General features: G+C 39.9%; 1 long non-coding RNA gene across 1 annotated transcript; it reads right to left on the bottom strand.

Annotated features, from left to right (window-relative positions):
- Positions 1 to 19,060: 19,060 nt before the first annotated feature.
- Positions 19,061 to 29,703, bottom strand: LOC122462284. The gene is made up of 3 exons (XR_006284755.1): positions 29,693 to 29,703; positions 19,578 to 19,582; positions 19,061 to 19,188 (listed from the first exon to the last, which is right to left on the bottom strand). It is a non-coding gene; the product is annotated as an uncharacterized LOC122462284 (long non-coding RNA).
- Between the last annotated feature and the right edge of the window lie 42,386 nt (positions 29,704 to 72,089).

A 72,089-nucleotide genomic window follows, 5' to 3' on the forward strand; every position in this document is an offset into this window, starting at 1 on the left:
AACTACAAGGAGTCCGGTGGCACCTTAAAGACTAACAGATTTATTTGAGCATAAGCTTTTGTGGGTAAAAACCCCACTTCTTCAGATGCATTGGAAGTTCTTAGATATTTTTTTTAACTGAAGTAGATGATGTAATGGCCTAAATTAAAGAGAAAATAGGTAGACTAGTCTTAATCACTTCTCAAAGAAACATACCACATTTGACACTTAAATGCTAAATTGTAGTCTGGGTATACTTGATATATGTACAGTGCTGGTACTTTGAGATGTTGCTTCTGTTAAATGGCCATATTTCGTTTTTACCCACTAAAGCTTATGCTCACATAAATCTGTTTGTCTTTAAGGTGCCACCGGACTCCTTGTCGTTTTTATCTGAAGTAAATCTGCTTTATAACAGTAGAGGAACAGTAGATGACTGGGAATCCGGGTCCACAAGAGCCCAATACAGTTAGTGGGAGTTGGGAATAAGTTAAAATAGTTGTAATTAGAACTTGAGGGAGAGCCATGATTTGGATCATCTTTCATTGTCATCATTGCTATGTTAGGACTTTTAGGTATTTGGAGGGAATAAAATAATTCCTGGAGGTGTTGGAGCGATTCATGTTCCCCAACTGATATCCACCCCTTTTTCCTCCATACCACTTCTGAATCACCACATCCTTTAAAGAAAAAATGATGTTTTTGATACTGAGAGGGAAGGTTATTCATGTTAAATCTGTCAACTTTTCAGACACAATCTTCTTATATCTTGCTCTTTTCACCTGATTTCTTCAATTTGCAATTTTCTCATATCCATTTCCTTTCAACTATTGACTCAATGCCTTAAAATTAATACACCTTTTCCTTTGCTTGTTTGTTTTTGATATCAGTGATTAATATAAGGCCCTATGCTTCTCTCCATGCCTAGTGCAGGAGGACAGCAGTTTCTAGCAACTTACTACAGAAAATATTAGAAATGCATTTAGCACCACTGGCTGAGTGGCATGATTCCACAATGAGGGTCTTTCTCTCTGAGGTCTTCAAGACTCAGGATGCAGTATGGGAGTAGCACACACAGCAGAAGTGGGGTTAAAAAAAAGTGGCAATATACCAGCCCAAATTCTATTGCCTTGTGGCAAGGTTTTTACTGATGCTCTGGAGCTGGAAGTTAAAGCTAGACAAATTCAGACTGGAAATAAGATTAAGCTTTTTAAAATTGAAAGTAATTAACTTTGGGAACAATTTACCTAGGATGGTGGTGGATTCTCCATCACTGGCAATTTTAAAATCAAGATTGGCTGTTTTTTTTCCTAAAAGATTGCACTGGTTCAAACAGGAATTAATTCAGGGAAGTCCTACAGTCTGTGTTAGCAAGGAGGTCAGACTACGTACTCACGGTGGTGCCTTCTGGCCTTATAAGCTATGACCTTTGGGTTCCTTATCATAGTTTTGATATTTGTGACAAAATTCATCTGGTTCCTGAGCACACAGGGAATGGCTATCACCATTACTAGTTCATGCAGTTAAGCAAAATTCCGATTCTCCAAACGTAGAAGTGCTAGCATTGCATGCTCCTGCAGAACCTTCACATTTCCATGCTGTGGACTGCACATCCCTCTGCTATTGCTGTCATCAGGATAGATTATTGCTAATGGGCTTTTTAGATATGTTTGTCACCTCTTCTATAGCTAGACATGTACCTTTTAAATAGAATCATGTAGCTCTAAGATCCCCTGCCCTGATTCACATGTCTTTCTTCGATTTCTGCTCCCATTCTATGTATTTTTCTATGGAGCTTCAATTACCAATTAGATAATAGTGGTAAGACATCAGTATTAATTGGAAATAGAATGTTTACTTACATAAATGTTTATCATGCATTTCTGATATCTCAAAACTTATTTCCAAATTTTCACAATAAAAAAAATCTCTTAGATTTTACCATTTTCATACAATATGAGAAATGTAAGGCTGGAAGGGACCTAGAGAGACCATCTAATTCATCATCCACATACTGAGGCAGACCCAAGTATACTTAGACCATCCCTGATAGATGTTTTTCTAACCTGTTCTTAAAAACCTCCAATGATGGAGATTTCACAACCTCCATTCGTAATCCATTCCAGTGCTTATCTATATTTATAGTTAGAAAATTTTCCAAAATCTAACTTAAATCTCCCTTGCTTCAGTTTAAATCCTTTACTTCTTGTCCTACGTTCAGTGTACATGGAGAACAGTTGATCATAGTCATCTTTATAACAGGTCCCCCTTCAGTCTTCTTTTATCAAGACAAAACATTCCCGGTTTAACCTTTTCTCAAAGGTCAGGTTTTCTAAACCTTTTACCATTTTTGTTGGTCTCCTCTGGATTCTCTCCAACCTGTCCACATCCTTCCTAAAGTGTGGTGTCCAAAACTGGAGTCTATATTACATCTGATGCCTCAGCCCAGCCAAGAACAGGGGAATAATTACCTCCTGTGTCATATAGTACACTCCTGTTACGATTCCCCAGAATTCTTGCTTTTCACAACTGCATCATATTAATGGCTCATATTCAATTTGTGATCCACTATACCTGCAGATCCTTTTCTGCAGTGCTACTGCCTCGCTAGTTATTTCCCATTTTATGTTCGTGGATTTGATTTTTCCTTCTTAAGTGCAGTGCTATACACCTGCCTTTATTGAATTTCATCTTGTTGATATAATCTGGACCGCACCAAGTGCTTTACAAAGCTGGGCCTCAGGCAACAGTTGCAGCCACACAGGAGTTAGCAAATAGAACTGTAAGCAGGGGAGTTTGAGTGGGAGTTCTGTTGGAGGAGAAGGGAGGAGACTGGTCTTTATGGGCAGTGAGGGAGCTTTTTGTGGATGTTCTGTGGGTTTTTTTCTGTTTTGTATGGTTTTTTCCCCTTGTTCAGCTTGTGAAGGCTTGGAGGGGGCAGTGCAGTGTGAGAGAAGGAGAGCCCTGATTAGCAGGCATGGCTTCCCTGATTAGTGGGTGGGGCTTCCCTGATTAGGGGGCCTGAAAAGACAGACAAACTGTAAACCAGCAGCACAGGAGCCTGCAAACAGAGCTGTGAACAGGGGAGTTTGAAAGGGGGTGTGGGGAAGAAGTGTTTGGTGTTTGTTTGGATTTTTAGATGGGATTGTTTTTTTTGGTTTTTGTTTGGTTTTTCTTTTTCCTTGACAGGAGTTTGGGCTCGAAGGCTATGACAGACACAGAGGCAGCAGTAGTAGTGACCCAAGCACTGGAAGAGACAATCAAGATGACCAGATGTTGAAGCTGCAGGATGTACATGATCCTAGAATGGGTATTTGAAAAGAGCATTGTTTGCATGAAGGGCCACCTGATAAAGCTGATGGAAGAGAAGATCCGAGGTTTGGAGATGAAGGTGGAAACTATGGTTGAGTTTCAAAGGGGATTCAAGCATATGATAGAGCAAAGGCAAGAGGAGGCTAAAGGGACAAGTCTAGACTCGCAGGTGCAAGCTGGACTGAAGAACTCCAAGAGGAAACTGCTGGATGAGGAAAACAGTCAGTGGAAGCATGTGATTATGAGAATGAGGCAGAGGAAAAGACCAGATTCTGAAGGAGAAATACACCTCAGGAACAGGTTTGCTGAGTTGGAAAATGAAGAAGGGGCACAGCAGGCTGTAACTGAAGGAGGGAGGGCAAAGAAGAAAAGAAGAGCAGCTAGTCCTGTAGGAAGAGAAGACGAGCCAATGGAGATACCCAGAGTTCAAAGCCCTATAAATACATCAGGTTTCAGAGTAACAGCCGTGTTAGTCTGTATTCGCAAAAAGAAAAGGAGTACTTGTGGCACCTTAGAGACTAACCAATTTATTTGAGCATAAGCTTTCATGAGCTCAAGCTCAAGCTCACGAAAGCTTATGCTGAAATAAATTGGTTAGTCTCTAAGGTGCCACAAGTACTCCTTTTCTTTTTATAAATACATCAGAGGGATAAATACCAGGGAGGAAGAGGAGGCTATTTAAGTGAAGCGCCAATGCTGACACAAGAACAAATGGATATAAAGTGGCTTGAAATTAGGTGAAGGTTTCTAACCAGCAGAGGAGTGAAATTCTGGAGCAGCATCTCAAGGGGACAAAAAAATAACTGGCTTCAAGACTGAGATTGATAAGTTTATGGAGGGGATGGTATAACAGGATTGCCTGTGATGGCATGTGGTACATAGGTGACTGCCAGTAGCAAAAATCCCCAGTGGTCAGAGATGGGACACTAGATGGGGAGGGCTCTGATTTACTACAGATAATTATTTCCCAGGTATCTTCCTGGTGGATCTTGCTGACATGCTCAGGGCTAACGGATCACCATATCTGGGGTCAGGAAGGAATCAAATTGGCTGAGATCCTGGGGTTTTTTCACCTTCCTCTGCAGCCTGGGGCACGGGTCACTTGTAGGTTTAAACTAGTGTAAATGAATTCTCTCCAACTTTAAGTCTTTAAACCCTGATTTGAGGACTTCAGCAACTCAGCCATAGGTTAGGGGTCTATTACAGAAGTGGATGGGTGAGGTGTTGTTGCCTGCAATGTGCAAGAGGTCAGACTAGATGATCACAATGGTCTCTTCTCACCATAAAGTCTATGATACTATGAGATTTCAAGCCAATTCTCCAATTTATCAAGGTCCTTTTGAATTATAAAAATTCCTGTCCTCCAAAGTGCTTGCCACCCCTCCCAGTGTGGTTTCATCTGCAAATTTTGTAAGCATACCCCTCACTCCATTATCCAAGCCATTAATTAAAATATTGAATAGTACCAGACTTACAATAGATCTCTGCAGGATCCCCCTAGATGCATCCTCCAAGCTTGAAAGCAATTGCTCTAAACCTTCACCATAAAAAGCAATGCTTCTATAAATCAGTTTTCCATTACAGAAACTGTGGAGACAGTAAGAACAACGAGGTGTCCTTGTGGCACCTTAGACACTAACACATTTATTTGGGCATAAGCTTTCATGGGCTAGAACCCACTTCATCAGATGCATGGAGTAGAAAATACAGTAGCAGGTATAAATACACAGCACATGAAAAGATGGGAGTTGCCTTACCAAGTGGGAGGTCAGTCTAATGAGACAATTCAATTAACAGTAGGATACCAAAGGAGGAAAAATCACTTTTGTAGTGGTAATGAGAGTGGCCCATTTCAAACAGTTGACAAGAAGGTGTGAGTAACAGTGGGGGGAAATTAGTATGGGGGAAATTAGGTTTCCATTAATTAGAAAATTAGGTTTCCCAACCGCTTTCACTCTTTATTCAGGCCTAATTTGATGGTGTCCAGTTTGCAAATTAATTCCAGTTCTGCAATTTCACTTTGGAGTTTATTTTTGAAGTTTTTTTGTTGAAGACTTGACACTTTTATGTCTGTTATTGTGTGACCAGGGAGACTGACGTGTTCTCCTACTGCTTTTTGAATGTTATCGTTCCTGATGTCAGATTTGTGTCCATTTATTCTTTTGTGTAGAGACTGTATGGTCTGGCCAATGTACATGGCAGGGGAGTCATTACAAAACCCTAATTTCCCTCATACTAATTGTGTGGGTATTTACAGATACGATACAATTACTGTGTATTTTTTTAAAAAATGTATTAATTCTTAGATATAAATTGAAGATGAGTGACAGGATGTATGCACCGTAGAACGGCTGTCTAATGCAAGAAAGATATAAACCTGTTTCAGAAAAGATGTCAGGGATCTTGAAGAGCAACCGGAAATAACTTGTCAGAATGATGAAAACTTTAGTTTGGCACATAACCCAAGGCAAAGAGGAAACAGCATCTCTGTCACAAAGAGTGGAATGAACAGGAAGAGGGAATGGCATCCTTTCCCTCCAGATGCCAGTAGCCCTTCTAAAAAGTAGAGCAAGCAACCTGTGAGCTTTGTTTGTTGTGACACCTTAAGAGGGAGATGCTGCATGTTACTTGCTGGGAGAGGTTGGTGAAGCAAGGGAAAGGCTGAATGAACTTTGCTGAAAGTCAAAAAGTACAAACCATAGCTTGAACAGGTTTGTTTGGCGAGGATATGGAATAACTGCATGAATGTCCTGTCATGAGAGTAAGAAAAATGTAGGGAGTCAAATGCATCCCTGAAGTAATTCCACTGAAATCAGTGGAGATACACCAGAGACAAATGTGTCTCACAGGTTTATTGTGTAGGTTTTTAAAATTATTTATGATGCACTTGAGGCTGGGTCCTAAAAATAGATCTGACCCAGGCACACCCGGTTTTTGAAAAAAGGAACCATGTGCTATGGGTGAAACCACTCTGAAACCTGTGTAGACAGTGTCCTGATAAAGCAGCATACCTAAAGGTCTAACTCAAATTCTGATATTGCTATCAGTTCTCTCCTTAGACATATGAATGCATAGGAAATCTATGTCAGAGATGCATTAGTAAAAACCTTTATTGATGTGGTAATTATTATAGACGTCAATTCAATATACAAATCAGGACCTTTTTAGGTCAAATTGCTTGCTTGTTTTTGCTAAAAATAATAAAAACATCTGTTTGTCAAATTATAATACAGCATCTGACAATATTGCTTTGTTATTTATCTTACTTTTTATTTTGTTCTCTCGGTTAGTCCAAGGTCCAAATATAACTCTCAACAAAGGTTCTTAAGCAAAGTTATTTTAAAGATGTTTAATAAAAGTAGTCTTGTTTTATAACAAAAAACCTGAAAAGAAATCTAGAGAAAGGACAAGAAAAACCTTTGCCTCTTATCATAATGTTTGTAAGGGGCTGATAGCTAGGTAAACTGAACATTTTTGAAGATACAAAATATGATAACACTAACGTAAGTGATGCTGTCCTTTTTTAACTCAATCTGAGTTTTATCACTGATTTCACTGGGATCAAAATCAGGTCCTTAGCAATTATAATTTACTGATGTTTTCAGACCATTCAGAAAAAGATCTCAAGATTCTTAAGTCTGAAGCTACAAACTCCACCCCTGTCTTTTTCAAGGATACAGTTTAAAGGTCATTTTTGGAAAGTGGCATCATTAAACCAGAAATTTCATATTGTGTGAGCTACTTAATGTCACATATAATCTGGTCAAATTAAAAAAATAAAAAGATGAAGACACTTATTTCAACTAAATGCAGCCTCTCCATGTGGGAAGCCCAAGTGAGCTCAAACAACTTAATGTTCCATTCTCCACACCCAAGCTTTTAAAAAAGAAAATATAAGTAATACACTTGAGTAGCGTTCCATTTAAATGTAAACCATTCTTTCCAACCATAATCCAGCTATTGGCATAATACAGTTCCTGACAATGATTAAATATGGAAAATATATAACATGTCAATTAATGAATGGAGTCAATTGTTATGTGCTTATATATACATGCTTTCTAGAATTTCTACTTTTTGTTTCTGAAGAAATTATATCGGCTTTTGTTGAACAAAAGAAAATAAGTAGACCATATGAAGTAGCAAGAAAAATGTAAACAAACAGGACTGTCTCCAAAAAGACTTTTTATTCCATTTTCATGTGTAGCAAGGTGATGTTTTTATGTAGGCCCTGCAGTTTTAGCATGAAAAAGTGTATCTACACATGAGTTTTTGTTTGCATTGTATGAGTTTGTTTTGCGTGTTGTAACTCAAGCTAATTGATTGTCAATTGACCCCAGTGAACTAACATGAAATCGTAAATTGTGTCTGATACGTGTCGCAAACATTCATCCCCAGAGACAAATATTGGTTCCTGATTGTGGTGTACTCTCCACAGATCTCTAGGGTGAACTCTGTGAGGGCTGTTCAGGTGTGTCTCTTTTAGTAATTACAAACATTTGAATGTCCAGCACTAGAATTTACAATTGTGTTAGTTACTCGGTAGTCAGATAACTAGAGTGACAGCACAATCAAAAATTCTGGTGTGGATAAGCCAAAAGAAAATAAGGTACTAAGCAGCAGAGAATCAAAGGGAATGAGGGAAATGTGTGAGGAACGTGTGTAGGGCCAAAGTGACTTGGCCCTTACAGGTGATTTATGGGGTGTCCTGAACCTAGCTGGGGGAAAATATGGAGTATCAGGGACTACTTATGTTAGGGTATATTGAGCAAAAAGCCTGGGGAACAAGTGAAATAAAGAAAAGGTTCAACTGCCCAAAAGGTCATTTGAGGAACCTTGATAAGTTTGAATACGCTTTTTGATAAGCAACCAAGGTTTCAGGTATTTAATACATGTATCCCAGCAGAACTTCTAAACTTTTTAAAATTCACCAATCCCTATGTACCATCTGCTGCACGTTTATTGTGAATAACTGCAAAAAGAAAAGGAGTACTTGTGGCATCTTAGAGACTAACAAATTTATTTGAGCATAAGCTTTCATGAGCTACATCTCTAAGGTGCCACTAGTCCTCCTTTTCTTTTTGCGAATACAGACTAACACGGCTGCTACTCTGAAACCTGTGAATAACTGGTTTGCTCTGTAGGTAATATTGGTCCTGTCTAAAATCTAGTCATATGACAAGATATGAAACTAAAATGAATCAAAACATTTACTGATTGATTTTAGTGTTGCTCATACTGGACACTGACTTCGAAGAAAAACATTTGATTAAACAGACTTTGGGGGTTGTTAGGGGGCTTATTCCTTCACTCACTTACTTCCCTGGTCCTTCTCGCATGAACAGAGAGCAACAATACCCCAAGTCCAAATGTGCAAACAATTCTATGTTTATTGGGGTGAACTTCCAGCAAGCATGATTCCAGTTTCCTTCCTTAGTGTCCCCCTTCCCAGCTCTGACACCACAGAGCCTTACACCTGTGTCCCTGTTCCCATTCCTGCCCTTAGCCAAACATGATTCCAATTTCCCCACCCCCATTCCCTGTTCCCATTTCCCCCACCCACTCACTTCCTGATTGACTGCAGGCTATATAGTAAAACTTGAGTTCTGCTTTGCTGTACCTTAACCAATCATTTTCCTGAAATTTAACTAACCAATCCTAAGATATTGTAACATAATTATGTAACCAATTATATCCCACCACCTTAATTAATTTACACCCAGCAAAATTAATTATACAGCAGACAAGAACAATCACAGAACCAGACAGAGATTATACAGACAAACAATAGCAAAGTGGGAACTATAATGACAAAACAATACAGAAGTGTGGATTTCACATCCCAGCTATTGATAAGTGAGTTCTTGCCAGACAGGATGCTATCAAACTAAGTTTCCTTTTACATCTTCTAGGCACTTCCCTTTCTCTGGAGGTGATAGGCATTATCAGGACAGGAGTGTATTCCTAACAGCCCAGTAGCACCTTCTTTCAATGTGACTAGTTTGGGATGTGAGGATGTGACCGGTCGCTTCCCAGCTTATGGCTGCCTCTGCTGCTTAGCCAAGGGCCTCAGACTGTCACAGTAAGAGAAGGACCTTACACCGGCAGACAGTGATTTTGATTCTTTCTTTTATACCTCTATAACTAGCCAAGTGATAAGAATACACCTAAATTCTTAGAGTACAGGCGTTTACAGACAGGCCTGAATATCTATATCCTAACAGGGGTATAGACCAAAATAAACTATTTTGGTATTGCTAGTCTCAAGCTTTCAAAACACATGAGTCAAGGTTGCCCAGAATCATGAGATTTTTTTAAAAAAAACCTCCCAGTTTTTAAACTAATTATTTATTTTTGGTTCTTTGGGCAGTTTTTAATTTGCCTTCTGCTTCCTGAGACATTGCACTACACTTGTTTCTCATTTTCAAGATTTTCTTTAAAACCTTCAGGGCTTGACGCTTTTTTTTAGATGAAAAATCTCATGCAATCTCTTTCTAAAGTCACAGCTCCAGAATCAAAACACCTTTCTAAATTCTTAGTTCATCTTTCTAAGCCTGTCCTTCCCGTTTTGTTTTGTCTTGTTTTGTTTATTTAGGCTTCGTCTACAGAGAAATGTAAATAAAAGTATGATTTTTTAAAACCAATTTTGTTAAACCAGTGCAACTATGTATGTTGCCACTGTTTCGGTTTAAACCTGGCTTACATTGATTTACCTTGTTTCTGTACATTTATAGGCACAAGATATACAGATATAACCATTTCTAAACCAGTATACGAATACTCACACAAAGTTGCACTGATTTAACTATCCTCATTTAAATTAGACCAGTGCAAGCTTTTTGGGGGAAAGAACTGTAACCTTCTATTTTTGTACACTGCCTAACACAATGGGATTTGATGTCTTTTGGGCCTCTTGACACTATGTAATAGAAACAACCACCACCATCACCAAAAAGTCCAGTAATCCACAAGCACTCTGTAGGCGAAATCATACAATAGTGAAAAAAAAATTTGTAAGGCAATCTAAACTTGAAAAATAAAGACCCTGGAAAAGGACTTACCTGTCATATGGTGTCACTAGAATCACTCATAGTTCTTCAAATAGATTACATCAATGAAGTGTGCTTCTTACATCCTATATTAGGTCATCATAATCCTCACTATACAAGACCCATGCATGACATAGGAAAGCACTCTCAATTTACAATCACAGTAAATGCAATCTCTTAATCAGCTAAGTACACATATAAAAAAATATAAGAGCATACTCATTCATGCTTTCCACATCTTCCAATAAAAGATATTCAAGACCTTTCATGACATCTTATCAAAAGAACAGACTACTAATGAGAATGCTGATTGAATCTACTGTAAGTTCTACTCCTTAACACAGTTTATATATATATATTATACTAAAGTTTCATAAAAATAAAGGAATGAAGCCACTGAATAACATAATGGAAAAACAACCTCTTTTGCTCCATTAGTTTTACTCAATTAAAATAAATATTCTAATTTATCCTTCTGATTCCATTTGCTTGGCTTTTCATCTCTCTTTGCTTCTGTCAGATTATTTTCTAGTCTGACCAAAATTGTCTCCACAGGCGCCGACTTTCCAAAGTGGCGAGGGTGTATGACCCCCGGCTCTGCCCCAGGCCCCATCGCCCCACCCCTTCCACCAAGGCCCCACCCCTGCCCCGCCTCTTCCCACCCAGTTCCCCCTCTCCCCCGAGCTCGCCACATGCTTGCTCCTCCTCCTCCTTCCCACCTTCCTGCATGCGGCAAAACATCCGATTGTGGTAGCCGTGAGGCACGGGGAGGGAGGGGGAGACGCTGATCCGTGGGGCCTACCAGAGGGCAGGAGGCACGGGGGAGCAGCTGAAAGGGGGGCTGCCAGTGCCTGTGATTGTCTCCCCATTTATCTCTGAGACACACTTGTTCCTCTTGTCTCTGTATCAGATCCATCTACTAATTACATTATTTGTTTGAACTTTAAGAGTTTGTAAATTGTTTATTACTCTGCTTATGTCCCAAGTGTTCCAAAATGACAAAGGAAGAAAAGGACATTAAAAATAACATATTAATATTATATCAAAATTTGGAGAATGCAGAATTGCAAAGCAGCAACAACAAAAGGAGAAAGACACTAGGCTTAGCTGCAATGCCAAATGCTAGTGAAGAAGCTTTTGTCTATGGAAAACCACCTCAGGGACTGATTAATGTGACACAGCTGTTTAACCTCACAACATATTAGTTCATAGAAATAACAAACGTAATTAGGTTTAGTGAACTTTAAGTTAATTAGTATCAATGGAAAATAATGAATTATTTCAAATAGTGCCAAGACATAAATATAAACCATCAATGCTTTCTTAAATATTATTTACAGAAGTTAAATATATTTGCAAACCTCAAATCTTGTGATCATAGCAGCCTTCATTGATGGAGAACACACAAAGCTCAGTCCTGCTTCTTTTGCAGGAAGAATAGTAATGTGATTGAGGCCTTGTCTACACTAGAAAGGGTTTGTCAGTACAGCTACACTGGCAAAGCTATTAACCAGCAAATACTCCTAGCTGAGACATAGTTCATACCAGCTAAAGAGTTCTTTCGCTGGTACAGTTTATTCCAGTTCCCTGAACATAACAAGCTATACCAGAAAAAGGGCTTTTTTGCCACTATAGCTATGTTAGTAAATCTTTAAGTATAAACTATGCCTAAAGTACTGGAATTGTATTCAGTAGATATGGATCTAACAACTTCCTATGTGACTAGCGACCTAGGCTAATCACTTAATCTCTGAGTCTCAGTTTCCCATTTGTAAAATGGGGATACTTCCTTTCTACCAACTTTTGTCTGCTATGTCGATTTACCTGTCTCAAAAGAGGTTACATTCTGAAGAGACAAAAAAGACAAAAGGAGAAAGTAAGGGTAGCAGGGTGGTCACCTGGCTCATAGCCAAGGATGGCTCCTGAAGTGCCCTGCCTCTGTATCCCCTCTTCAGGGCCCCTTAAGGACTCCATACAGTCTTTCCTGGGACTAACATCACCCCCACCTCAGGTCAATTTAATAACAGAAACAGTTCAAAACAATTCTCAAAATAAAGTCCATCATCACAACACAAAAATCCCACACTGAGCTCTGGCATCTACCACTGCACCCAGAGCTTTGCTGGCCCAGTCTGCTCTTCATGAAGCCACCACTCCCAGCCGGAGCTCAGCCTTGTGGTTCTAGTTTTCAAGACCAAAACCTTCTGCTAGTCCAGGGTATTCTGCAGGAGACTTCTGCTCATGGTAGCTCTTCTTTTGTATGGTCCAGGACTGTTCCATTGAGCCCAACTGGAGAGCAAATTTTTACTGCAAAAATTTAGGACTGAGTAAGCTTAGGCACCTACAGAGTTTGGCAGTAGTTAAGCAAGGATTTTGTTGATCCCAGTGGGGCCTGATTTGGGGATTTAGTCACCTAAAGTGGCACTTATGCACCTAAGTCCATTTTGCAAATCTAGTCCCTACTGTTTTGTTTCTTCATTATTAATTGAAAAGTCTGATTCTTAAATAATGCGAACCTTCAGTTCGTAAAGAAAAAAGTTAATCATTGCCCAATGTGGGTGTGACATATTTTATATTTTCCCTAGGGAAGGGTAGATGAAATGTTAGCAGCACCTCGAGGTCCCCTTCCCAAAATAAGAATAAGCTCCAAATCTGCTATGACATCTAAAATGTATGTAGTGTTGTTGTAGCCATCTCAGTCCCAGGATGTTAGAGATACAAGATGAGTGAGGTAATATCTTGCATTGGACCAACTTCTGTTGGTAAGGGAGACAAGCTTTCAAGCTACATGGAGCTTTTCTTCAGGTCTGGGAAAGGTACTAAGTGTGTCAGCTAAAAACAAGATTGAACAAATCATTTAGCATAATTAATTAGCACATTTTCTAAGTGACCATTCAAAGTGAAAAGAAAAGGAGTACTTGTGGCACCTTAGAGACTAACAAATTTATTAGAGCATAAGCTTTCGTGGGCTACAGCTCACTTCATCCGATGAAGTGAGCTGTAGCTCACGAAAGCTTATGCTCTTATAAATTTATTGGTCTCTAAGGTGCCACAAGTACTCCTTTTCTTTTTACGGATACAGACTAACATGGCTGCTACTCTGAAACCTGTCATTCAAAGTGAAAAGGCCTGTTAACACCCCTGACCAGGACACACCAACTCAAAGCACACCAGCCATGCGAGAACAACAGATGCAAAACCTGCAGCTGTATCTCTACTGCTACAATGACCCCCCCACAACACACCTTTCAAGGTCCACGGATCCTACACATTCTGATCACAACATGTAGTGTACCTCATCCAGTGCACTAAAACCCCAATAACAACTATGTGGGTAAATCCAGACAATCACCACACTCTTGAATGAACTCATAGGAAAATGATAAAAGACAGAAACACCCTGTCACCTGTGGTTGAACACTTTTCACAAAGCAATAACTCTATATCTGACCTATCAGTCATCATCCTCAAAGGAAACCTGCATAACACCTTCAAAAGATGAGCCTGGGAGCTTAAATTCATAATTTTGCTAGACTATAAAAATCATGATCTTAATAAAGGCACTGAATTTATGACTTATTACAACAACCTGTAACTCACTAACCCACTTTTTGTCCTGTGACTACAGGTGTATTAACAGGCCACTTCACCTTAGAATATGTGCTAACTACTTATGCTGAACTATTTGGTTGACCTTGCATTTAGCTGTGACACTTTTAGTACCTTCCCCAGACCTGAAGCAGAGGTCTGTGCAGCTCGAAAGCTTGTATCTCTCACCAGCAGAAGTTGGTCCAATAAAACATATTACCTCACCCACCTTGCCTCTATGACATCTGAGAGGCAGCTTGGAAGCAACAAGGGAAGAGTGGGAGTAGCAAGGAAAACATCACAAGGACAGGGAGAGGAGCACCAGGGAAGTCTACATCTTTCAAAGGATGGGAGTGACATAATTAAGAAAACAAAGCACAAAGAGCTCAGTAGGATTCCTTACTCAAATAATGTATCAGACTAAGATATACCAAAATGTCACCAAACAAGATGTAATCAAATTAGCTTGTTAAAATGATTTATATAAATAGAGATTTTAAGGCCCTGTGACAAGTAAACATAATAGTTCTTGTGAAAGACTACTCCCAGCCCTGTGGCCAAGAATGGAAACAGATGACTAAATCCCATAATAATTCAATTTATACTGAAAAGTGAAGAGGGAAAGAGAAACTTGGAATTATACTTGGACTGTCTTTGACAAGATGGAAGATATGATAAAGAGATACTACAATTTATGGAAAAAGCAAACTTAGCAGATTCAATGCCTTAAAAATCGGTGCTTAACAAAACTAGCTGATCATGCAATGGTACTGACAAACAGCAATTGGCCGGATGAGATAAGCAGCCAAAAGCCAATTAAATAAATCATCTAATTTATTCAGATCTGATATTTTGAAAGTATACGTAAAAGAGATTTCTATAACCAGAAGGAAAATTACCTTCTATTAAGGAACTATTATGTGGCTCAGTAGCACTTTCAGAGATAGGTGGGACTTAGTAAGGCAGATGGTAACCATGGAAAATCAAGCAAGCTCCAGCCTCCCAAGATAAGGTCACTACTGGACTTCCTGTGTCTTGCTTATGGGCGATCTGATGCTGACCATTGCTGCACCACTTGCCCCCCTTCCACTTGTTTTCATTTCTGTTCATGTAGCACTCTAATTTTTCCTTTGTTTTTCATAGATGACCTATAACTCCATGTAAGGAGAGAAGAAGGCGACTTCACAGACCCTCCTCCAGGTTGATACTGTGACAGCCCCTGTGGCAGGTTCCTCTTCTCTGTCCTACATTGACCCTGAGATCTCCTTCTGTGCAGGGCTATCCAGCAAAATTAATGCAATAGCCCCAGGACCGGCCTACTCACTAGTTTTCCAGCCTCCACAGCCAAGTTTTTTGGAGTTTTTTGAAAATGTTATTCACACAGTTATTGACATTTCATGGTTTCTGAAAATGTGGTTGATAAATGGTCATTGATAAATGCAGGGGTAAGTCCTCAGACTTAAGAATCTACCTCATTTGCCAGAAAAATCTTAGCTGATATCTTGCCACCCAGAGTGAAGTGTATTTCAAAACATTAAGGGACATCATTTGGGAAGATGGCAAAGTTCCTTCCTTTTTAGAAGTGCTATCTTTATAATGTAATGTTCTTGAAAATACTAGGATGCAGGTGAGTATGAAGATAAGACCACAGTACAAATTGTTTCTTGGTATAAAATTCTGGCACACTTCTGTCCTTAAATTAACTGCAGTCTATTCAGTTTGCCATGGGTTTTTCCTCACTAAAGTATAATATGTGAGCATTTTTCAGATAGATAAGAATAAAACCCCAAAAGAAGCATGTAAAAATTCAAAGCTTAAATCATTCAAGACTATCTTTCCTTTTAGCACTAATCTGTTATATCCATACTGTCAACCAAGACAGTCTCAGACAAAATCTGCATTTGCCAGAGTTCAGTTCCAGTTTAGCCTATTATACAAACTGATTTCATATCTGTTGTAGGAAGCTGTTGAATCTGTATTTCTCCCATGCCAAAAAAATGTTTATGAAATAATTCAAATAGTCATTTCTAGTCCTAGTTTACCCTGCACAATCTGAATTTTAGCGGGAGGAATTGATTCACAACTAAGCACTTCCATAATATGCTTCCTGAAAGCCCTAGTATGTGAACTATTAGCCCTGTAGACTCTTTATCGCAATCAGCTTTGGAGAGGTTTTTTTTTTTAACTCTAATAAAGTGATTTAGATGAGCAATGCACTTCACAGTCATACAACAATAATTCATTCTTTGGTTATTTATGGGTAGTGTGTCATATAACTAGAAAAACTGGCAAACCAGAGCAGACCAGTGGGTCCATCTAATCCAATATCCTGTCTATGACAGTGGTGAGTACCAAATGCTTTAGACTAAGGTGCAAGAAAACGTCAACTGAATGGAATAAACTGCCCTGCAAGAAATCTCTTTCTAATCCCTATTAATTAGTGGCTGTCTTATGTCCAAAAGTAATGAAGACTATATCCTTCATCAAAATAATAATGATAAAAAATTACCTGTTTAATGGTGGATGATCTATATTAATATCTAATCTTTTTGAATCCTACTAAGCTCTTACCCTCATTGATATCTTGTGGCAACGAATTCTAGAGGTTTAGCATACATCATGTAAAAAAGTATTTCTGTCAGTTTTAAATTTGCTGCCTTTCAATTTCATTGAATGCCCCCTATCCTCTCTAAACAAGAGTCTCAGTCTTTTACATTTTTCCTCATACAGAAGTCCCTGCAATTTTCGCTACCTTGCCTGTAGCATTTTTTTGAAGATATGCATACAAAATACATTTTGTTAGTCAATGCAATCTTGTAGGGTTTAGGTTAATCAAAATTAAAACACATTTGAAGTTCTGGAATCATCAGCATAGGATCCATTCCAATAAATAGAGTAGTCCTGACAAAAACCACTGAGATCAAATTTCTTGGATGAATAAATTCAGATCCTCTCATAAACCTATTTCTTTTCCAAATAATACACTATTAATTGATAGCCAATACATCTGGCGGAATCCCTTCTGAGTATTGCGTTCTGGTCTACTAGGAAATAACATTGTTTTCACTTTTTTTTTTAGATACTATTTAGCTCTTTAAATATAGTTATTTGCATCATGTAAAATGCATTATATTAAAATGTTTCTGGAATCCAGATTAACTAAATGCTGTATCTATAAGCCTTACCACAATATAGGCATAAGATGCACAGATATTACTATTCATAGGTTTGTGAAAATACATTGGGTAAAATCCTGACCCAACGGAAATCAATGGAGACAAGATTTCATCCATTACTTTCTTTTTTTTTTTTGGCAGTAGGGCACCCAGAGATGCCACCAGTATAGTGTATTGTGTACTTCTACTTTAATTCCTTAATGGTTTAAATAGGCCTCTTGGGTTGTGTCTGACTCATAACCTCTAAGTGGTAATGACTTGAACGCAAAAAGGATGTTAATACATCTATCATATTTTCATCACTATCACACAAATGACTTCATGGAATTAATACAACTTGTACTTCATGCTATTCTCCAGAAATAGCAGAATAAATTATTTAACTCCCCTGGAAGTGAGGGGGGGAGGGGAAGCACCTGCACCTATGTCAATATGTTCAAAGGCTACACATGTAAACAGCATACAGAGCCAATGCCACAGAATGAACAGGATGAAATTCCTCCTTGGTCATATTCATTTCTCAAAGTCAGATTACCCAAGTATAGGTGGTTATATGCCTGAAAAAAAATGTCTGAACTATCATGAGGATTGCTGCTGCCACTGTCACAGATAGTTCATGTTTCAAATTCTTAATTTCACATTGCTACAATGGCCATCTATTGGTTCATTGAATGGAGGAGGGAAAAAGTCAAGTTATCCATTGGTGTCATTACATACTATATGAGCACTTCTGCCCAGATGCCAGTATGCATGACTTTATACTATTCCTCAGAAAAATATTAAGAAAATAAGAATGGTCATACTGAGTCAGATCAATGGTCCATCTAGCACACTATCCTGCCTCCAACAGTGGCCAGTACCAGAAGTTCAGAGTGAGTGTACAGAACAGGGCAACTGGAGTAATCCATTCCTGTCTTCCCTTCCTGTCTTCTGGCAGTCAGAGGTTTAGGGTCACCCCTGTGTGTAGCATTTCTAATAATCTTGGCTAACAGCCATTTATGGACTTTCCCTCCATGAGCTTCTCTAATTCTTTTTTGAACTCAGTTATGCTATTGGCCATCACAGCATATCATGGCAATGACTTCCACAGGTTATATGTGTGTTGTGTGAAAATTTACTTTCTCTTGTTTGTATTAAACCTGCTGCCTATTAATTTCATCAGGTGGCCCCTGGTTTTTGTATTGTGGGAGAGGGTAGATAACACTTTTCTATTCACTTTTTCCACACCATTCATTTTTTTTGTAGACCTCTATCATATCCCACCATAGTCATCTCTTTTCTAAGATGAACAGCCCTAATCTTTTTAGTCTCTCCTTCTATGGAAGCTGTTCCATACTCTGGTTCATCCTTGGTGCCCTTTTCTGAACCTTTTCCAGTTCCACTATATTGGTTTTCAAGATGTGGTGACAAGAACTCGGCAAAGAATTCAAGGTGTGGATGCCTATGACATGGGAATTATGATATTGTCTATCTTATTTTCTACCCATTTCCTAACAGTCCCAAACATTCTGTTAGCTGTGGATTGAGTTGAAGTTTTAAGAGAACTGTCCACAGTGACTCCACGATCTCTTTCTTGAATGGTAAAAACTAAATTAGACCCCATCGTTATATATGTGTAGTTGGGATTATGTTTTCCATGTGCATTACTTTGCAGTTAGCGAATATTGCATTTCATCTGCCATTTTGTTGCCCAGCCACCCAGTTTTATGAGATCCCTCTGTAACTCTTTGCAGTCAGCTTTGAAAAATTTTGTATTATTGCAAACTTTGCCACTTCACTGTTCACTCCCTTTTCTAAATCATTAATGATACTTTGAACAGCACAGGTCCCAATGTAGATCCATAGGGGAGTACCAGTCTCCACTTTGAAAATTGACTGTTTATTCCTACCCTTTGTTTTAAAGACCACTGTTACATTACCTACCTTCCAGTCATTTCATACAGAGGCTTGTTTCAGCAATAGATTACATACCCCAGTTAGTAGTTCTGCAACTCCATATTTGAGTGCCTTCAGATCTCATGGGTGAATACCATCTGGTCCTGGTGACTTATTACTGCTTAATTTATCAATTTGTTCCAAAATCTCTATTGACTCATCAATGTGGGACGGTACTTCAGATTTGTCTCCCCCGCAAAAAAATATAGCTCTTGTGGTGGGTATCTCCCCCACATCCTCTGCAGTGAAAACAGATTTGTAAGTTGGGTCTGAATAAGCTCTCCCCTGACTGGGGAAGAGACTTCAGGAGCAGACTGTATTTGCATAGACACACCTACTCTGTGTAGGTGTTCAGCAGACAGGCCTGCTTTGCCAAAGTGGTCAACTTTCACTTGTTTGGGATTGAATACAGGGGTAATGGAAATATTCTTACCCTAAACTGAACCTCAGTTGCCAAGAAGGGGGCAGGGATGTCAAATCCCATTGAGGATGAGAGTGGGTTAGAACAGGTGTTCCTGCCTGCTAGATACCCCTTGACCCTCTCTGTTCCAGTGCTTAAAGACAGGAGTTGACTGGACTCAGAGTCCTTGTTTCTGTTCAGTGATTACACTAGAGAATACACTTATAAAGTTTGCAGATGATACCAAGCTGGGAGGGGTTGCAAGTGATTTGAAGGATAGAATTAAAATTCAAAATGATCTGGACAGTCTGGAGAAATGGTTTGAAGTAAATAGGTGGAAATTCAATAAGGAAAAATGCAACGTACTCCGCTTAAGAAGGAACAGTCAATTGCACACATACAAAATGGGAAATGACTACCTAGGAAGGAGTACTGCGGAAAGGGATCTGGGTGTCACAGTGGATCACAAGCTAAATATGAGTCAACAGTGCAATACTGTTGCAAACAAAACAAACATTATTCTGGGATGTATTAGCAGGTGTATTGTAAGTAAGACACAAGAAGTAATTCTTCCGCTCTACTCTGCACTGATTAGGCCTCAATTGGAGTAATGTATCCAGTTCTGGGCACCACCTTTCAGGAAAGATGTCGACAAATTGGAGAAAGTCCAGAGAAGAGCAACCAAAATGATTAAAGGTCTAGAAAACATGACCTATGAGAGAAGATTGAAAAAATTGGGTTTGTTTAGTCTGGAGAAGAGAAGACTGAGAGGGGACATGATAACAGTTTTCAAGTATGTAAAAGGTTCTTACAAGGAGGAGGGAGAAAAAAATGTTCTTCTTAACCTCTGAGGATGGGACAAGAAGCAATCGGCTTAACTTGCAACAAGGGAGGTTTAGGCTGGACATTTGGAAAAACTTCATACTATCAGAGTGGATAAACACTGGAATAAATTGCCTAGGGAGGTAGTGGAATCTCCATCATTGGAGATTTTTAAGAGCAGGTTGGACAAACACCTGTCAGGAATGGTCTAGATAATACTTAGTCCTGCCTTGAGTGCAGGGGACTGGACTCTATGACTTCTCAAGGTCCCTTCCAGTCCTATGATTCTGTGATTACTAGAGCTGAACTCACTGATGAGCAGCTGTAGGGGTTAAGCCTTAGATCTGGTATGGAAACAGTGTTCAATGAAAGACAATGAAAAGGCACTGGCAAAGAAGTTCCCTTCTACCCACAGAAATCAATAGACCTGAAATCACTTAGAGCTGGCCTAAGTTGGGGAACCTCAAAATGTGGCATCACAGACGTGGCAGTGAGCAGCAGCAGATATAACAGCAGCACCAACAGCAAGCCATTTGCAGAGGTGACAACAGTAGCAGAGGTATTGCTCGATGCCTCCCTCTCTTTTTTCAGGGATGGGAAGCAGACCCATATGAATGAACTCTGAACTCACGGTTTTCACTAAGGATAGCCATCTGTAAGTAGGATGCAGTGGATGGAAATGGAAGTGGCTTCTTAAAGGGGCATTCATTCATCTAACTTTCACATGACAAGGTGGGAAAGTGAGGTAAAGGACACTGCCCACATACTGTGGGGTGGGTGTTTGCTTAAGGTTACATGCTTTTGAATCATGGTTCTGATGTTTTCCCAAATTAATGCTGGGTTTCCTTTTCCTTTTGCTGAAAGTTTTCTTTTGTTCTACACAGACTCAGTGCTCATGAGTGGGTAAGTATTGCCTCTTAGAGGCATCCCAGGATAGTGTTTAGTTTGCCCAGAATACTGGGTGGGGGCTAAAGCCAGTTCTGTTTTGCACTGTTAAAAGGAACACCTAGATATTGAACCTGGCCATTCTGTGCAAAGTGCAGGACGTCAGACTAGGTGAGCATGATGGTCCCTTCTGGCCTTAACGTCTATGAGTATTGCACCTTGACTTCTTTCCTGGCCTGCCTCATTATATTTAGCTTACCAGAGTTTGTGCACCTTCCTATTATCCTCATGAGGATTTTACTTCCAAATTTTAAAGGATGCCTTTTTGCCTTAATTACCTCCACTACTCTCCTATTTAGCCATGGTGGCATTCTTTTGGTCCTTTTATTGTCTTTTCCAATTGTGGTTATATATTTAGCTCTATTATGGTGATTTTAAACAGTCCTCAACATAGGAGCTGATTCTGTGGATGCTCTAGAGCTGGAGCACCCATGGGGCAAAAAATGGTGGGTGCTGAGCACCCACCGGAAATCCCCCTATCAGCTCCTCCCCCTCCCCCCAGTGCCTTCTGCCTGCTGGCGGGCCCAGCCAAACAGCACTTCCCCCTCCCTGCCCGTGCTTCCCACCTGCCGCAGTCAACTGTTTTCGTGGTGCGCAGGAGGCTGGGGTGGGAGGTGCGGGGACACAGCACATGCTCGGGATGGGGTGGAGCAGGAGTGGGAAGAGGTGGGGCGGGGTGGGACCTTGGGGGAAAGGGTGTGGGACAAGCACCCCCCAACACTTGGAAAGTTGATGTCTGTGGTCCCCAAGCTGTTTGCAGGTATTTAACCCCTGTGACATATTCTTTGTCTGGGAAGTACCTTTGATAAGAATAAGTCATTGAGAACAGAAGAAACGGTAACCTCCCTATCTCTAACAGTAGCAGAAGTACTGCCAGTACTTGTGAATGTATAAAACAGTGGCTTCTGCTGTTGCTGTTCTGTTTTTATAATTTTCTCCTTTACATCACGGATTTAAACTAATATTTGTTACAAAGTCATGTCTTATGGAGCAGCCTGGAAAAACAGAATTTTACCAAGAAACAGAATATGTTAACACAAATGGTACTGTAAAAACTGAAATATCAATGTTGTATGTCCAAGGTTGTGTCATATAGCTTAATGAGGTGAAAACTGTACCCACTGCAGTTAGACAACACAAGTAATATACAGATCTGGAACTTTAAAAATCTGCCAGGCCTGCAAAAAGGGAGTTTCTTATGGCAGCTCCATGATATTTAATAGAATTCAGCCTCAAGCAGACAAACTCTCCTTCAACAAAGTAGAGATTCTAATGTTTCAAAATGGTAAAACTATGGAGGACCACATACAATCCCAGCCAAAAGAGCTCTTGATTCTCTAAGAAGAAGAAAAAATCAGAAAACAAAAGCTCTTTAAAATATTTTTTTAAGTGTTTCATCTCTCCCCTCCCCCAGGTCTTTCACAGTAGAAGCCATTGAAAACTTCAGACCTATGCAATAAACAAAAGTTTCCCTCCTAAACTCTATGAGGGAAATCTTGGCCCCTTTGAAATCAATGGCAAAACTCCTATTGACTTCAGTGTTACCAAGATTTTCTTCCATTAATAACTTCTTGTTCAGTCATGGACAAACTGAAATGGCCACTGACAGTACTAGAACGTCCTAGGATTTGTATTAGAAAATGTTATTATTTGAGTAAGCTGGGATTTTTTGTTTTGTTTATCAAATTGTCTCTACTAATTTTTTGGGGTTCAGATAAAAAACTGAAACCAATTAATTTTTACAAAGTAGCCATTTTTCTTTATGACAGGTTTCAGAGTAGCAGCCGTGTTAGTCTGTATTCGCAAAAAGAAAAGGAGTACTTGTGGCACCTTAGAGACTAACAAATTTATTTGAGCATAAGCTTTCGTGAGCTACAGCTCACTTCATCAGATGCATTCAGTGGAAAATACAGTGGGGAGATTTATATACACAGAGAACATGAAACAATGGGTGTTATCATACACACTGTAAGGAAAGTGATCACTTAAGATGAGCTAATACCAGCAGGAGAGCCGGGGGGGAAGGGAAGAAAACCTTTTGTAGTGATAATCAAGGTGGGCCATTTCCAGCAGTTGACAAGAATGTCTGAGGAACAGTGGGGGGGGGGGGAATAAACATGGGGAAATAGTTTTACTTAGTGTAATAACCCATCCACTCCCAGCCTCTATTCAAGCCTAAGTTAATTGTATCCAGTTTGCAAATGAATTCCAATTCAGCAGTCTCTCATTGGAGTCTGTTTCTGAAGTCTTTTTGTTGTAATATTGCGACTTTTAGGTCTGTAATTGAGTGACCAGAGAGATTGAAGTGTTCTCCGACTGGTTTATGAATGTTATAATTCTGATTTGTGTCCATTTATTCTTTTACGTAGAGACTGTCCAGTTTGACCAATGTACATGGCAGAGGGGCATTGCTGGCACATGATGGCATATATCACATTGGTAGATGTGCAGGTGAACAAGCCTCTGATAGTGTGGCTGATGTGATTAAGCCCTATGATGGTGTCCCTTGAATAGATATGTGGACACAGTTGGCAATGGGCTTTGTTGCAAGGACAGGTTCCTGCGTTAGTGGTTCTGTTGTGTGGTATGTGGTTGCTGGTGAGTATTTGCTTCAGGTTGGGGGGCTGTCTGTAAGCAAGGACTGGCCTGTCTCCCAAGATCTGTGAGAGTGATGGGTCATCCTTCAGGATAGGTTGTAGATCCTTGATGATGCGTTGGAGAGGTTTTATTTGGGGGCTGAAGGTGATGGCTAGTGGCATTCTGTTATTTTCTTTGTTGGGCCTGTCCTGTAGTAGGTGACTTCTGGGTACTCTTCTGGCTCTGTCAATCTGTTTCTTCACTTCAGCAGGTGGGTATTGTAGTTCTAAGAATGCTTGATAGAGATCTTGTAGGTGTTTGTCTCTGTCTGTGGGGTTGGAGCAAATGCGGTTGTATTGCAGAGCTTGGCTGTATACAATGGATCGTGTGGTGTGATCTGGGTGAAAGCTGGAGGCATGTAGGTAGGAATAGTGGTCAGTAGGTTTCCGGTATAGGGTGGTGTTTATGTGACCATCGGTTATTAGCACTGTAGTGTCCAGGAAGTGGATCTCTTGTGTGGACTGGACCAGGTTGAGGTTGATGGTGGGATGGAAATTGTTGAAATCATGGTGGAATTCCTCAAGGACTTCTTTTCCTTGGGTCCAGATGATGAAGATGTCATCAATATAGCGCAAGTAGAGTAAGGGCATTGTAAGTCAGCAATAAAAATGTTGGCATACTGTGGGTCCATGCAGATACCCATAGCAGTGCCGCTGGTTTGAAGGTATACGTTGTCCCCAAATGTGAAATAGTTATGGATGAGGACAAAGTCACAAAGTTCAGCCACCAAGTTTGCTGTGACATTATCGGGAATACTGTTCCTGACAGCTTGTAGTCCATCTTTGTGTGGAATGTTGGTGTAGAGGGCTTCTACATCCATAGTGGCCAGGATGGTGTTTTCAGGAAGATCACCGATGGATTGTAGTTTCCTCAGGAAGTCAGTGGTGTCTCGAAGATAGCTGGGAGTGCTGGTAGCGTAGGGCCTGAGGAGGGAGTCTACATAGCCAGACAATCCTGCTGTCAGGGTGCCAATGCCTGAGATGATGGGGCGTCCAGGATTTCCAGGTTTATGGATCTTGGGTAGCAGATAGAATACCCCAGGTTGGGGTTCTAGGGGTGTGTCTGTGTGGATTTGTTCTTGTGCTTTTTCAGGGAGTTTCTTGAGCAAATGGTGTATTTTCTTTTGGTAACCCTCAGTGGGATCAGAGGGTAATGGCTTTTTAATTTTCTTTATAAGTATCTATGTTACAGAAAATGGTTAATTTGTCAAAAATGGACATTTCCCAAGGAAATACACACATGCACAGAATGGGTAATTTTCTATGCACTCTAGTTATGTTTAAATACAGTTGGGAACATTTGAATTACAAGACATCATTCTGGCCGCAATTCTGCAGTCACTGTTCACTAAGACAAGTTTTAGTGAGCATATATGTCAGCTAGTCTTGGTTACATTGACTGCACCATCATAATCAGCATTGTGTCATCTAACTCAAACATCCAAAATCATGTGCAAACAGGATAACATTTTCTAATGCTGGCAAGACCTGTGAGAGGGACATTTTATTTTTGTAAAGAAAAAAATGTCTCTAGAGGCAAAGGGAAGCATTTACTCAAGCTAAACACTGCTAGAGTGAGGAGTAGCTAATAGTGAAATACCTTTGCCACAAATGAGCCTCTGAACAACCTCACAGACTCTGGTTATAATGCTTATAAATGTGGTACAGATAGTTCCTCAGCATGAATCCTTATACTTAAACAAGTCTCACTTCATTGCTGACAGACAAAGTTTATATTGCACAACCCTAAGATTCACTTCTTGGCATTAGATTTTCTGCATCTATACAGTATGCAATATGCTAAATCCTTTTTAATCCTCTTAACAGATTACTTCTTAAACTAGGAAGCACAGTAATGATACTATTGGATTAGCAGTCATCCTTGAACTGAAATACTCTTATAACTGAAGAGCAATCCCTCCTCCACCCCTACCAATAAACTCTTGGATTTCTAGAGCTGGCTGAATATAACAACAAATTCTCATGAGTGTTCATGTGAATTTAAAAAGGAATTCACTTCAGACAAACAAGTTCGCACCCCTTTTAAGTTGGCTTTCTGTGAACATTCAAGTAATTGAATTTGAGTTGTGCAAATGCTTAAGGAAAGTGATTGTTAAGCTTGCACACTTGAGTATAATTCATATGGGATGAGACACTGTTGGGAATAGCAAGATTCCCCAAATCCCTCAGAGTCTTGACTTAGAGGCAATTAAACAAGCCAGACAAGGGTCTGTTTGCATCCTTCACAACTAGAACTAGCATGCACCCACAACTACTTCATGGGAATGTGACACATTGCATTTAAACTGTGCACCCAGCCAATAAGTGTTACAGAAGCCTATTTTTCTCTTGCAATATTGCCTCAGGCAAGGCATGTGTGACTTAGAAGGGAAAAGCTTTAACCATGAACAAATTCAGCCTGGAAACTAGGAGAAGGTTTCTAATTATCAGAGGGATGAAGTTTTGGAACAGTCTTTTAATAAAAAGAAAAGGAGTACTTGTGGCATCGAATGCATCCGATGAAGTGAGCTGTAGCTCATGAAAGCTTATGCTCAAATCAATTGGTTAGTCTCTAAGGTGCCACAAGTACTCCTTTCCTTTTTGCGAATACAGACTAACATGGCTGCTACTCTGAAACCAGTCTTTTAATAGGAATTTGGAGGCAAACATCTTAGTTTTAAGAGGGAACTGGCCACATTTATGACTGTGCTTGTATGATGGTGGGAGGCAGGGCTCAACAGCCCTGGCGGTCCCTTCTGGTTTACATCTTATGTCCCTAAAGCTCATATTTCAGGGCTTCAGACAGATAGTCACCAGTAGGGGTCAGGAAGGGATCTTTTTCGCCTTTGTATTCTGGTGTGTTTTTTGGTCTCCTTCCTCTGAAACAATCCCAGGAGTGGACACAGCTGGAGATAGGACATTGGAGTGGATGGGCTCTGAGGTGGCACCAAGCATTCTCTGTTTTACATATTAAGCTTCCTAGCTCTTGCTTACATGTTACGGTCTAACTGATCACCATATGTGGCACTGGAAAAAAAAGCCCCCCTCCTCCCCCCCAGGTCAGACTGGCAGTGTTCTTGGGGGATTTGCACCTTCTTCTGGAGCATGGAGTGCAGGTCACTGGCCAGAATCAGCTGGGTATATTACACTCATAGGTGCAGGCTCTGTGGGTGCTTTGGGGCTGGAGCACCCATGGGGAAAAAATGGTGGGTGCTTAGCATCCATCGGTAGCCCCCTTATCAATGCCTCTTTCCCCCCCAGCACCTCCCGCTGGCCGGCAGGCACTGCCAATCAGCGCCTCCTTGGGCTTACTGTGGATCAGCTGTTTCATAGAATCATAGGACTGGAAGGGACCTCGAGAGGTCATCTAATCCAGTCCCCTGCACTCATGGCAGGGCTAAATATGATCTAGACCATTCCTGACAGGTGTTCGTCTAATCTTCTCTTAAAAATCTCCTATGATGGAGATTCCACAATTTCCCTAGGCAATTTGTTCCAGTGCTTAACCATCCTGACAGTTAGGAAGTTTTTCCTAATTTCCAACCTAAACCTCCCTTGTTGCAATGTAAGCCGATTGCTTCTTGTCCTATCCTCAGAGATTAAGAAAAACAATTTTTCTCCCTCCTCCTTGTAACAACCTTTTACGTACTTGAAAACTGTTATCATGTCCCCTCTCAGTCTTCTCTTTTCCAGATTAAACAAACCCAGTTTTTTCAATCTTCCCTCATAGGTCATGTTTTCTAGACCTTTAATCATTTTTGTTGGTCTTCTCTGGACTCTCTCCAATTTGTCCAAATCATTCCAGAATTGTGACACAATACTCCAGTTGAGGCCTAATCAGTGCAGAGTAGAGTGGAAGAATTACTTCTTGTTTCTTGCTTATACATTCCTGCTAATACATTCCAGAATGATGTTCACTTTTTTTGCAACAGTGTTACACTGTTGACTCATATTTAACTTGTGGTCCACTATGATCCCCAGATCCCTTTCTGCAGTACTCCTTCCTAGGCAGTCATTTCCCATTTTGTATGTGGGCAACTGATTGTTCCTTCCTAAGTGGAGTACTTTGCATTTGTCCTATTTAAATTTCCACCTATTTACTTCAGACCATTTCTCCAGTTTGTACAGATCATTTTGAATTTTAATCTTATCCTCCAAAGCACTTGTAACCCCTCCCAGCTTGATATCATTCACAAACTTTATAAGTGTACTCTCTATGCCATTATCTAAATCACTGATGAAGATATTGAAGGTACTGAACAGAACCACAGGCAGAACTGATCCCTGTGGGACCCCAACTCGTTATGTCCTTCCAGCATGACTGTGAACCACAGATAACTACTCTGTAGGAATGGTTTTCCAACCAGTTTTGCACCCACCTCATAGTAGCTCCATCTAGCTTGTATTTCCCTAGTTTGTTTATGAGAAGGTCATGAAAGACAGTATCAAAAGCCTTACTAAAGTCAAGATATACCACATCTACCACTCCCCCCCCGGCATCCACAATGCTTGTTACCCCATCAAAGAAAGTTATCAGGTTGGTTTGACATAATTTGTTCTTGACAAATCCATGCTGACTGTTACTTATCATCTTTTAGATGTTTGCAAATGGATTGCTTAATTATTTGCTCCATTATCTTTCTGGGTACAGAAGTTAAGTTGACTGGTCTGTAATTCTCTGGGTAGTCCTTATTTCCCTTTTTATAAATGGTACTATATTTTTCCTTTTCCAGTCTTCTGGAATCTCTCCCGTCTTCCATGACTTCTCAAAGATAATTGCTAATGGCTCAGATATCTCCTCAGTCAGCTCCTTGAGTATTCTAGGGTGCATTTCATTAGGCCCTGGTGACTTGAAGACATCTAATTTGTCTAAATAAATTTTAACTTGTTCTTTCCCTATTTTAGCCTCTTCTGATCCTACCTCATTTTCACTGGTATTCACTATGTTAGATGTCCAATTACCACCAACCTTCTTGGTGAAAACCAACACAAAGAAGTCATTAAGAACCACTGACATTTCCACATTTTCTGTTATTTGTTTCCCCCCCATCATTGAGTAACGGTCCTACCCTGTCCTTGGTCTTCCTCTTGCTTGGAATGTATTTGTAGAATGTTTTCTTGTTATCCCTTATGTGTCTATCTAGTTTGATCTCATTTTGTGCCTTTGCCTTTCTAATTTTGTCCCTGCATACATGTGTTAGTTGTTTATATTCATCCTTTGTAATTTGACCTAGTTTCCACTTTTTGTACGACTCTTTTTTTATGTTTAGATCACTGAAGATCTCCAGGGTAAGCCAGGGTGGTCTCTTGCCATACTTCCTGTCTTTCCTATGCAGTGGGAAGTCTACTCTTGTGCTCTTAATAATGTCTCTTTGAAAAACTGCCAACTGTCTTCAATTGTTTTTCCCCTTAGATTTGCTTCCCATGGCATCTTACCTACCAACTCCCTGAGTTTGCTAAAGTCTGCCTTTTTGAAATCCATTATCTTTATTTTGCTGCTCTCCCTTCTACCATTCCTTAGAATCATGATCTTTTCATGATCACTTTCACCCAACCTGCCTTCCACTTTCAAATTCTCTACCAGTTCCTCCCTATTTGTCAAAATCAAATCTGGAACAGCCTGTCCCCTAGTGGCTTTCTCCACCTTCTGAAATAAAAAATGTTGCCAATACATTCCAAGAACTTGTTGGATAATCTGTGCCCTGCTATGTTGTTTTCCCAACAGATGTCTGGGTAGTTGAAGTTCCCCATCACCACCAAGTCCTGTGCTTTGGATAATTTTGTTAGTTGTTTAAAAAAAGCCTCAGCTACCCCTTCTTCCTGGTTAGGTGTTCTGTAGTAGACCCCTACCATGACATCTCCCTTGTTTTTACCCCTTTTATCCTTATCCAGAGACTTTCAACAAGTCTGTCTCCTATTTCCATCTCAACTTCAGTCCAAGTGTATACATTTTTAATATATAAAAAACACGTCCTCCCTTTTTTCCCTGCCTGTCCTTCCTGAGCAAGCTGTACCCTTCTATACCAATATTCCAGTCATGTGTATTATCCCACCAGGTTTCTCTGGTGCCAACTATGTCATAGTTATGTTTACTTACTAGCATTTTGAGTTCTTCCTGCTTATTCCCCATACTTCTTGCCACTGTTGCCAACTTCCGTGTGGTAAATAAGCACCCCGACTTTCACAATAAGCCAAAAATAAAGCTCATCCCATTTCAAAACAAGGCCAAAACAAGCCAATCCCTAGGAACCCCAATACTCTATGTGACTAGATCCCCACAGCGCGCAGTATGGGATGGTGGTGGCAAATGGCCCAGTGTCATTGATGAATCCGAGCATTGAGATGTGCTTGTTACCAGGGCCTGAGTAATGGGGATTCCAGTTCTTCTGCGACCACCAGGTCTAGAGGGTACCGGAACTCTTGTGGTTCTCTTGACTGACTCAGTTCCTTGAAGGAGTGGTGATGCTGTGTTGTTGGTACTGACTGTTCTTTGTGAGAGGAATACTCCACTAAGGGGAGCTTTGCTGCACTTGGTACAGATTTCTTTGGTACTGGTCTTTTTGAGGTGGTGAGGTCTTTGTCCTTTTGTCTAGGAGGCAGTACTGCTGCCTCGGAGCCTGAGCCCTGGTATCCTTAGGTAATGCAGTAGAGCTCATAGAGGAAGGACTCTTATGTTTCATGGTATTGTGTTTCAGAGCCACTGGTACTGTTGGTGGCAAGGTGGCCAAGTGTGCTGGGAAACCCCTCTGCCTTACCAAGGACTCTTCATCAGGGCTTGAAGCCCTTTTTCTTGAGTCTTTGTGGGGGGAATCCACTGATTTTTTTCCCATGATTCTACTCCCTTGGAGGTTGAAGGCTTCAGGGATGATCTATGTCCCGGAGACGGTTCGTCACTGGTGTCATTTGGTGGCTGAAGTGCAGCCTCCATCAGGAGAAGTTTCAACTTTAGCTCTCAGTTTTTACACAATCTCACTGTTAGCTGCCAGCAAAGGGTGCACTTTTGTGGGATGTGTGATTCTCCCAGGCACTGGACACAGTGAGAGTGCCTGTTTGTCACTGGAATTGCCTCTTTGGAGGAGAGGCACCCCTTAAAACCAGGGGAGTTGGGCGTGCCCCTTGATGGGACTATCAGCCTCCAAAGGCAAGGAATGCAAAAAGAAATTTATTCCCCCCGCCCCCAAACAATGGAAAGTCTAGACTACTAAACATGGGAAATGTGAAATAAAAATTGCTTTCTCTTTTTTTTTTTATCGCAATGGGGAAACAAAATCTCTAACTATTAAAGGAGACAAAAAACGACTAAATTTAACTACTACTTATGCTAATGACACAGATGAGGAAAAGATACTGCTCATGCTGTTCGAGGCCAAAAGCAGTGAGAAGGAACTGGGTGTGGTTCACCTGCGCAGTGCTAGATAGCCACGAGGCAAACCATGAGGGAGGGAGAGTGCATGTGTGGGCCAAATTGACACTGCTACCTAAATCTCTGATTAGAGGTGCAGGCGCATAAATACACATACAATGGAGAACCCACAGGGACACTACTCAAAGAGGAACAGACAAGTCTTGCGGAGTCTGAAGTTCTGCCTCTGGTGGGTCAAGAAGTGTGGGAAGAGGATTCCAGAGGCAAGGCCTCCTAACAGAGAATGCCCTGCCACCAGTCCCCTTCCATGTAAACTAGGAGGTTGTTAGCCTGAGCACTTCAAAAATTACAACTGTGGTGGTGCCCCTACATCCCTAAAGAGATTTCTCAAACAGTCAGGATTTTAATGGGATTAAGCACCAAGCTGTTCCTCCACATTGGGAAAGATGTCACTAGCAGGCTACACAAGAGGGATTCTGGCATGCCCCCACATCCCTGAACACGCACGTGGCAAGAGGAACAAGTTACTTCTTGTAACCTTTTTAGCTGACATCCTCTCTTTTTGGCCTGCAGCCCATCACAAAATCTGCAGCAGGATTAAAAATATTTCCTGCCCGTTGTGTAAAACCGGGGTTCAGTGAACAGATTCCTCCATTTCCCCCTCTTTCAATACACACACACACACACAAATACTATTGCTTTTTATATCTTTATGATGTACATTTCCCAATATTTCTGGCCTAAAGGCAAATGATGCAAATAGAAAATCAAATCCTTCTGATGGGTCTGATGCCTGAAGTTTCTTTCTCATAGAAATAGCTGGGATGGGAGACTTTCCTGAGGTTTTGGCAATTATTGGCTGTTACTGCAAATTTCTAAGTACAGCAGTAAAGAATATTTGAAACTAGAGACTGGGAGAGCAGTTGCTCATTGCTTGGCTTCCTGTGGATGCAATCAGAGATGACATATTAAGGCAGCTTCAGTTCAGGTTCTGTTTTGCTATTTTAGTATTTTACATAAAGTAACAAGTTTACACTAGTCTGTCAAATTTCATTTCTTTACCTGTTCCTTGATGCAATTTGTTTATTTTTTTCTTGAAGTCACAAAATGGAAAGAGGATTATTGAAATTCAGAGAGACAATGACTGTGCAAGGAAAACATTATGGGCCTTGTTCAATTACGGCAAGATTCAAAACTCCATGAGTCAGTGAAGTCTTTCTATGGACATCCGGTCTTTGGCCTTAGAGGTGACAAAACACAGGCTGGGTGAGCAACGGGAGAAGGCATGAAGCACAAGTTCACCATTTGCAAGATATTCTTGGTGTTATTGACCTTTGCGGAGCTGGCATGCATTCTGTTCTAGCTAGAGAAAAAGGATTCTTGTGCTAGAAATGATTACAGAGGAGAGGATATTTGGAAAAAACCAAAAGGCTGAATGAGGAGGTGAGGAATAGCTTGGGTTATGCTGTAACATATACAGAGGTAACCTAACAATTACAGGGCCCATGGTCACCTATGTGTGCTGCTCTTGCCTGAAGACCAAAATCTCTGAGGTTCTTCTGTTGAGTTTCCTGTACATTCAGTATGAATGTTTCCTCACCCGTCATTTCCCACAGAAACAGCAGAAGATTTGGCTTGCAAAACCCCAAGATGCTCTGGTATTTGCAAAGGCTCAAGTCTACCCCCTAGCTCAAGTCTACACTAGCTTCTGGTCCTTCTCTGTCTTCTTGGTCGTGGAGCTTTGGGGAAGGTGGGCAAAGTAACGCTGACTCCAGGCCTGATTCAAAGTCCATTGAAATCAAAAGAAACATTCCCACAGACTTGGATAAGATCTTGAATAAACATTTACTTATCCCCTGAAATTCTATGCTGCCATTCTTGGACTGTCATCCACACACAATCAGATCCCAAGTCCCTATAGAGAGACTTCTTCAGAGTGTGTCACAGAGATGGAACTTCCCTCTTCTGTATCCCTAGGGCCAAGATCCACTGGTCTCTTTACCCTGTGCTCATGAAAGTGAATAGTATGATATGACCTTCTTTTACTGTGGTGCATTCGGAAAATTTTGCACTGGTATCAACCTTGCCAACACTGAAAAAACAACAACCTTCAGATGGATTTTTCAAAACCATTTGAGTGGCTTCGGAGCACATTGAGAGTCACTGAGACTTCGGCTCCTGGGCACTCTTGAAAATCCCACCCTTCAAGTATATCAGCCTACGTGTGATGTACACGGGAAAAGATATTCCCCCATAATCTGGAAATCTGGATACCTTATAAAATTATGCTTTCTTTCTAATTTCAGACTGCAGAACACAAGCCTGGAAGCAAGTTGTGTTTTCTTGAAGCTTTTAGAATTTTTCAAAAACAATTTTGTTGCTGAACTATTTTGGTGGTTTTTTTAAGTTAAAATAGCTGAATGTATATACCGTCTTTGTGTTGAGGTTATAAATCTTACACACTTGGGCTGTGATTTTCAAAAGAAGTAGAACCCAAGAGAGTTGGATGCCTGACACCAGTGCTTAATTTGTAATGAAGGAGGTGCAGGGCTCAAGAAATTATGTCCTAGGGCTCAAGTAGTTTTTTTACAGTCATAACTGATGCAGCAAGCCCAGAAGTACCGGGGCTATGAACTGCCAAGCCTATAGGTGCCGGGACTCAGCCCTCGCAAGCCCTAGCACAAATTAAGCACTGCCTAACTCCCTTAAACTCTTTTGAAAACCTCAACCTCTGGGCTGAATATATCTCTAAGTATTAAAACTCTTGGCAATGCATTATATTTTATTTAATCTTTTCATCATATCATCTCTACTTTCATAGATTTTAAGGCCAGAAAGGACTATTATGACCATCTAGTCTGACCTCCTGCATAACACATGAACAGAGGTACAGAGAGGTGAAATACCTTCACAGCAGGTGGATAGGCAAGCAGGGAATAGAAACCCAGGTCTCCTGACTTCCAACACTGTATTCCATCTGCCAAACCATGCTATGTCTCTCTACAGTGTCTGTTTGTACCTCTTAGTTGGTCTCTCTCTCATTCCTGCTCTCATTTTGCTAGACCACTTCCCTCGTCTGTTGTCAGGCCCCTAGTACTACTTTCACTGTATTATTACATTACATTCATTCAGCTACATTCTCTCTTCCCCGTCTTTAGCAGCCACCTCTCCCTCTCCCTGTTTATGGTCTCTTTCCCCTTCAACCATTTCATACTTTGTTACATTATTTCCTCTTCTTTGTCTTAACAAAAGGGTTTTCCTGTTTGTAATGTTCAAGCAGCTGAGTTGGTTCAAAATGCCTTAAATATAATTCATTCTTGCCACCCTCAGAAGCTACCCATTGGTAACTATTCTGGATCAAGAACCTGTCTGTTGAGTAGCAATACAGAGTAACAGTACTTTACACAGGGTGCCAACTGGAATAAAAGAAGAGCTGCTTAGAAGGTCCTTGTTTTTTAGCTTGGGAGGTTGAATTTTGCAGGTAATATTTCTTTACAAATAAGTTGAAGGTGAGAAAAAATATCACAAGATGAAAAGAACGGTGGATGCTATGGAAGAATTAAAGTCTCGAGCACAAGCAAATTGTCAACATGTAAAAGGCAGATTAGTGCAGTGAAAGCACTTCAGCTGGAATAACAAGTACGTATTGTATGCAATGGTAAATATAAATGTCAAGAGCCTCATTGCTTGAAATAATTTGTGTCAGTCCCATACATTCGCACAGGATACTTTATTCTGTACAAAGATTACACAAAAAGTTTTAAATGATTTCCCTTTCTGCAGTAATAATAATAATAATAATATCATCATGATATTTGCGTTCATTTAATTAGAATAATTAGCAAATTATGACCCTCCTGGTTGCAACCTACAACTTGAACTATCACAGATTAAGCCACGGTTCCCCCACTACAGTGAACACAGTTTTCCCTTCCAAAGATGGAGATACAGTATTTCACATTTATTGCTATATAGTATTAAAAATTAGACATTTAAAACCCTGGCTAAGGCAACAGACATGTAGCTTATATGTTTAATAGTCAGTAAATGTTTCCTTTGTAGTATCAAAACACTTGCAAAGCAGGTGATTTTCAGAAAGGAACTATATCAACAATGCCACCTAATCCTGAATCAAGGCTTGTGAGCTGAACCAATGAGCCAAAACAACAGCTGATTGCAACATAGTTTTAAATATATGAAAGAACATTTGGAAATTGTCCAATTAATTTCCTGAGGAACTGAGGGAGTGAGGAAATCTTCTATATTTTCCTTTGTGCTTACAGAACATAATGTCTCCCTATGGAACTCTGCACAGCATCTAGTGCCCTCACTAACCTGCGTAGGCTGTATTTCACAGCTGTCAGAGCAAAATTAACACTAGAGCTTTCTGTGCTGGGTCATCTTATCTGAACTGGGCTTCCCTTTGCCACAAGAGTAGCAGGAACTGCTTGAAACTAATCTATCAAAAGCTAGAGATCTGATAGGCCAGGTTAAAGGTGAAGTATTTCCTTACATTTAATGTACGGCCACTTGAACAATATATAGGCCTCTATTCATACAAAAAAGTTTCAGATCATTTTTGAGAGACCTCTGCACAGTTTACATGGAGTATCAATTACATGGTTTAGGAACCACATAGTCTTGGAATGTGGCCGCCTCAATCCTCTTCTTGATCCTATTTTGTAGATAAAAGAATCGCCTTCTCTTCCCCCTGAAGGCTATTGATGCTGCTTTACAAATTTGAAGAGACTGTCATCAAAATGCAAACAACCATATGGTTAGTAACCATTTTTATTATGCAGATTGCAGCATTGCCCAAACGTGATCAGGTAGTTTGTGGTTTGTGTCTCATTTTGTCTCTGTCTTACCCGGAGATGTTTGCTTCGTTACTGGGGGATACCTTAATTGCTTCTGCATGTGTTGTATCTGTGCCAGTGGTGTCCTGTGTTTCAGTACCTAGCCAAGTTCTTTATTTCTGTGTAGAACTCCTGTCTACTGTAAACATCACATAAAGCCAAGCTACCATGTGCTATGTTCCAAGTTTGTCTTTAAAATCTTGGTGCGACTCCAGGTTGTTCTAGTGAACAACTAAGTATTAATTCAGTTTTTACTATGCATCATCACAGTTTTGCTTCTTTAAGATGCTTCACACATTTGCAATTGCTTTAATTTCAAAGTCTAATTGTAATTTTTACTTTATTTGGGTGCCAACATAGATAGAATCCATTCTTGAGTTAAGTGCATCCGGACTTAGAAGAGAACAAATGGTTGTCATTTAGTGCCAAGTAGTTTTCAGCACATACTCAGTGGAAAATCCTATGTTAATTAATATTATTTATTTATGTGTCATGTGTGCCAGGGAGAGAGATGGCAGCACAGTGATCCTCTTATAATATATAGCTTGAGATCACTGGTGCATGCAGAAAGGATGTAGGGAAAACATTCTTCTACCCCCGCAAAGAACATTGTCCAGATCATCTGCTTTTCCCAACTAATGTGCTGAATTGATGGGGCACTGCTGGATTTAGCGCCTAATATTAATAAGGGTCCAGTTTACTCCAGTGGGACTTGGATACGGCCTTAAGTAAGATGAACTGCTGCTTTGAAACCAAATCCAGTGTTTGTTAATTTAAAGAGACACTGAGTTCAGTTGAGAAGCTTTTAAGTGCACATTGGTGCATTATTGGCATGGGGAAAAAAAGAGAAGGGGAGAAAAAATAGTTCCAACCCTAGCTGTACTAGCAATATAGGCAAATAATTTTAGTAGTGTCCTCCCCAGCCAGTCACGAAGAGTCCATAGTCTGGGTCCGCATGACAAAGCAATGCTATCTGGCATTGAACAGGCCACAGTCCCTCTTTTAAATGTCATGCCCTTTGTCTATGTGACCTATCCCTCCAGCCATCAGAGAAGATTAGAGAGAAAAGAAGAGAAGAAAAGGAAACATTCACAAGATGAATGAGAGGTTAAAGACAGTGTGAGCTTTCAACAGAAATCCTGCCTGTATGAACTGGTGCTTCATATTCAACAACTCTACCTTGAATTAATCATGTAAGGCCAGTTCTTACTCTCTCACTTATGATAAATAGTACCTTATTCCACAAGTTGTCTCATTTATGTCCATGGGGCTATTTGTGGTGTAAAGTACTATTTAGCATGGCAAACTAATCAGAAATCAGTCCATAACTTAAGAGTCTCACTACAATACTGAAATATATGGAATTCCATATTTGGAATTAGATTCCTGTACCACAATCCCATGCTAACATGTAACATTTTGCCATGTTTCCAATGTGTGCATCTTTGTTAACTTTGGGGCATGCTAATACTCAACACACAAAGACACTGAAGCACACGAGATTTTCTTCAAATTGTACATTTACCCATAAATTATTATTTGTTAAGCATTGACAATATGTTCCGCTTTGTAGAAGAAACAAAAGTGATAGGGTTCCAATCTAAAATCGTTTATAGTACAAGCCTAACAGAGAAGATATGAGTCACTGGGAAACACTGTCAAGGAAATGAACACGGAATTCCTCCCACTGCATATTTATTAACTGACTTTTTGTAGGCAGTATTGTGTATTGGAATCAGGCATAGTGTTTGCTTTTCCAAAATATGTTAGCTCTCCCTCATACCTCACTGCCTGTATCTGTTTAAGTAATGGGCTTTACTTAACATAAATTACAACCCAACCCTTTAACTTTTGTGACAGGGTAGGGCCGGATGGCTACAGGAGGGTAATAGAAGGCAGATATATTAGCCCCAGGTTAAGTAGGTCTCGTTTCCTTGAATAAGGTAACAGGGAAGGTTTCAGAACAATCAGGAACCTTCTGGAGACAATTAAGACAGACAGGCAGATTAGAACATCTTGATTAGCCAATCAAGAAGCTGCTAGAATCAATTAAGGAAGGCTAATCAGGGCACCTGGGTTTAAAAAGGAGCTCACTTCAGTTTGTGGTGCATGGGTAAGGAGCTGGGAGCAAGGTGCACTAGGAGCTGAGAGTGAGAACGCATTCTGTTGGAGGACTGAGGAGTACAAGAATTATCAGGCACCAGGAGGAAGGTCCTATGATGAGGATAAAGAAGGCATTGGGAGGAGGCCAAGGGGAAGTAGCCCAGGGAGTTGTAGCTGTCACACAGCTGTTCCAAAAGGCACTCTAGACAGCTGCATTCCACAGGGCCCTGGGCTGGAACCTGGAGTAGAGGGTGGGCCCGGGTTCCCCCCAAACCTCCCAACTCCTGGTCAGACACAGGAGGAGTTGACCTGGGCTGTGGGTTCACGAAAATGGCCAAGCTGAGGGCTGCCGTGAAGCTCCAAGGCGAGCAAATCCTCCAATAAGTGCAAGACCCACCAAGGTAGAGGAGGAACTTTGTCACACTTTATTGTGCCTTTATTTCCTGAAATGTAATAGTTCCCTAAATTTTTTGTTGGTTATAAGAGATCAGGTTTTCACAACAGGGATTTGATACTACCACAGGAGCTGCAAAAACCCTGCTTTCATTTAGCATTGTGGCCATGATTTTAAACCAAACAATTAAGAAAACTTCAAAATTAAGACTGTCGTGTCCATCTCTGATTTTACTGAGGTAGTGAAGCACATGATGAGCAAAATCATGGATTCACGATAGGATTGAGGGAAAAGTGGTAGTACTGTACTTCCATTATCTCAGAATAGCTTGATGTTTCTCTTAAAACAATTAGCAGTGTGATATTTATTGTGAATTTTAAAGCTACAATCATTAATCTTCAGAGTTAACACTTTGGTAGGATGAGTGGCATGAGTGTAATTAATATTTCTCTGCAAGCTATTGTTTTAAGCAGATTGTCTAGAAACTGAGGAATATACCTCTGCATAGGTTCATATTTGGCAGGTTGTCTTCACATCTATGGTGAATAGACGGTGTTCTGACAATGAACAGAAGGATTTTGACCTTTAGCGAGGGGTGCAAAAAGGAGGAGCAACATCCCCCCCTCCTTGGAACACACTAAAGCTCCTCTGCTGGAACTGTGCAAAATCAGGGCTCTGCAGGGTTTTCGTTTGGAACCATATAAGTGTAACCTCCACTTTGGAGTTTGTCAGCTCTTGAGACATTGGACAGGGCCTCTTGGAGACCTATGCTACAGATTACAACAACAATGGGTTCCAGAGCCTTCAGAAACCATTTCCCAATCTGCTTAGAGTCTGGGATAGGGATGGAATAAACTTGACACTCCACAAAAGCCAACAGGGAGCTTCTCATGGGATGATTTATACAGACAATGTTCTGAGCCAATGAGGAGTCTGGTCTGCTCAGTCCCTCAGTGGGAGGAGACAGGCTGCCCCAGAAACAAAGAAACTAGATTTAGATTCGCATAAGAGCATACATCAGAACATAAGAACAGCCATACTGGGTCAGACCAATGGTCTATCTAGCCCAGTATCCTGTCTTCTATTTATTCCCTCTGAAGCACCTGGCATTGGCCAATGTCAGAACAGATTACCATCGAGTCATCCATCCACTGTCATACACTCCCAGCTTCTGGCAGTCAGAGGCTAGGCATACCCAGATCATGGAGATGCATCTTGGCTAATAGCCATTGATGAACCTATCCTCCATGAATTTATCTAATTCTTTTTTGGAGCCTATTATAGTTTTGGCCTTCACAACAGCCCCTGCCAAAGAATTCCACAGGTTGACTGTGTGTTGTGTGAAGAAGTACTTCTTTTTGTTTGTTTTAAACCTTCTGCCTATTAATTTCATAGGGAGACGTCTGGTTCTTGTGTTATGTGAAAGAGAAAATAACTCTTCCTTATTCACTGTCTCCACACCATTCATGATTTTATAAACCTCTATTATATCCCCCCTTATTCATCTCTTTTTCAAGATGAACAAACCCAGTCTTTTTAATCTCTCCTCATTTTTGTTGCCCTTCTTTGTACCTTTTCCAAATCTAATACATCTTTTTTTGAGATGGGGCAACCAGAACTGCCTACAGTATTCAAGGTGTGGGGAGTACCATGGATTTATATAGTGACATTATGCTATTTTCTGTCTTATTATCTATCCCTTTGCTAATGGTTCCTAATATTTGGTTAGCTTTTTTGACTGCCATTGCACACAGAGCAGATGTTTTCAGAGAACTATCCACAATGACTCCAAGATCTCTTTCTTCATTGCGGATCATTTAGATCCCATCATTTTTCATATATAGTTGGGATTATGTTTTCCAATCTGCATCACTTTGGAGCAGTTTGAGTTTGGAGGTGGGAGAGAAGAAGCTTGGCCTGGGGAGGCTTTGCTTAGCTCCTGATCCCCACAAAGGGAGACTTTGGACTGCTGGGATCTAGTGCATGATTGGATGGTTTCAGCCTGGCAGAGACCAGCCTCCAGGGAGGCAGAGAACCAACCTCGTGCCAGCTATTGAGACCTGGCTGAGACCTCACAGGGCTCCAGACCAGAGAGCCAGGGGTGGACCCTGCCCCACCCAGGAGTGAAAACACTGTAAGCTGGCCCATAGGGTTATTTAAATCAGCCAATCTGTGCAGAATTGCTACACCCATCTCGACTCTCCTAGGCATTCCATCTGCTTGGGAAAGTGTTGGGGAGGGAGCTGGGGTTTGTGGTACAGCTGTGAATGTTGGGACATGGGGAATTTGTTATATTGTTGATGTTTGAGGCCTTTAGTTTACTCTTAAACCTTTCCTTCCATCCTCTGTTTCCATCAACAGATCCTCTGTTTCTGGTCCCCAGTAAAGTTCCACTTTGTTATTATTGGGCGTTGGATTTAATTGGTTGAGGTTTGTATTATTGTATTTTATTTCTTATGTACTGGGTCATACTGGGTCACAAGAGCAGTGGAATTTGTAATTTTCCCAAGAGCCAGTGCTCATCATGTCCCAGACACAGAGAGAAGTTACCTTAACTGGAGTCACCAGGTGCCACAACAAAGAACCCAGGCTCCAACCCATGTGAGGTGTGGGGAGAAGCCACTCAGTTAGCAAGCACCAAGGAAGAAGCTTGAACCCTGTTTTGGGAGAGGGATTACATGAGGAATGAGCCACGTCTTGGGAGAGGGATTACATGAGGAAGACAGATGCAGCCACTCACCATGAAATCATCCCCAGTGGATGTTCAATCAGAAATTTGTTTGTGACTTAATGCTGATTCAGACTGTATTAACTCCCACTGGGCTCCTCCAAAGCTGATCATTTGAAGTCACCATATAGGAATTAATCCAGTGGTAGGACAGCTCCTGCAGTAGCCATATTATTGGGGATGAAAAGTAGGGGAAATCAGTCAAACAATGCTACAAAGATGTCATTCATCCATTTAGATTTCTCTACATATGCAATACAGAGGCGCCTCTTCCATGCAGCCTAGAATCATAGAATATCACGGTTGGAAGGGACCTCGGGAGATCATCTAGTCCAACCCCCTGCTCAAAGCAGGACCAATCCCCAATTTCTGCCCCAGATTCCTAAATGGCCCCCTCAAGGATTAAACTCACAACCCTGGGTTTAGCAGGCCAATGCTCAAACCACTGAGTTATCCCTCCCCCAGACCCTAGGACCTGCAGCCTTGAGAAGTCAGATCCCCAGGCTTTTCAGCATCTCGCAAACCAGTCTATGAAGTTTGGAAATTCCTTCCTTTCTCCTTCCCTCCCTGTTTTGTTTTTTTTTTCCTTGGCATACGAGGGATAATCCTTTCACAACATTTCATTTTGAACCATTATCATCTATTATGTATCTGTTTACATATGGTTAGATTGAATAGCCATCACACTGGTCTGTACTGGGAGTGGTGCAGAGCCCCATGGCCTGGGAGAAGTTCTGACGATTATGACTTGTGGTATGTCTTCACTGCAGAATTAGTGTGGGCTCTTACTTGAGTGGTGTCTCTCTCCCATTGAGACACATACCTCTCTTACTTGAGCTTAGCTGAAGCTTTCAGCCTGGGCTACCTGGTACGGCTGGGGTGTATGTTAAAGATTGGGTTCCACTCCACTAGGGATGGTAAGCTGTCCACTTTGCAGTCAGGACACAGAGTGAGGGCTGATAATCTCCCACGGCCTTCCTACAATTCCCCCTGTGTTCCCAAAAGGGCAGACAAGTTATCCCACAATTCACTGGGAAGGAACATGGAGCGGTTCAGTTTACTGAAGTGTTAGAAATCACGGGACATGCTCCCAGAAATCCTAGCAAAACCCACGAGGGAGTGCAACACCAGAGAACACACAGTTGTTCAGGTAGTACTTTGCAGGGTGGCTGCTTACACCCAGACTAGGGCAGCCCAGGTCTGGGTGTAGGCAGCCACACTGCAGAGCCCAATGTGCAGAGAAGACATATGTCAGAGGTACCCCGCCATACACAATAACGTGCTTGCTGTAGCCTGTCTTTGGATTTTACAGTGTGAAGCCCACAGCCAAGAGCTGGTGCACAAAGAGTCAGGACTATCTCCCCGCTCTCCTCTTTGGATTGATTTGTGGACGCTGAGAATACAAGAAGGAACAGTCCCCTTGATAGAGGGGTCTGATATACTTGATAAATTACCAGTATCTTAGAATTTAACACTGATAACTTTGGAGCTGCTACTTAGAGCCTGGAGACTTGCCCAAGAATAGCGTGTTCAGAAAAAGAACTGTTCAGAACATTTGCAAATGATAGATTGTTTTTAATAAACAATATGCAGGAGACAAAGTCATGAAAGGTTCACGGAATAGCATATTGCAAAAAAAAGTCATCTCCAACTGCTTAGCCACTCACTCAGGATTCAATCCTGCAGACAGCCAAGCAACTGCCTGAGAGGCTGAAGACCAAATATTTAATGGTACCTAGGCACCTAAAGATGCAGATAGCATCTAGTGGGATTTTCAAAGTCCCCAGGTGCCTAACTCCCATTGAAATCAATGGAAGCTAGGGATCTAGTGGGATTTTGAAAATTCTATCTACATTTTAGACACACAAATACCTTGAAAAGTCTGGCCCTGAGTGCTTTAGCTCCTGTTGACTTCAGAGAGGGTTAATCAGCAACTTCATGAAATGCTTGGTACCTCGCAGGATTGAGCCCTTGGCATAGGATTCTACAAGCTCCTGGTAAACAGAATTTCCCATCAAATTCCATGTGAGTTCTAGATGTGGAAGGTTTACTGGATCAGGCCTTTCCCTTTCAAACACCAGAAACTTCTGAAATGTGATAAACAATAAAACCTGATTTTTCAATAACACCCATTTCCCCTCTGCTTGGGGAGCAAAAAAACAAAACCCTGGGGAAAATGAGGTTTGGGTATATGGATCAATGCATGTCAGTGCAATGGGGTGGCAGTTTAAAAGAAAAGATGGCCTAAAACAGGTTCCTGAGTCCATATTAATTAGCCTGATTTTCAGCAGTGTTGGACACCCAACAGCTCCCTCATACTTTTACAGGAGCCTGTAGGATGCTCAGTACCTTTGAACATTGGGACAATTACTTAGGTGTCTGAAAATGGATTTAGGAGCCTAATTGTAGGCACTTATTTCTGAAAATTTTGGCCTGCACTCTGGTTGAAAGAGTCATGTTTAACAGAGAATACAGGACTTGACTTTATTTATTCTGAATTAAATAATTAATAAAAACATAATTTGTGATGAACTCACAAATTTGTATTTCAAGTTAAAGCCCAGAATCAAATTCATGGCTGACTTATATTCCATTCCCCTCTCTCTGAAAACTGGAGATTTAAACGGGAACACTGAGGGATGTTGTAACTTTTGGGACTCTGTCACTGTTTGTCGTGTAATCTTGGGGGTCTTTGTGCTATGCAGCTATGTATCAGATCCCTGACACCAGTAGCTAACCCACAAGTACAAGGTCTTGTCCTGGCTCTCTCTAGTCCAGTTACTCTTTGCAGGGTGACACCAGCAGTCTTTCCAGTTCCGAGTCTCCCTAAATAGAACCCCTCACTGGTCTGGGTGTACCCCAAAATGTCACAGGTGTTACTACCTACCACTTTGCTGCAGCACTATAGCATCCAGTGGAACACTTACTATCTAGACACATATGTGATGCAGTTTTAAAGAGCAATGCAACAAGACAGTTAGCCTTTCTTAGCAACACTAGTTGGTTGTTTTGTAGGTAATCAGGGCATTCATGAACTTCTCTGATATTCAGTAAAGTACAGTATTTTTCCTCTAAACTTCGTATTATTCTTTGCTCTTATTATTCATCCCCAGTGTGTTGCATTTCATTTTCATGCAAAGAACAGGGAAGATGAAATCTCTTACAAATCTATTCTAAAAAGCTTTCTGGTATTGTCTGCATATTTGAATTATGCAGACAATACATACCATTTTTCAAAACAAATCACATAAAACTTAGATTACATCAACTGGATAATGACTTTTCAGTTGTTTCCATCAGTACCTGGGATTTTCAGTTTTGATAGATTTATGGGTTTTTTTCTTTGTATTTATGTCAGTCCTTTACAATGCATTTACATTGGAGTATTGAAAAAATGCTTCAGACAAAATCCAAATAGCCAATATTTAGCTACCAAAGAATCAAAAAAGATCCATTCTCACTAAATTGCAAAGTTCAATATAAGTTCTGGTAATAAAGAATAAAGATTCCATTGGAAGTCCTTTAAAAAGCCAGGCCCTGAAATTCAGATGATATGTAGAAAAATTCAGGTTCACAAATGAGCCACCAGGTTGGAGTCCAGAACTCCCACTATTATCTGGATATTATACTCTGATATTTCTGATTTTAATTTCAGGAACAAACTTTCATCACTGAGTCCTGGCTTTATGTAAAAATGAATCATCTCTCTGGATTTTCACAAGCATTTTAAGTGAGAGCAACGTCCATTCAAAGCCTGCTGCTTTTCCCCAAATCTTCCTGTCCAAACTGCCACCCCTGTTGCTAATGTCCCCACACTGCAGAATAAAGACACTGCTTCCCCTGAGGCCACTAGCAAAGCTGATACATGAATCTATCACTATCTCGGTTAGAATCATTCTCTTCCCCAAATCCCCAGTGCCAGCGGTGTCTGATCTCTACAGGGTTTTGGAAGAGGAAGCTCTTTATTGATTTCAAACACGTCTCCAGAAATCATAGCATGTGTTGCCACCAAGACAAGATAAGTAATTTAATGGACTAAAGGGAAGGATTCACTGGAACAAATTCTGTCATGATTGTTTATTTAGAACCTGTATGCACTTGTATAAACATTTCTTATTTCTCCTGAGATTTCTGTTTGATAGGTTTTTGAAGGAAGAGGACCCTATTCCTGACATTGCTGGTAATTTGTCCTTTACGTTTTTTTTGTTTTGTTTTGTTTTTTTAATTTTTTAAAACCCACCAAGATGAGAATTCCTGCATAAAATATGACAGGATTATTTTAAAATGTTCAGAGTTCTGAGAAAATCCATGCAGCTCTTAACTTTTAGGGCTTTTTCCAAGCTTGGAAGCCAAAGGTTAATGTATTTAATATCAATTGATAACTTTAAGCAAAGATTTTAGGGCAGAGAGAAACAAAACGTAACGTAAGGTTTAAAAAACGTAAGCTAACTAAAAGCTGTTTTCAAATTCTTGCCGTGCTCTTTCTGGTGAATTCTACGCAAACCCAATGTAAGTACATCACTTAATAGTAGTAATAAAAAATACTTAGCTCTGGAACTTGTCAAAAATGTCCATCTCAATGAAACTGAAAAAGAGAGGAAAAAATGATGAAAATTTGTTTCTATTTTCCAACAACTCTACTTAGTACTTATATCGCCCTTTTCATCCATAGTTTAAATGTTTGCAAAGGTGATAAAGTATCATTATTGGGCAGGGGTGCTGGAACAATTTTTATAGTGAGGGTGCTGAAAGCCAATGAACCAAACTGTAAACCCTGTATATAATAGAAACCACTTCAAGGCAGGGGGTGCTGCAACCCCCGCCCTCTCCGCACCCCTAGTTTCAGCACCTATTATATTGGGTTAGATATTAAAAAGCACTCAGCATTTGCCTAACTCTAGTCCCATTGAGCTCAATGTGAGCTTTAGAATAGACTCCAATGAGAGCAGAATTAGGCCAATGGCTGAGCACTTTTAAAATCCCACCCATGGTGTGTAAGAGACGTTCTGTACATCAATAATGGAATGCAGAGACTAAACCTACCTACAAAACAGCTATTCGCTGTGATGCCTCTCCTTGTTGGAGATGGAGGATCTGCCTCTATTCACGCAGAAGGAATGACTTCACAAACAAGATTAAAAACCAAAAACCAGAACAAACGCACAAAAAACCTAAACCAGTGACCACAAAAATGTTAAAATAACATAAAAATCCACCACTCTCATCATCACCCTCTCTCATTACATTTTAGTCTTGATTCTACAATGAATATTACTCAAGGCACAAAATCAAAACTCTTTTTTTTTCTCCCTTTATTGGCCACCAAAGTATTATAAAATTAGATAAACCTATCAGGAAAAAGGTCACTTACAGGAGAGTTTTCATTTTGTTCTAGCTAGAAGTATTTCAGTCTCTGTGACTGGTTTCTGTTAGGGATGACTGCACTAGACAGATTAATGTATAAACAGATTCAAACCACAGCCCAAATCTCATATTGAACCAAACCTAAAACACCCTTATCAAGAATGAAAACACTTGGTTAAGTACCCCCTTCTTTTTCCAGATCCCCCAAATGCCCCCTCTATTTTTTCATACCCCATCTCCGAACCTCACCTGGGCTAACAATCTCTGCTCTCTTCAGTGGAGTGGAAACATGTTCTGTGGAAGCTATAACCTTGGGACGCCCCATGAGAAATTTGAATAAAGAAGCCAGATAGAACAAAATGCAAACAATCAGATACACGACCTCCCTTTTTCCTCTGCCAGGAACACCACCGAATGTTGAGGGTGAATGTGAACAAACTAGGATCAAGGAACCTGTTGAAGAAAGGCTGTTGAAGGGTCAAGAAGCCTGGGAATAGCATATGGACAGGAGGAGAATGGGTGGGAAAAGACATATTGAAAGGAGACTGTTAACCTGATTTTTTTAATTTACTTATTTCAAAAAAAATATTTATCTTTAAAGCACCTTTTGAATAGTAGGTCCTGATTTTTATTTTTTTAAAAGTCCTTAAAACAATAAGAATTCCCATCACCAGACATGCCCATTCCTCATCCTCCCTCTACCTTTCCTTTTTATACACCTGCCTGCTTGCTTCCTGTTCAATTTCAGTTTTGCTGATTCATAGATATTAAGGTCAGAAGGGACCATTATGATCATCTAGTCTGACCTCCTGCACAACGCAGGCCACAGAATCTCCACCCCCCCACCCACTCCTCGATAAACCTCTCACCTATGTCTGAGCTATTGAAGTCCTCAAATCATGGGTTTTTTTTAATCATACTTCAAGGAGCAGAGAATCCTCCAGCAAGTGACCCATGCCCCATGCTACAGAGGAAGGTGAAAAAGCTCCAGGGCCTCTTCCAATCTGCCCTGGAAGAAAATTCCTTCCCGACCCCAAATATGGCGATCAGCTGAACCCTGAACATATGGGCAAGATTCACCAGCCAGATACCCAGGAAAGAATTCTCTGTAGTAACTCAGATCCCACCCCATCTAACATCCCATCACAGGCCATTGGGCCTATTTACCATGAATATTTAAAGATCAATTAATTGCCAAAATCATGTTATCCCATCATACCATCTCCTCCATAAACTTATCGAGTTTAATCTTAAAGCCAGATAGGTCTTTTGCCCCCACTGCTTCCCTTGGAAGGCTATTCCAAAACTTCACTACTCTGATGGTTAGAAACCTTCGTCTAATTTCAAGTCTAAACTTCCCAATGACCAGTTTATATCCATTTGTTCTTGTGTCCACATTGGTACTGAGCTTAAATAATTCCTCTCCCTCTCTGATATTTATCCCTCTAATATATTTATAGAGAGCAATCATATCTCCCCTCAACCTTCTTTTGGTTTGGCTAAACAAGCCAAGCTCCTTGAGTCTCCTTTCATAAGACAGGTTTTCCATTCCTCGGATCATCCTAGTAGCCCTTCTCTGTTCCTGTTCCAGTTTGAATTCATCCTTCTTAAACATGGGAGACCAGAACTGCACACAGTATTGCAGGTGAGGTCTCACCAGTGCCTTGTATAACAGTACTAAAACCTCCTTATCTCTACTGGAAATACCTCGCCTAATGCATCCCAAGACTGCATTAGCTTTTTTCATGGCCATATCACATTGGTGGCTCATAGTCATCCTGTGATCAACCAATACTCCAAGTTCCTTCTCCACCTCCGTTACTTCTAATTGATGCGTCCCCAGCTTATAACTAAAATTCTTGTTATTAATCCCTAAATGCATGACCTTATACTTCTCACTATTAAATTTCATCCTATTACTATTATTCCAGTTTACAAGGTCATCCAGATCTTCCTGTATGATATCCCGGTCTCTCTCTAAATTGGCAATACCTCCCAGCTTTGTATCATCCGCAAACTTTATTAGCACACTCCCACTTTTTGTGCCAAGGTCAGTAATAAAAAGATTAGATAAGATTGGTCCCAAAACCAATCCCTGAGGAACTCCACTGGTAACCTCCCTCCAGCCTGACAGTTCACCTTTCAGTATGACCCTCTGTAGTCTCCCTGTTAACCAATTCCTTATCCATCTTTCAATTTTCATAGTGATCCCCATCTTTTCCAATTTAACAAATAATTCCCCATGTGGCACAGTATCAAACATCTTACTGAAATCTAGGTAAATTAGATCCACTGTGTTTCCTTTGTCTAAAAAATCTGTTACCTTCTCAAAGAAGAAGATCAGGTTGGTTTGACATGATCTACCTTTTGTAAAACCATGCCAAACTAACAGGCCTGTAGTTACTCGGATCACTTTTTTTCCTTTCTTAAAAATAGGAACTATGTTAGCAATTCTCCAATCATACAGTACAACCCCTGAGTTTACAGATTCATTAAAAATCCTTGCTAATGGGCTTGCAATTTCATGTGCCAATTCCTTTAATATTCTTGGGTGAATATCATCTGGGCCCCCCAATTTAGTCCCATTAAGCTGTTTGAGTTTTGCTTCTACCTCAGATATGGTAATATCTACCTCCATATCCTCATTCCCATTTGTCATGCTACCATTATCCCTAAGATCCTCATTAAAGACTGAGGCAAAGTATTTGTTTATATATTGGGCCATGCCTAGATTATCCTTAACCTCCACTCCATCCCCAGTGTTTAGCGGTCCCGCTTCTTCTTTCTTTGTTTTCTTCTTATTTATATGGCTATAGAACCTTTTACTATTGGTTTTAATTCCCTTTGCAAGTCCAACTCTACTTGACTTTTAGCCTGTCTCACTTTATCCCTACATGTTCTGACCTCAATAAGGTAGCTTTCCTTGCTGATCCCTCCCATCTTCCATTCCCTGTATGCTTTCTGCTTTTTCTTAATCACCTCTCTGCGATGCTTGATCATGCAGCTTGGTCTACAACTCCTGCCTATGAATTTTTTCCCCTTTCTTGGGATGCAGGCTTCTGATAGCTTCTGCAGTTTTGACTTAAAGTAATCTCAGGCCTCCTCTGCCTTTAGATCCACAAGTTCTTCAGTCCAATCCACTTCCCTAACTAATTTCCTTCATTTTTGAAAGTCAGCCCTTTTGAAATCAAAAACCCTAGTCACAGATTTATTTTTATTTATCCTTCTGTTCAGTTTGAACTGAATTAGCTCATGATCACTTGAACCAAGATTGTCCCCTACAACCATTTCTTCTATGAGGTTCTCACTACTCACCAAAACCAAATCTAAAATGGCATCCCCTCTAGTCGGTTCAGCAGCTACTTGATGAAGGAATCCATCAGCTATCACGTTTAGGAAAATCTAAGCCCTATTATTATTACTAGCACTTGTCCTCCAGTTTATATCTGGGAAGTTAAAGTCTCCCATGATCATGCAGTTTCCATTAGTATTTACTTCATTAAAAACATTAAAAAGGGCTCTATCCACATCCAAATTAGATCCCAGCAGTCTATAGCACACCCCAAGCACTATCCCAGGGGAGGCTCTAGTAGTTTTCTTCCCCAATGTGATTTTTGCCCAGACGGACTCTGTCTTATCCATTCCATAGCTTCGTATTTCTTTATATTCTACCTCATCATTGATGTACAATGCTACTCCACCACCTTTACCTTTATTTCTGTCTTTCCTAAAGAGCACATACTCTTCAATACCTGTAGTCCAGTCATGACTACTATTCCACCATGTTTCTGTTATCCCTATAATATCTGGTTTCACTTCCTGCACCAGTAGCTCTAGTACCTCCATTTTGTTACCTAGGCTCCTCGCATTGGTGTGCAAACATCTTCATTTTTGCTGTTTGGCCTCGCTCACATTCTGTACCCGATTAGGCATGGTCATTCTACAGCCAGTATGACCTATTAGACTGGTATCCACACTGTCCTTCCTCCTTATGAACATTCTCCTACCCACGGCTGTATCCTTTCTTACTTTCTTTTTTTCCCTCTCAATACTAAAATCCAGAGTGGAGATTATCTGGACATCTCCCAACCATCTCCCCCAAATTCCTAGTTTAAAGCTCTCTTAATCAGTTGTGCCAGCCTCCATCCTAGAAGTCTATTTCCTTCCCTACTCAGATGAAGTCCATCCCGAGAGATCTATCCTCTGTCCATGAACGCCTCCCAGTGGCCATACATCCCAAAGCCCTCCTTATAGCACCACGTGCCTAAGCCATCTGTTGATAGTCATAATCTTGTCACACTTTTGTTGCCCTTCTCTAGGAACAGGCAGAATCCCACCAAAGATCACCTGAGCCTCGATTTCCTTAAGCGTCTTCCCCAGCCTAGCATAATCTCCCTTGATATGTTCCAGCGAGAATCTACAGGTATCATTTTTTCCCACATGAAGGATAATTAAGGGATTCTTTCCCGCTCCCTTTAGGATCCTTTTCAACCTCAGATCTACATCCCGTATCTTAACACCTGGAAGACAGCACACCCTTCTATTCTCTGGATCAGCTCTGGTTACAGGCCTATCTATTCTTCTCAGTAAAGAGTCCCCGATCACGTAGACCTGCCTTTTCCTGGTGAATGTGCTATTATCCAGTCTATCCCCTGTTCCCTCTGGCTGCAAGTTCTTTCTATTCCTGTTCTCCCTTGTAATCCTTTTCAACCTATCTTGTATCCTCCTGGGACTCATATTTGGTGTAGTCTCCATTGACTCTTCCCGTTTTCCTCTAGGACTAGCTGTTCTTCTCTTCTTCCTTGCCCTTCCACCTTCAGTGACCGCCTGCTGAGCCCCTTCTTCATTTTCCAACTCTGCAAACCTATTCTTGAGCTCTATTTCTCCCACTGCTGTGGGTAAACACCCTCTTACAGAGCCAGATGAAGAACAGGGGTATCTGAGCACTGCATGAAGTGATGCTGTGATGCAAGTGTGTGAGACAGCTGACAGTTAACAAAGCAGTGAAATTGACTGCACACAAAATGCTGCCAAATGCACAAAGTAAAACAATCTGAAACCATAGATTTTTTTTTTAATTCCTGATCTTTTTTAGTTACAATGTTAGTCCATGCTCAGATGGATATGAGATTTTCAAGTTGGCCTTTAAACTGCAGGTAATTATTTCACCATTTCCAGACTTAGCCAAATTAAAATGAACTTATACATCTTTTGAGGTTTGCCCCCCACTTGTACCTGTCAGCTCAAGCAATAAAGAGAATCTACAGTAAAATGCAAGTAAAGGTCCATCTCACTCTTACATCAATCTCAATGGGAATTAAAATCCCTGAAAAATGCTATTAAGTGATCAATTATTTAAGATACGGCATTAATACTGTTTATTATTTTATAAATATCAACAAACTATAGCAAAACTGTTGCAACTAATGATCATTATCACTCTTACTAACTGAAAAACATCTAGCTTAACGATTTAACATAAATGTAAATATCTCGATTTAGAAGACGCTTAACATGGTTTTCCAATTTCAGCCTGCAGTTTTGAAGGTTCAAACAAATGAAGGTGCAAGAAGTCACTACATCTAGCTTCTTGATATGTGCATTCAGTCGGATATTTAGACCTCTAAGGGATTGATGCAAAGCTCTTTCAAATCAATGGAAGTCTTTTGATGGACTTCAGTGGGCTGGGTTCCTGCTCTAAGTGACATCAATTGTGCCTGCATTTATTTGTACTGCCAAAATTGTGGGCACAAAAAGGCATTTGCACCCCTGGAGACTGGAACAACATGGAGGTCAGCAGTGCAATCCTCCCACGCAGACAACCTGACTAAAGGGGCATTTTGTAGACAAAACAGTGCCTCAACCCCCTGATTTTGTGCGGTTAAAGTTGTTGTGCACACACAAGTCCTTAATTCTGCTTATATAGATCTTGTCTAAAAAACAGCGTGCACCATAACTCAGAGAATGAATTAAACTTCTTATCATTGTGCTTGTCTCTACATGTGCTAATGTTACATTAAAAACTATGGCTTGGCTAACTGATCACATGTCCTGCCTATTTGTTGAAGTAAACTCATTCATTGGTGCTCTTAATTTTTATGAGAGGGGCAACCAGGAAAGGAGTGCTATCTCTATGAACCTTCATATTAGAATGAAACACTCTAACCCTGGTTCAAGGAGAGTGCAGGGGGGTGGTAAATGCAATGCAAGCTTAATTTTGAATATTCTCAATCAATCCATAGTTTAAAACATCTGAAAAGGTGTTTACTAGATATGATCAAATACAAAATAAATTTGAGGAAATTATGATCTGCTCATAGATATTCCATGTGAAGAACAAAAGACTAACTCAGATAAAAAGAATAGGAGTACTTGTGGCCCCTTAGAGACTAACAAAATTATTAGAGCATAAGCTTTCGTGGACTACAGCGTACTTCATCGGATGCATAGAATGGAACATATAGTAAGAAGATAGATAGATAGATATATACATACAGAGAAGGTAGAAGTTGCCATACAAACTGTGAGAGGCTAATTAGTTAAGATGAGCTATTATCAGCAGGAGAAAAAAACTTTTGTAGTGATAATCAAGATGGCCCATTTAGACAGTTGACAAGAAGATGTGAGGACACTTAACTTAGGGAAATAGATTCAATATGTGAAATGACCCAGCCACTCCCAGTCTCTATTCAGACCCAAGTTAATGGTATCTAGTTTGCATATTCATTCAAGCTCAGCAGTTTCTCATTGGAGTCTGTTTCTGAAGCTTTTCTGTTGCAAAATTGCCACCCTTAAATCTTTTACTGAGTGGCCAGAGAGGTTGAAGTGTTCTCCTACTCGTTTTTGAATGATTCCTGATGTCAGATTTGTGTCCATTTATTCTTTTGCATAGAGACTGTCCGGTTTGGCCAATGTATGTGGCAGAGGGGCACTGCTGGCACATGATGGCATATATCACATTGGTAGATGTGCAGGTGAACGAGTCCCTGATGGCATGGCTAATGTGATTAGGTCCTATAAGGGATCATTTTTCAGGATAGGTTGTAAATCTTTGATGATGCGCTGGAGGTTACAGCTAGTGGTGTTTTGTTATTTTCTTTGTCGGGCCTGTTCTGTACTAGGTGACTTCTGGGTACTCTTCTGGCTCTGTCAATCTGTTTTTTCTCACCTCAGGCCCTACTTTACCAGCACTCCCAGCTATCTTCGAGACACCGCTGACTTCCTGAGGAAACTACAATCCATCGGTGATCTTCTAGAAAACACCATCCCGGCCACTATGGATGTAGAAGCCCTCTACACCAACATTCCACACAAAGATGGACTACAAGCTATCAGGAACAGTATCCCCGATAATGCCACGGCAAACCTGGTGGCTGACCTTTGTGACTTTGTCCTCACCCACAACTATTTCACATTTGGGGACAATATATACCTTCAAGTCAGTGGCACTGCTATGAGTACCCGCATGGACCCACAGTATGCCAACATTTTTATGGCTGACTTAGTACAACGATTCCTCAGATCTCATCCCCTATTCTACTTGCGCTACATTGATGACATCTTTAACATCTGGACCCATGGAAAAGAAGCCCTTGAGGAATTCCACCATGATTTCACCATGATTTCAACAATTTCCATCCCACCATCAACCTCAGTCTAGTCCAATCCACACAAGTGGTCCATTTCCTGGACACTACTGTGCTAATAAGAGATGGTCACCTAAACACCACCCTATACCAGAAACCTACTGACCGCTATTCCTACCTACATGCCTCCAGCTTCCATCCAGACCACATCACGTGATCCATTGTCTACAGCCAAGCTCTAAGATACAACTGCATTTGCTCCAATCGCTCAGACAGAGAAAAACACCTACAAGATCTCCATCAAGCATTCTTAGAACTACAATACCCACCTGCTGAAGTGAAGAAACAGATTGACAGAGCCAGAAGAGTACCCAGAAGTTACCTACTACAGAACAGGCCCAACAAAGAAAATAACAGAACGTCACTAGCTGTCACCTTCAGCCCCCAACTAAAACCTCTCCAGTGCATCATCAAAGATTTACAACCTATCCTGAAAAATGATCCCTCACTCTCACAGATCTTGGGAGACAGACCAATCCTCACTTACAGACAGCCTCTCAACCTGAAGCAAATACTCTCCAGCAACCACACACCACACAACAGAACCACTAACCCAGGAACCTATCTTTGCAACAAAGCCAATGCCAACTCTGTCCACATATTTATTCAAGTGACACCATCATAGGACCTAATCACATTAGCCACGCCATCAGGGGCTCGTTCACCTGCACATCTACCAATGTGATATATGCCATCATGTGCCAGCAATGCCCCTCTGCCGTGTACATTGGCCTAACCGGACAGTCTCTAAGCAAAAGAATAAATGGACACAAATCTGGCATCAAGAATCATAACATTCAAAAACCAATAGGAGAACACTTCAACCTCTCTGGTCACTCAGTAAAAGATTTAAGGGTGGCAATTTTGCAATAGAAAAGCTTCGAAAACAGACTTCAACGAGAAACTGCTGAGCTTGAATTAATATGCAAACTAGATACCATTAACTAGTTGGGTTTGAATAGAGACTGGGAGTGGCTGGGTCATTACACATATTGAATCTATTTCCCTAAATTAAGTATTCTCACACCTTCTTGTCAACTGTCTAAATGGGCCATCTTGATTATCACTACAAAAGCTTTTTTCTCCTGCTGATAATAGCTCATCTTAATTAATTAAAAAGAAAAGGAGTACTTGTGGCACCTTAGAGACTAACCAATTTATTTGAGCATAAGCTTTCGTGAGCTACAGATGAGCTACAGTCTCTAAGATGCCACTAGTCCTCCTTTTCTTTTTGCGAATACAGACTAACACGGCTGCTACTCTGAAACCTTAATTAATTAGCCCCTTACAGTTTGTATGGCAACTTCCACCTTCTCTGTATGTGTGTATATATATATCTATATATCTATATATATATCTTCTTACTATATGTCCCATTCTATGCATCTGTTGAAGTAAGCTGTAGCCCACGAAAGCGTATGCTCTAATAAATTGGTTAGTCTCTAAGGTGCCACAAGTACTCCTGTTCTTTTTGCGGATACAGACTAACATGGCTGCTACTCTGAAACCTAACTCAGATAAATAATTTATTGCAAGTTATTTGGTCAGCTGCCTATATAATAAAATTCACATAAATATATAATACTACTATATAATGTTGTTCCTTTTTCCATGGCAATTTAGACTGAACAGCCGCCAGGGTCTCTTCTTCCTCTAATTTTAATAGAGAGGAAACTTTATGGGACCCGGCTCCTGACCTGAGCACAAATCCTCCTATGGGTTGTGTGCGGATGTAGGTGGCATGCTGCTATTGTACACACTCTAGCAACATCATAAGAGACATAGAGACTAAGTGGGTTGCTGCAGCTGCTTCTCCTTCTATTGTTCTTTCTTAGATATTTGCAGCTTCAAGCCTTTAGGCTTAGTCAGTGTTGACTGAGCTGCTTTATGCTACTTTTATGTTACAGACAGAAAGGAAACATAACTTGAGGGCTTGGTTAGTATCAATAATGGTCTCCTCTTCTCTAAGTCCTTCTTTAACCAGCTCATTCCCAGGATGAGCTTGCTGTTTTTTTCTCTTTGTCTCATTTCTTTTTAAAAACCTGTAACATAAAGGGAAAAATATATAAAACATACTACCACAGCTGTTACATTTTATCCATGCTGACACTTACTCAGAATTCTTTAATCTTATACATTACCTAAGCTCTCTCCTGCAGATATTTCTCTTAAGTTTCTGAATCAGAGTGGGCTGGGGATTAGAAAAAAACCCAGCTCCCCCAGCTAGAATTTGATTTCATAAAATTGGCACTCTGGTAATACTGAAACACATTTATAAATACTCTCCAATGTGATCTCTGAACACATGCACTATGCACGCATGCAAGCTTCATTCTGACACTTCTCAATACACGTGAGGGAAAAGGGATAAATTAGCCACACTTCATTTATGTTTTTTACACTCATTTCAAGCACGAGTATTTAAGAGTTGTCCTGCAAACACAGATTGAAAACAAGCTTTTGTGTTAAATTGCATTACATCAGTCTAATTCTCTGCACTGTTGTCTAGCGAACAGAATACAGAGTGGAATGTAAATATTCTGCTTAGAAACCACATTAGTCTCTTTATTTGTAACTAAGCTCTACTGTTGTATTTACCAAAAATATAGACATCTTAGTTAAGTATGCTATTTATTAAACCAAAAAATTACCCACTTAGTGTCAGTTGCAAATGGTTCTGCCTGAGCTAGAAACAGTGGATTTAACAACAAATCCAATGAACAAGTGTTATCTGATAAATACATATTAATTAAAACAAATAACAGATGTGTTATTTCCTTCTGCTTACCAGGCAATTTGGGCAATCAACCTTTGTTCCATGAAAATTACATGAGTCTGAATTAAATTTCAATCATTATAGCAACTAAATTCCAATTTTAACAGGAGGCTGATTCCAAGGGTTGTAGGGAAAAAAATAATTATCGAATACAATTCAGACTTAAATGCATGGCTTTAAAGTAGGAAACTTCAGTGGTTTTAATATCTTACCAAGAATTCATTTTTGATTAATTTATTTATTTGCACTGGCAGAACTTTGTACAGAACCAATTAATTCATTTTAATATTCCTTCACATTGACTGATTGCCGGGTACAATCTTCATTCATTTCTCATGATTAGATATATGTCAAGATTTTGTTTTTGAGGCCTTGTTGTGAATATAGAGCTGGTGAAAATAGCTGAGGTGAACAACCCCATGCAATTTATACTTTGAATCAAATCTTTTTTTCCTGGCAGTTTGCTGCTATTTTAGGCAGTATATTAGTGTGTATCTATGGTAATTGTAGTACATAAATAACTAGCAATAAGTGTGTGTGTGTGGGTGGGTAGGTGAGTGTGTGAGAGAGAGAGACAAAGACAGAGAATAAGAAAAAGCAAATTGATCACAGGACGAGAAGACAGTATGGCATCAACATCCCATCAGGGGAGAGGAAGTTTGCCTGGGTTTACTTTTCAAAGAATACCTTTCAAAGGTTTACTGTACTACAAAAAGAAAGGGAGAGAACCTCTTAGTTATCTATCACTTAGGGGACAGAAGGGAGGACAAACTAATACTGTGTACGTTCCAGAAAGATTGTAGGTGCTGGTGGCTTGACAGGAGTGTGAAAATTATTTAGGCAAAGATTGTAGCTTGCTAAAGGTAAGTCTTAGATACTGGAAAATGTGTTTTATTTTGTTTTATTTGTAACCATTTTCTGTGTGTTATCTCTGCTTAGTATCACTTAAATTTCTGTTCTTTATTAATAAGCTTATTCTTAGTTTTACTATAAACCATCTTAGTTAGTGCTGCTCTGTTGAATGATAGAGGGAGTCTCAGCTAACCTAACAGGTATGTACCTGTCTCTTTGGAGGAAGCAAACTTAATTTCTGTGAGTGTGCTCTGAGAGGTACTGGACGTTACAGAGAAATGTCTCTGGGAAGTCGGGAACTGGTTTTCACTGATTGTTACCTGCAAGGCAAGAGATCCACAGACTCTCAAGGAGTTTGTTGTGGAAGCAGACAGACAGGCATGGCAAAGTGTTGATACACAGTCTCATCTCCAGCAATGCTTATTCTTACTAAGGCAGAGGGGTAACACCGTAGTTTAGGGTTCTGTGCTGCCTTGAGGTCAGTGTCACAGTGTGTGATGGTGGAAGGCTAGTGTGTTCACCTTCATCCCCTTTCTGGTCTTTCTGAGTTCAATCCCTGAGGTACCAGGCCTCTCACCTTCAAGGGAAAAAATTGCAAGGGAAAATTTTGCATTTCTCCCACACTTAGACTGGGCTCTGGGTTACAATACCTGGTGTATACTCCATTCTCACTCTGCAGGTACTTTTGAGATAGTTCCGCTTTAAACTTTCTACCCTTCAATGAAACCATGTGGTGCTTTATGGGAGTCATAGGAATGTGTGTGTATCATGGGAGATGTAATCCAGTCAGGGAGCCCAGGTCACGAGAGAATATGGGCACCAGGCATCACAACTACAACTCATGTGGGGCAATGTGGTACTGTAGGGAAATGCAGTTTAAAGTTGAACTTACTTGAAATGTTTTGGATCAGCTCAACAAATCAAAGAGGAAATATTTCAATTTGGGAATGCCAAAATGTTTCCTTTTAATATAAAGAGAGAGAGAGAGAAGCCATAGGGTGTTTTGCCATTTTTGAATCAAAATATTTTAGAATTTTTTTTGTTCCATGAGAAATTTAAGTATTTCAACTTTTTGTTCTCATTTCGGACATAAAGAAATGTTGAAATAATGGAACTCCCTGCAGGATGAAAAATTCCAGTTTTTGCTCAACTCTAAACAATATGAATCCAACTATGAGTGATCCTGTATTAAAAGTCAAATTTCACATCTGCTTTGAAGTGTAAAATCTTGACCACAGAGCTCGTGGGAGGAGTGTGAAAGGCATTCTGGAAGGCTGTTGGGAGGATCAGTTGCACCTACAGATGTTCCTGGAAACATCAAGATATATCAACAAATTGGGTATACACACTAGAATTCTGATTCTAAATTGTTTCATTCATCTATTCATGGAACAGAAACAGATGATGTGACTTATGTGTTTAATCAAAACTAGTCAACCACCTCAAACTTTGAATACTCAGAAGGAGTTGCTCCTAAAATATCTACCAACCAAAATTATTCACAGAAATTATTCTATTAATGATTTTAACAATAAACAGAAGACAATTGAAAACTGCCTATGATCAGAACATGAACTGAAACTAATTTAATAAATTATTTATTTCTATATTATCCATGCAGCTCAGCTTTATTCTGTTTTACGACCCAAATTCAGACATTATTTAGCAAAGAAGAAATTAAGCCAATGGAATTTTTAAGTGTCCCTATGAAGAGCAGTTAAAATAAATAAATAAAAGGATATTCCATTTTGTTATAACAATATAAAATATCTTAAGCTTCAGTGACTTCTTTCATGGACTGCCTATTTATTGGCAGTGTGTTGCAAAAAAATCATTATTTTGCCCTGCTTTTAATATTTGTGAATATGAATTTTGGTATTTCCTTCACCGAATCCAGTCAGATACCTGCCTAGAAGCTTTTGCCTTTATGTAAGGTATAGCCTTTTCAGGACTCCGAAGACCCTATTAAAAATTAAGTCTCATTAAAGAATGCCAAATGTTGTGGCAGTAATGTGGTCTAATTTAATGCAGGCATTATTTCTGGCACTGGAGGACACTGAATGGTACTATTTCATATGTACATGTTATTTTTCTACCATTAAAAAGTGAGTAATAATAATAAAATCTTGAAAGGCTAGGAATTAAGAACTAATACCCCAAATAGTATTCCAAGTGTAAGCTGTGTGCCAGTGTGTCTCTCCATTCAGGGATAAATTAGGTTTCAGTCAAAGAGACTTTCACAAGCATCAACTTTAAAATATAAGAAAACGAACAGTGCTTCTTTTATTTGATGTAATTTATACTATCCTTGACCAATGATATTAGTTGCCTTCCCACCAAGGGTCTGATTCTGTCGTCTTTGTTGAGACTGACTGGTACCATACCCTAGGAGTAGCACCACTGATAATACTCATTGTGAATATAGAAGGTGGAATCAGGACTCAGATTAGGAGTGGGTTGGGTCATTTCATTTTGGGGGAAGACCTTTTATGAAAATATATATGTAAACAATACAAGTTTTGCAACATCTACAAACACAGAATATCAAGGATGGCTAATGTGTTGAATTTTCTTTGTCTAGACCAGCAGGATTATCAGGAAATTACTATTTACAACAGTTTTAACATGTTGTGCTCAAACAAGGCTTCAGATATGTACTTTTGTTCATATTTATTTTCTGTGCAAGCAAAGGAACACAAGTCTGGTGATGCACCGTAAAATAATCAGAACCAGACTGCATGTAATAACTGTGCTAAAGATCAAATGCTGAGGACTGGGAGAAGTAACAGATATAGATTTAGTGCTAATAAGGGCACAATAAATTATCTTGTGTGGTCATTAATCTTTAAGTACTTGACAGCTAAATGACCCAGCCAAAGCTCTGGGAGTGTTTTTAGTGTAAAGAAATACAAGAACAAGAATATTAAATCCATAACTACTTTCTATATCCCATGCACCACTGAAATCAAACAAAAATTAAATGTCCCTATTTGCACTAGTGAGCACATCCGTGTAAGGGATTTTTCTGTGATGCATTTCATAGTTATAATATGTTAAATCGCTCACTGGTATTATATCTCATGGTTCATTCTTACACGTAATAAAGACTATGCTCTCTGAACTGGTAACATTGAAATGTTTGGCACAGATTTCAGTGTCTTACAATTCCAAATAGAACTGCAGTGTATGAACTATGACTCTGAAATTATTTCTTGGTCCAGCAGCATGATTATACTTTGATGAGAAATGCAAAGTTCTATTGACATGTCCTTTCTGATTTTATGCTAGGAGAGAGGATAGATGCATACTATGTTCTTTTTTAAATAAAAATTTAAAATATAACTGCATATGTATTCTATACAATTGAATAACAAGCTGAAAATAGCATTTGAAATATGAATTGATAAAGCAGATTTCCCACAAGATAGTTTTATTCTCAAGAGGTTATGTAATAGAATATATTTTATCAAATGATACACTAACTACAAGCAAACAAAAAAGTACACGAAAGCTCTGAAGAAGTTGGAGGGCCATTCTGATTTTCTGGAGTGTTGGGATAACATAGTATATTTCCAGTTGTCTTTCCTATCATCATGATTATGGGCCTTGGATCCAGATAGCCTAGCTGCATTTCAGTCTAGAAATGACAGAAGTTATTCTATAGGAACTGGCTGGAAGAAATGGCAGTTAGATCAATTCTATCAATAAAGAGTATTTGCCTCCTTTTGTTACTCAGGTTCACAACCTGGGAGCCTGTTGCAGAAGCTTCTTGTTGACCAAGTAACTGTAGTATCCAAGATCACTTATCCTTTTGTGCTTGGCAGCAAATTTGTGGATTTTTTGTTTTTGTTTTGTTTTCATTTGCAAGCCTCATCTCATTGACCACTTTGAGACTGTTAAAACGGCGCTCTACCATAAGCCACATTTACAATTTCTACTTAATGCTTTGTCAATATTCTCCACTATCACTTTAATATTCATCCCTTCTGTGAACACTCCTGAAAATGTAATTACTTTCCTGGATAGTCATGAAAAGCCAACACAAAGACGATGCAAATATGCACAAAGCCAATTTGTTTTAAAACATAAATTACACCTGGCAAGGGACATAAAAAGCAATAAGAAGAGGTTCTTTAAATAGATTAGGAGCAAGAGAAAGACGAAGGAAAGTGTAGGTCCTCTACTAAGTGGGGAAGGGGAGCTAATAAGTGATGACATCAAGAAAGCTGACATGCTTAATGCCCATTTTGCTTCAGTCTTCACTAGAAAGGTTAATGATGACCAGATACTCAACATAATTAAGATTGACACTCATGGGGAGAGAATGCAAGCCAAATATAGGGAAAGAACAGGCCAAAGTATATTTAGATAAGTTAGATGTATTCAAGACAGCAGGACCCGATGAAATTCATCCTAGGGTACTTAAGAAACTAGCTGAAGCAATCGCAGAGCCTTTAGTAATTATCTTTGAGAACTCCTGGGGGATGGGAAAGGTCCCATAAGACTGGAGAAGGGCAAACATATCACCTATCATTTAAAAGGGGAACAATGAAGACCTGGGGAATGATAAACCAGCCAGCCTAACATCAATCCCTGGAAAGATACTGGAGCAAATGATTAAACAAATCAATTTTTAAGCACCTGGAGGATAATAGCATTATAAGCAATTGTCAGCATGGATTTATCAAGAACAAATCATGTCAAACCAACTTAATTTCATTCTTTCTTAGGACTGCTGACCTGGTGGATGAGGGGGAAGCAGTACACATGATATACCTTGATTTTAGTAAGGCTTTTCACACAGTTCCTCATGACATTCTCATAAGTAAACTAGGGAAATGTGGTCCAGATGAAATTACTACAAGGTGGGTGCACAACGGCTTGAAAGACCATACCCAAAGATTTATCAATGATATTCTATCAAATTGGGAGGGCATATCTAATGAGATCCCACATGGGGTCAGTCCTGGGTCAATTACTATTCAATATTTTCATTAATGACTTGGATAATGCAGTAGAGAGTATGCTTATAAAACTTGCAGATCACACAAAGGTGGGTGGGGTTGCAAGCCCTTTGGAGGAAAGGCCTGAAATTCAAAATAACCTTGACAAATTGGAGAAATAGTGTAAAATCAACAAGATGAAATTCAGTAAAGACAAGTGCAAAGTACTTCACTTAGAAAGGAAAAATCAAATACACAATTACAAAATTGTACAGAATAGAGCAACAAAAATGATAAAAGGTTTAGAAAACTTGACTTATGAGGAAAGGTTAAAAACAACTAGGCATATTTAGTTTTGAGAACAGAAAACTGAGGGATACCTGATAACTGTCTTCCAATATGTTAAGGGCTGTTATAAAGAAGACAGTGATCAATTGTTCTCCATGTCCTGTGAAGGTAGGACAAGAAATAATGGGTTTAATCTGCAGCAAGGGCAATTTAGGTTAGATATTAGTGAAAACTTTCTAACTATGAGGGTAGTTAAGCTCTGGAATAGACTTCCAAGGGAGGCTGTGATATCTCCAGTATTGAAAAACATGTTGGACAAACACCTGTCAGGGATGGTCTAGGTTTACTTGGTCCTACCACAGCATAAGGGGCTGGACTTGATGACTTCTTGAGGTCCGTTCCAGCCCTAGTAATTTCTATGATTCTATGAGTGAATAGTCACACACATTTGGGGGGGTTGTTGAATATTCACTGAATTCCATTTGAGACCCTGCATCACAGGGATAAGTGTCTGCTTTCTAACCAGACTGTCAAATAATTTATTTTTCCTTGAGGGTGAAGTGCCAGGGATTCACTCAGAAGCACTGCTTATGAAAGCAAATAAGTGCACTGCATATCTTTGTCTATTGGCATAGGGTCTGATCCAAGGCCATTTGAAGTCAATGGCAGTCTTGTGTTTCCATCTGTCTTTTACATCTAACCTTACTAACATGTTTCGCTAATGAATGGATTTTATAGGGGTAAAGGAGAATATCTAGACAGGGGGCCTAATGGACAGTTCATCACCACAGGGATGAGAGAACTTGGGTACCCAGACAGAACTTGTGTCAGAGAAGAATGAAGGCCCTCTAACCATCTGAGGTGATAAGAGTCTAGATGAAATAGCTGATAAAAAGAGATCAAATTAAATTTGTTCCTCTTGACTTCTCCCTGTTGATAACAAAGGCATGCTAAGCAAAGCAAGTGAGAATTCTCATGCTCAGATGACAATGGGGTCCAGGGCTGGGGTATACATTTGTCCTTTTCTAGCAAAGGATCATCATCACTTCCAGGATCTTGGTAAAGATCCTGGGGCTCCCATCAAAAGTAAGGGCCTCTGAATGAATTTTAATCTGGCCCTGAGCCCTCTAAGGATAGTAGTTACCACCTCTTAGTACTACATATAGCCAATGAGATCCCATGTGGTCTTCCTAGATTCACTGGGAGTATAAACTGCAGGCTTGTTGGTATTGTCAACTGAACCAACCTGGAAAGGCAAACGATGAGGAAAAGGGTCTCAAAATTATACTTTAGATGTCAGGCAGCACTTGAAGAAGCACATTCCCCTGGGTGTTCTAGGCACTCTTTTCAAGATCTATGCAGGAAACAATGGGTTAAGTCAGGGATCGGCAACCTCTGGCACATGGCCATCAGGGAAATCCACTGGCAGGCCAGGACGGTTTGTTTAACTGCAGGGTCCGCAGGTTCGGTCGATCGCAGCTCCCACTGACCATGGTTCGCTGTTCCAGGCCAATGGGGGCTGCGGGAAGCAGTGTGGGCCGAGGGAAGTGATGGCCAACACTTCCCGCAGATCCAACTGGTCTGGAGCGGCGAACTGCGGCCAGTGGGAGCTGCGATCGGCAGAACCTGCAGACGCTGCAGGTAAACAAACCGTCCTGGCCCACCAGCGGATTTCCCTGATGGCTGTGTGCCAAAGGTTGCCGATCCCTGGGTTAAGTTGTATAAAAAGCTTTATTTTTAGAAAGTGATATGAACCAGATATACTTGAAATGGATTTTCTAAAGGTATTTTTAATGTAATTTTCTGAAAATAAGACCCTAACCGTAACTATCTGTCTAGACTCTTTCCTGTTTTATAAGCGTATATGACATAAGTGTCCCCTGAGTGAGCTATTTTTTTTTCCTTCAAGGTGGAAGATTCTGAGATCATTCTTCTATCACTTTAGTATGTTATTGGAAATATACAGCTACCACAAGGTTTGATCCTTTCTTTTTACTCATTTTAGCTGCACCAGCAGTACCACTAGATTTAAGGGCCTGTCAAGCTTCCATTAAAAAATGTTGCATTTGAAGAGTTTATTACTTTAATTCACAAAGGACTGGAACTTGGCACAGAAGCTTTTAGCAAAGTTGCAGAGGGATTTCTCCTCCCTTCAGTAAAAAATGTAATTTAAATCATGACATTTGTTCATTGTTTCCTTATTTTGGAATTTTTGTGCTGTGACTTTTTAAACAGGCTTAATTTTTAAAAAATAAAGAAAAGCTCTGCATATTGTTAGCCCTTAATATTAATTAGCCCCCTCTGGCATGTTAACAGAAACATTTGGAAGGAGCTGGGTTATATGAGTTTGTAAAGCTTCGATTGTATATGCACTGTAACTCCCTACCATAAATGTTTCTAAATCACATTGTTGCATACTATGCCAAGTGCAAACCAATGATAATATACAAAATCCCAGTGATTTCAGTGGGACTTTGCATATTTAGTGTACATTGCTACACTCCAGAGATGAAGGGACATGCTCAAGATTGTTAGACCTTAAAATGAACCCAACTTTACAATTGTTCTACTGGCTAACTTTTACCTTATGGATTTGAGCCACTTGTTAAAAACAATCCTTCCTGTAGTGCTGATTTTTTTTTTTATAAAACAGACAACTTGTTGTGTGTACAGAGTATAGCACAATGGGCCCTGATTTCTGATTGGGGCCTTCTAGGCACTACCGGTATGCAAATACTAATAAACATCACACCCTGTTGTAAACAAATTGGTAGACAAGTGCACTGATATATTTATAATGTGATGCAATGTCATCGCAGAAGGAAATGGCTATGTGTATTTCAGCATCCTATACCAATTAGGATTCCAAAAGAACCCCAAGGCTGTGGAATGATTTAACGGTTTGAGGGCAGAGTCTCTCGATAGTGGGGGATGTTAGAAAGGAAGCAAATTCTTCAGATTTCTTTCCCCTTCTTACCAGCATCATGTAAATCTTCCCTGAGTTCAGCTATAGCCAGCTACAGGTGCTGATGTCCAGTAGGCAGTGAGAAAGCTGAAAGACGGTGCTGTCTATATTTGATGCAAAGGAGATATAGAGTTGGATGTTATCTGTATACTTCAGCACATGCTATGTCCCCAGTTCTCCCAATCACTGCATTCTAGATGTGGAAAAATACTGGGAGAAGATTCAATTTTGTGTGACTCTGAAGATTTTGTAGCTGGAGAAACAGTTATCATTAATGACTCTGGTTTTGGTCTGAGAGAAAAGACCAGAACCAGGTTAGGAGGCTTCTGTTTATTACTGAAGGTTCTTGAAAGTGATACGGGAGAATCTAGAGACATGTAGCATTAAATGTTTCCAAGAGTTAAGCTGCATGAGTATTGCTGTACTACCCCTCTTTTTCGGGGAAAAAGAAAATTGTCATGTTCAAATTCTGCCTTAGAACCTGAAGCATGAATGACCGGGATACATGATTCTGGCAGCTAACAGATGGCAATGGAGAGAATATGCAATACGTAATGAAAACTTTATCTTATTCCAAGATAAGACAAGGAAATTGTGCTACTTAGGGACAACCTTGAAAGTCCATCAGGCATTCAGGCTGTACCAAATGGAGTATATCCAAACAGCTGCAATATACAAACATCTGTAAGAATATTCAGTGACACATATATTGCTTTAAAACTGTACCGTAGTCATCTTATCCAAAGGTGTGGAATGGCCAGTGCTTGGTAATATTACTATTCAACATTTATTATTGTGGAAATACAAACAAATAAAATGCAGACAGAAATATAGATTTATACAAATTCCACTTTAGCTATTAAAGGTACTGTATTCGACTCTCACCAACTCCCATTAAATTAACCGACATCAGTGAGAAAAAAAACACTGAATGACCTGAAGATGCAATATAATGCTGAAAATACTAAAAAAAACCCAAACCCTGCATTAACTAAAAGGAAATGTTTAAATAATGTTAAAAGTCTTAATTTGGCTGAAACAACAAGAATAAATAATAATTAAACTTGCTATTCCTTCCATACTAATGTACATTGATTCTCAACCTTCTTCATATAAGCACTCCCTTTCCCATCCTGGGACCTCTTCCCATTAAATTAGGCTCTATCTGTGAACCTCCTCCCACATAAAATATGGGAAAAGTGGTGTGGCTGTGACCCCGCTCTTCCCCCCGGCAATTTGAGAATCATTGCATTAGCCTATTATACCCACTAATATTTAAAGCAACATCTTTGGAAGCGAGAAGCAACATCAAAGTCCAGATAGGAAGATTTAAATCAGAGTGTCAGACTTCCTTACATTTGTTGTTACACCCTTAATAGCATTTTTATGTAATTTATACATTTAATATTCTCTTGGTGTATTGGTTCACAAAGAGCTGTTCATATTTTTCAATATAAATCTCATTACATTGGCAGGTACAGTCATGTAATGTGTACTTTCTACAAAACATTGGCACTCCATAATAGTATATTCTTGTCCTACCAATTGTTGTTTATGTAAAATCAACCATCAAGTTTATATTCATTGTTCTTATTATGTTGTTTTCTTTGTACTTTATTCAGGAAGATTTATATTGATAGAATTTTAAAAACTCTTCTCAAAATATATGTCAGAGGTTTCAGATTATGTTATTACCTAAGAAATGTCTAAAACAGATTTTGATAAACTGCAAATAATTACATGGTGTCTTGAGTTTTCAGCGGCAGCTCATGTTCTGGAAAACTTGCCTGGTAAAAATAATCACCTAAATTCACACAAACTTGCACACCTTAGGAAAACTTCAATTAAAAGTGAAGAAAACATTTAGGAGGTCTGAACCTGCAGCCTTAATACAGGCAAAACTCCCATTGGTTTTAACGGATGTTTTGTCTACATAGGGATTGCAGGATCAGCCCCTTAATGTAAGGCTTTTGGCACAGACCCACATGACACTGTCACTGGCAAACAAGGGAAATGTCTCGATGAAATTACTGTAAGGTTGGTGCACAATTGGTTGAAAAAAAATGTACTCAAAGAATAATTATCAATATCTCACAGTCAAAATGGGATGATGTACCTAATGGGGCACCTCAGAAGTCTGTCCTGGGCTCAGTACTATTCAATATATTCATTAATGACTTGAATAATGAAGAGGAGAATATGCTTATAAAATTTGTAGATACAACCCATCCCGGATGGGTTGTAACTTTAGAGGACAGGACTAGAATTCAGAAGAACCTTGACAGACTGGAGAATTAGACTGAAATCAACAAGCCAGTAAAGATAAGTGCAATGTACTACACTTGGGAAGGAAAAATCAAATGTACAAATAGAAAATGGGGAGTAAGTGGCTAGGCCCTGCATAAGAGGATCTGGGGTTTATAGTGGGTCACAATTTGAATATGAGTCAACAATATGATGCAGTTACAAAAAAGTCTAATATCTTTCTGGGGTGTATTAACAGGAGTATCATAGCTAAGACACAAGTGGCAATTTTTCCACTGTACTTGGCACTGATAAGGCCTCAGATGGAGTTTTCCGTCTACTTTTGGGCTCCACACTATAGGAAGGTTGTGAATAGATTAGAGAGAATCCAGAAAAGAGTAACAAAAGATTTAGAAAAACTGATCTATGAGGAAAGTAAAAACCTGTGTATATTTAGTCTTGAGAAAAGAAGCTGGGGGGAGGGGCCTGGGGGGGGAGGAGAAAACCTGATAAGTCTTCAGATACATGAACGGCTGTTATAAAGATAATGGTGATCAATTGTTCTCCATGTCCATTGAAGGTAGGATAAGAAGTTCTGGAATCCTCATCCCTGGAAGTTGTTTAGAACAGGCTAGACTGTTGTTTAGAACAGGATGTTAGGGATGACCTAGGTATACTTGGTCCTGCCTCAGTGCAGGGGGCTGGGCTACGAAGCTTCCTGGGTTCCCTTCCATCCTTACATTTCTATGATTCTATTTTAAAAGGAGCAATAGTAAATCATGAAACATTCCAGGCTAGATCCTAAGCCAGTGGAACTCCACATAGCTCCATTGACTTCAATAGCGCCACATAGATTTTAATCTTGCCCAGGAACTTTATTCTCAAACTTCTGAGGAAAAATTCATTTAAGCCATCTCTTGCTTTTGTTACAAGCCATAAAGTCACTTCTTTAACTGGTCAAAAGAAATAAAGCCAAATAAATGTCTCTTTCCTTCTGCACTACTAAAAAAAAGCAATTTACTGTGATTTTTTTCTTACATAAGAAAACACATAAGAACAGCCAGACCAAAGGTCCATCTAACCCAATATTCTGTCTTCTGACAGTGGCCAATGCCAGGTGCTTCAGGGAATGAACAGAACAGGTAATCATCAAGTGATCCATCCCGTCACTCTTTCCCAGCTTCTTGAGTTAAAGTAATAGTGTTCTCTTTCCCACAAGTTTCAGCTATTGTAGAACCACTAAATTGCCAAAAAAATCTGAACTTTGAAACATGCTGTCTAGGATCCGAGAGTTTGTCTCCTTGTACGGTCTAAAACAATATTTCTGCTTCGCTTTCAGTGTCATCAGTTAGATCCCTGCAGTGCAGTTTGCAAGAGTTCATAGGATTCGAGGGGGTTTCAAAGCATTTGAGGAAGATATTTTCAGAGTGCTTTGCAACATCCATATTTCTATTCCAAAAGATTGTAAAAATTCACTACAATAACCAGTTGATAGCAGAATATAAAATACTATGTATTAATCTTGCATCGCCAAAAAGCCCTTTTTGTTTTCTGGATTTAAACAAATGTTCTCACATTCTGCATAGTGTCAAGAAAATGTATGTGAGCTAAAAAAGAATTAATTAAACTTTGTTTTTAAATGTTCAGAGGACAAAGGATATCCCAGAAATAGAATATATAGATATTTTAAGAAATTTCTTTTTAATCATAATATTCCTTCATCCACATACATGCTATTCCCCATTTTTCTCCCTGCTCACATCTTCTGCATTCACATACCAAGAGCCATGAAGAAATGTTTTTCCTCTTAATGTTGTTGTAATGGTTCCAATAGCCCTTCCTGGCATGCTTGAAGCTATTAGATTTTATTCAGATTGACTTCTTGGTGGTTCGGTGGCACAATTTTCTGTTTATTTTTGATTGCAAACTTTACAGTTCCGAACGAGTTTGCAAGTTTTTGGAAAACTTGCAAACTTAGAGGCTTGTTTGGCAGCATTCAAATTCTGGTGAAAACCCCATAGTTATAAGAGACTTGTTTAATTCTATTGGGTATAACTTAATGTATGAGGCCATATTCTTCAGTCTAAGGCATAATAAAAATATCACAGAACATGGAATATTACACATTAATTCATTGGACCTATCATTATGAACAGGTTAGCATTATCTTTGATTCTAAGCTGAAGCAGATTAATAGAGACAGAGGAGGACTACACAAGCAGATGACTCTTAGATAAACCATTTAAATTCTGTTTCATAGAGATTATATAACTCTGTCAACAGGATGGCTTATTTCCAGTACTAGTGGCAATAACCTAATGTATTTTAGAACTTGTGATCTATTCTACAATGTTTGGAATACATTAATATATAGATGATTCTATTCTGAATATCAGGGAAAAATCAGTTTGATAACCTATTTTATGATGAGAATACACTTTGAGAATTTTGCAAGTCTTTCCATGAGAAACAGGTAGAAGAACAGAGAAAGTCATACTGGAACCATAAAAATATACTGTAATGAGGCATAATCAACTCTCATTAAAGTACTCAATATCATCTTGATTGTGTCTTCATAACAGCGTTCGTTTTAAGTGTTGTGGAGCCATGCAAAGACAGAATGTCTGAACTTTCATTAGGTAAACAATGTGCTAGAGAGAAAAAAAACTGACCTTTGAGAAGCAATGAACTAATTAACATTGATATCCTACAGAAGTAATGAAATGGAACAAGCCACACGTAATAATCTCTCATATAGTTAATTAGATTTCTCATTGATAGTAAATTAATATTTAACATGTATGATGATCATATAAAGAGAAAAGGAGTAGTAGTGGCGCCTTAGAGACTAACCAATTTATTTGAGCATAAGCTTTCGTGAGCTACAGCTCACTTCATCGGATGCATTCAGTGGAAAATACAGTGAGGAGATTTATATACACACAGAACATGAAAAAATGGGTGTTATCATACACACTGTAAGGACAGTGATCACCCCTCCTCCCCTCCCCCAGCCCGCTCTCCTGCTGGTAATAGCTCATCTTAAGTGATCACTCTCCTTACAGTGTGTATGGTAACACCCATTTTTTCATGTTCTGTGTGTATATAAATCTCCTCACTGTATTTTCCACTCAATGCATCCGATGAAGTGAGCTGCAGCTCACGAAAGCTTATGCTCATATAAATTGGTTAGTCTCTAAGGTGCCACTAGTACTCCTTTTCTTTTTACGAATACAGACTAACATGGCTGCTACTCTGAAAGATGATCATACAGTATATCTTCATAAACAGTATTTGTTCCTATCTAAATTTCTCTTTTAAAAAGTCTTCTGAATACAGAAGATCAAATCACTCAGATCTGGTTCTAGAGAAATGACAATTTGATATCTAGACTCAGGTTGTACCAGCTCCCTTGTCAATCTGGCTGGGAGATCATTACTGTTTACTGACTTCTTTAGAATAAGACAGGTTTGTGGTAGGCTTGAATTGACATATTAACTACTCTTCATGGTCACTCCCCAGTTAAATGACAAAACAAAAACATAAGCCTAGCATTTAATACCCAGACTAATTACCCAAGCCTGGCTAGGTGGAGTCCAACAAAGTATTGCATTTTTCTATGCTCAGTATCACTACTGTAGCATGAATTTTCATTCACTGGTTCATAGGATACCCCCTTCAGCCAGCATCAGATACACATAATACAGACATCAGCTTCGGGGACT

This window comes from Chelonia mydas, chromosome 1 (genome assembly GCF_015237465.2).
Source record: "Chelonia mydas isolate rCheMyd1 chromosome 1, rCheMyd1.pri.v2, whole genome shotgun sequence".
NCBI classification, from domain to species: Eukaryota; Metazoa; Chordata; order Testudines; family Cheloniidae; genus Chelonia; species Chelonia mydas.